This window comes from Culex pipiens, chromosome 1 (genome assembly GCF_016801865.2).
Source record: "Culex pipiens pallens isolate TS chromosome 1, TS_CPP_V2, whole genome shotgun sequence".
Lineage (NCBI taxonomy): Eukaryota > Metazoa > Arthropoda > Insecta > Diptera > Culicidae > Culex > Culex pipiens.
In genome coordinates, this window is record NC_068937.1 from 122,402,899 (window position 1) to 122,466,610 (window position 63,712).

Below are 63,712 nucleotides of genomic sequence, written 5' to 3' on the forward strand. Positions count from 1 at the left end.
GAGAAATTTTAAACTTGCCTCTGAGACCAGTTTATCAAAATGAGAATAAAAAACATGCAGAAATTATGTTTTCATGATAAAAACTGGTTTCAGCTCTTGAACAAACGGTAAAGCTTTTTAGTGTTGGTTTTACTCCAAACAACACAATGTTTTAAAATATTTGAAGCAAGCTTTGAATATATTTTGCATTTTTTGAGAACAAACAATAATTTTTCAATGATTTTTTTGTATTATAATGCAATATAATTTAAATTATACGATAAATTATCATCATTCCACAAAAAGTCATCTATTTTTTCACAATTAACTCTCTAACACCTGTAGTTGCACCAGTGCTCCATAATTCTTTTACTTTAAATTGTAATTTCTTTAGTACAGTCATCCCTCATATTCAGAACAGTTTACAGATCGGCCAATGTTCAAAAAATCATAGAAAATCGAAAGCTTTTCTTGGGATCTTTCGAATGCTGTATAAAACAACTGTAAATTTTAACATTTATATCAAGTTTTTGTAGAAAAACTTTGACTCTTGAAATCCACAGATTCGGAACACTGTTAAACAAAATTTGGTTCTTTCCATGAGTACATATTTTTTTTACAAAATAATGACTTCACGCACTGAAACCAATTAAACTCAAGCTTAGTTACGTTTTATGAATGGTCTGATAACTTTTTTTTGTAAAAAATATCAGTTAAATTCAGGTGTTCCACAATTGTGGGAGGCACAATAAAATCCCAAAATTATGGAACAGGCAATTTGGAGGCAGTGTTTTGCTGCACTGGATAAAATAGTAAAATAGTTTTTTTGTTCAAAAAGTACTATTTTTACTAGTGAAATAGCAAGAGAATGTCCAAATAAAGGTCCTAAAAATAACAGGGATAGCAGAAAAGTTGCATTTTGCATCCTATTGCCAAACTACCACAAAAAAAAACGAATTTGTGGGTGTTCCGAATATGCGGGATGACTGTACAAGGTATTCAACTAATTGAATTAATTCTTTTTGCACAAATTGTCTTGATGAAATAACATCAATCTGTTAAAAGCTTACCTAATTGTAATAATTTAATACTCATTAAGCAAAATCTATTCCCAGTTGCTTCAAAAATTAATATTATCAGAATAATTTCAGATAATCTGATTAATTATATATAAACCAAACAATACATTCAATTGAACAAAATCATGTTGAGTTTGTTCATTTATTATTTTATCAGAGCATTTTCAAAAAAAAGTTCCAAAAATTTAAGAAAATGTATACTTCCGCTTGAATTTCGGGAATTCCCGGGAAATTTACATATTTCGCGGGAAACGGGAAATATTTTTTTTTTCGGGAAATCCCGGGACGCTCTAATTACATGCAATTAAAAAAAAATGTCAGCTTTAGTCACGTTGTTTGCTGAATGGTAATATTTGATCAAAAATTTAAAGGAAGTTTTCCAATTGTTAAAAACAAAACAATTTTGGAACTTTTTTTTAAGGATTGGGCAGAGTGGTTTAACCCTTTAAGGCCTGATTTTTTTTTAGTTAATGATGGGAAAATGATCCTAAGGACCATACGAAAACTAAAGGCTACTTTGGAAAATTTTGATGGTTGATACATATATGACCCATCAAGCCTAAAAGGGTTAAAAAATTAAAAAAAAGGATAAAAAAATCCTCAAAAAAACAAGAAACTGCCATCTGGTTCTGAATTGTGGAGGCTAATATTCGAGCAGCTTTCAACATTCATTCATGAGTACCGAAAATACCACTACCACTCAGCAATTTGTTGTGCACAAAGACCACTGATGACTTTTCTCTCTGCTTCTCTCTCGATCTAATCAGGCGCATGCATTTTTTGGAAAATGTTTTATGAAAATTAATTAAACATAAAGTATTATATTGGAAATGAGACAAAACTCAATATATTTATATTAATAACCATGAAATCACACATAGCTGCATTAAAAAATGTACCCTTTTATAATTTTATTAGATACCTCTCCACCTCACTTTCTCTCGCATTCTCACCAAACAACCTGAGTATCAACACGTGTTTCGAGCATCAACAAACCGGCATAGAAAAAATGCTTCATAGGGAGTGTTCTTTCATTACGTAACGCAGTTTGGGGACAGGGGGGTCGAAGGCCGTGTTACGCTCCTTAAAAAAAACAAATTTTGTATGAAAATTTTGTTAACAGTGGGGGAGGGAGTACAAAAATCCAAATTTCATTTCCATTCATTTGTCAAACATTTTTGCTTGCCAAAAGTCAACGTCATTTTCTAAATTATTTAATGTGGGAAGTTTTTGATTGATTTTTGAGCACAAATTCAGAAGTGCACTTGTGACACGTCTGCTGTGAAAAGGTAAGACGTGTCACAAGATAGCACACCAGCGACGAAGAGGCAATGTGTCGAAGAGTCGTGTTGCCAAAAACGGGATGGCACTGTATCATACCGATCATACCACACGACCGATCAGCAATATGGTACGTTCGTTTGATGGCTAGTTCCACACTGAGTGCCGCACTCAGAGCTGTCAAAGTTTTTTTTTAAGAAACTCGCGCTACACCCTTACCAAAAATCATGACTTTTTGAGTTCCAAATCCCACTTTTCATACGCTTTTTTCAGTTCAACCCATATAACCATTTTTATGGTTGTAGTACCTGAACTCAAAAAATCGTATTAAAAGTGGAATTTGGAACTCAAAAAGTCATGATTTTTGGTAAGGGTGTACTTCCGCACGAGTTTCGCCGCCATCTTGGAACTGAAACTCTAGTGCCGCACTCGATATTTTTTCAGTTTCATGCGAGTTCCACGCGCACTGACAAATGACGTTCGATTGAACCAAAACTGGCACCGACGAGTGCGGCACTCAGTGCCACACCGGCTCTTCAAACGAACATACCAATAGTGAAACAAGTACAAACGTGTCAAACTAACCTTTCGGAAGTCGCTAGTTTTGGAATTCTTATATGTACGCGACTGCCGATGGGTTATGGATTTTCTCAATAATGACACAACGTATAAATTCAGAAGTCCACTTTCAACAAAACACAACAACAAAAAGTCGGGAGAGAAGTACCTCCAGCTTCTAAATTAGTATAGAGTCAAGGAATCAATTGACAAAGCTTCATGCATAAATTTTAAAAAAATATTGCAAATGCATTCCATTACATTGTAATTAGAGCGTCCAATTTCCCGTCCCGGGAAAAAAATTCCCGGGAATTCCCGGGATTTCCCGAAAAAAAAATATTTCCCGTTTCCCGGGAATTCCCGAAATTCAAGCGGAAGTATACATTTTCTCAACTTTCTGGTACATTTTTTAAACTTTCAAAAAAAAATCTAAATAAAAAAACTTATTTTAATAAATTCAATTTACTGTTCTTATTGAACTTATCAGTTCGTCTAAAAATTTTATGTCAAGATTTATTTCAGATGATAATAATTTCTGAAGCATTCACAACTTTTTTTTTTTTCTGTTTGAGTATTAAGACACGGAATCCTGATTACAAGGACTATTGTATCGTGTTACCCATTTTTACTGTTATTAAGCATTTCCAGATCTATAACACAGTTCCTATTGAGAGGAAAAGTGCTGTTCCGTCCAGATGCTGTAAACTCCAGTCCTTGTGCCTTGTGCGCTATGTATCGCTAGAACCGCGGTGACAATTTTTTCGTGTCATTTTTCAAGCTCTTCCCAGCAACTATTATTTGCCGCGCGGGGTCTTGTAAAGACAATTGTCTTTTTGCGGTGCTACTTTTGCGGTGTTCCCTTTGCTCTGATCTGGACAATGCGACTGGACTGCAGTGCAATACCGATCGGCTGGGCATTATTTACATGCGAAGGCACGAGGAATGTATTTTTGGGAAAGAGGCGCAAAGGAATATCCCAAGATCGATCACATGCTTGAAGAGCACGTGAAGCAACCGTTTTATACTCATGCGGTTGCTGCTACCTCTGAACTTAAACCTAAGGCTGCCACCCTGAGAAGAACCCACGACTTTCCGCTTATGAGGCGAAACCCGTAACCATTCGGCCACAGGAGGTTGGCATTCACAACTAGGTATAGATCTTGTACGATATTATGATAAACTTACGATATTAAAAATAAACTATTAAAATTTTGGTAAGCTTTTTAAGCAAAAATTTTGTTATATCTTTGAAAATAAGGTAACTCTTCCCGCCAAGATCAAAATTGATTTTTTTTGTTTTGTTTCCCATTACCAAATTATTAGGTTAATTTGTTCAAAAGTATTCGAGGAATTACAGTCAAAAGTTAAAAATTTATAGAGCACTTGAGCAACACTCAAAAAAATGAGTTCGCGTAAACGTGAACAGAGCTCATGCCAACGGGAACCAGGAAGAAAACTGTTCACTTTCATGGTGCAATGCACTATAAAAGTTGAATAGTTTTCTTCCTGGTTCCCGTTGGCATGAGCTCTGTTCACGTTTACGCGAACTCATTTTTTTAGCGTACCAAGGGCGTAAAGTTTAAATCTGAAACTACTAAACAACTTTTTTTTTCTATGAAAATTATTTTTACCGAAGTCTTTTATTAGGCCGAATCATTAAAAATATCATTAAAAAACTACTTAAAAAAATGTAAACATATTTCAAATACTCGCTCCAAACATTTGAAAACTGGAAGTTGTAATTACATAAAAATGGTATTTCGAGTGAATAGCAGATTTTTAAGGTAAATTCAATGCTTATATATTTATTCATGAGATTAATCCAGTAAGATTTGTTCTGAATAAAAAAATTTGTCATGAAAAACATATACCTGGCTATTTCTTATCAATACAAAATACTAATCATTATATTTTGAGCGAACGAATTTAGAAAATTTATATATTTTCCTGAAGTTGTATGTTTTTTTACAAGCAGCCAAGGCATTAAGTGAACCTTACACTTACTCTGACCATTAGAATTGCTATTTAATACTATTTTGTTGCAAAATATTGACCAAACCAGGATCAGAACAATTTTCGATTAATTTAGAATTTCCCGGGAATTCCCGGGATTTCCCGGGATTTCCCGGGAAATTTGTTGAAAATTTCCCGTTTCCCGGGAATTTTGTAACCCCGGGAAATTGGACGCTCTAATTGTAATTTTATAATGTTGGCCTCAATTTATATCCAAGTCACTGTTTGGATACATAATTATTTTTGGTTTTGTTTTGAGTTTAAGTAAAAAAAATCTATGTGAAGAGAATATTTTTAAATTCTGTACCATTTCAATAACATGGTATACTGTTATGATATGGTACTTTTTTTAAAATAAATTTAATGCTTTCTTAAATACATGTTTTATATCATTTGTGGATAGCTTTTTTTAAATCAAATCTATGCTAATTTTGTTTTTTTTTAAGAATTTTCCCCTGGGAGAAAAAAGCCAGGATTAGAATTTAACAGTTCTGATACAGGAAATTTTTTAACAATTAACAGGTATGAAGAATACAAAATCTGCCGTGCAACGGTTTGACGTTTCTTTTTTCAGTTTTTTTTTTTTTGCTGCAACTCGACGTTACAACGGTGGAGAATTTGGTTCCTTCATTATATTTTAGAAAAGGCTTTGATTCTGCTCTGATAATCAACATAAACTAGATTTTTTAATGTTATTTAACGTAAAATTGACTGCTTAACCAAATGCCATCATTGGTTATCGAAAAAAAAGTTAATCTATTTTTTTGCAGCCGCTGTACATTTCGTGACGTTACAACGAAGAATTTTACAAACGAACCAAATTTGATCCACCTAGTTGCATTCGATGGGAATTTTATACTATTTTTAGAATATGATCAGATTTGGAAAAATTGTCCCTGTCTACCGGAGATATTTTTGGTATCCACAGGTGATTTTGAGGTTTTTTTGCTGATTGAGGAAATCATGATATCGTCTGTTGTGTGCTATCTTGTGACATCGACCATTTTAGTCAAAATGAGTTAATGATGACGTTTTGCTGTACTTAATAAACACTACAAGATGCTTTAATCCGATTTCGGAAATTCGTTTCCGTTTCCCAGATATCGCAAAACACACTTGCGACATAGACCATTTTATCGTCAAAATGATCGTGCACACTTGTGACACGTCATACATGTTGTTGGAAAATGCGCAAAAAAAAATCAAATTTTTCACAAATTTGTGTTGATACTTATTTTTTTAAAGCAATTCCATCTTTTGTTTTTGAAAATATACTGATTAAGTTGATTAAACCATTGATTTGAGCTTATTTTAGTTTGTATGGGAATTCTGTGCACACTTGTGACACGTAGTACATATTTACTTTTAAAACACACTTGTGACACGTGCTTTTCAGATTTTTGTTAACATAATTTACTGTATCTTTTAACTAATTTAACCAAATTAGTTGAATTAGTTGCGTTTGTTTAGCGATAGCATACGAATCGATTGCTTTAAAAAGTTTGACTTCATCGTTCATAGATTTGAAATTATTTACCATCATACTTTAAAATTCGATTTTCTCGAAAAGTACTAAATGGTCGTTGTCACAAGATAGCACACAACAGACGATATGTCGGTTTATTGCAGTTTATACTATACTTGGGTCAAGGTTATTAATCTTTGAATGTTTGTAAAGGTTATAGGTTTTCAATTTTCACAGTGGTATACTAGCCCGGACAAAATGTCTTTTTTAAGACAGGTAATAAAACAATAATTTAAAATAAATAAAAATCTTCCTTTTTAGCTTTTACTCCAAAAATGTCCTAAACAACTAACGTTAACACTTACACTTGAATAAAAATGTATGTTTTGTCAATCAAAATGTCGATCAAACTGTAGTAAATGATTGAGATAACGAGTAATTTTCAAGAAACGTTTATGACACTGACGTGCACGCTCAGTTGACACTACCAACATTTTCTCAGCAGTCACTTTAGCTGATACAGCCATCACAATTTGTGTATAGACAATCATGTGAACACGTTGAGGGTGTGACGCCAGAATGTTGAGTTTTAAAATAAAGTTGTGTGCATTATTTTTCATCTGTCATATGGTAGCATCAGAAGACATACAGAGTGAGTATTTCAACATAAAATCCATTATTTTTTAAATCGATTCATTGAAGCGTTATCATTATCCAACAAAAATTGTAGCTGACCTAAAAATAAATAATCTGGGTACCTCTTCTGAGGAAAGAAAACACAGAACGGATGAGGAATTTTACAAACCTTCCCCGTTTTTTTAAAAGAAAAATGTGAATGAAACAGTGGCATTATACTTATCTTATTTTAAGTGTTTATTTTCTGTGAACTATCATTTTCAATTAATTTACCGTAAATTGAATAATCATCGAGATAAACAACAGAACTGCTCAAACGGAATGCTTAGTATAGACTGTTACTTAGCACCAAAGCAAAATGAAAAAAAGTTGTATTTTTAGCGTTAGCTGTGTTGGTGGAATACTAAAATCATTGTATTGCGTTCTTTCTTCTCTCTGCCATATTAGCAGCAATTATGAAAGTATCCTTAAACAACTTTAAAAATAATAATTCAACAATGCAAGCTTTTATATTTTCAGATACTCCAAATGTATGGTACATTGAGCCAACAATTAATCGAAACGCTTATGGCGCTACCGTTGCATATTCTTTGAACGGTACATCATGGTTATTGGACTTAACGGACGTTGCACTGAAAAAAGTGCCAATAGTGTACAATAAAAATGGCGTTATAACAGAAGACACAATCAAGGTTCAGAATTGTTCTGTACAGGTAAATCGTCTCAAATGTTGAAAAAAAAACATATTTAAAGCTTCATTTTTTTAGACAATGGGAAATCTGCCTATATTTCAACAATTAGAATATTTGAATAATGTAACCAGAAGCACTCAACTCGATGAATCAAACGATTCAATCAAACAGGTAATGCAATTCAAGATGGTTCAAATAAAAATGTTTGAATTTAAACTTTTCTTTTACTTGCAGTCAAACGTGTCATTATGTAACGATAAAACCAAATGGATGTTAACTGACGGCCAAGATTCTTACGTGTTCACAGTTTTTAATAAATCTAACCAAAGTGATCAGTCAGTTCCGAAAGAGTTAGTTTATGGCTTAAGTGCAGTCTCTTTTCTATTACTGTTGTTGTCGTCCTGTTTGATTTATTGCAAGTGTGCATCACCTTCGGCGTCCGGGATGGAAGACTATCATATTGTTGATATTTGCCTGACGGGCTGTTGTAAATTTTAGAAATCCCTCGTTTTTAATAAAATAATTCAACTTTTGTTGAAGCAATAAGACAGCATTTATTGACATGCTTCATATTTTTTTAAAGAACGAAAGCAACATCAACCTAGGCGTTTTGTATTTTTCCATACCCATTCATTTTTTTTCCATTAATGAAGTTAACCCTCTACCGGCCACATTTTTTCGAAAATTTTTATTTTTCCCCTGTTCAGGAGGTCATTTTGAGCATCTTTTGTTTAGTTTATGTTTGTTAGTATTTGGCCTATTCTACCACCTCCTATCATTACATTTGGCCTATGTAATTTTTTCATGTTTTTACAGGTACTTTTTAAAGTTTTTGCTTGTTTTTCACATTTTCTGTCATAAAATGGCACTGTTATCATTTAAGGGCTAATACGCAACTCCCAAGAAAGGGGGTCAAGAAATAGCTTTACGAACAGCAGAACAAAGGAGAGGAAATGATTTCTTGGGGCTATTCTTCATGCACCCTCTTTGTCTTTCTTTCGCTGCCGCTGCTGCACATTTGATTTTTTTTTCTTGACCGATTTCTTCTGAAGTGCGTATACCGCTTAAGTTATAGAAAAATGCGTAGAGGCATAGCCTGAGACACTAGAAAAATTAGTGCATACTTGTTTTTACTTAAAATAAAGGAAATGTCAGTAAAAAACACAGCCAAAGTTGATCCCTAAAAAAAATACATTTTTAAAAACATTGACCAAGTCACATAAAACAAGTAAAACTTCCATCCCATAAATTTTGTATAATTATAAAAGTTCTTCTTTCCAATGCAAAGATGAAAAATTGGTTGAAAAATTGGCGGGGTTGGGTTGTAGAGGGTTAACTTGCATTTAGCATAGTTTACACCTGGGTGCTGAATAGTGGTTCGCAAAACGGCCTCAATTGTGAACTGTCAAAGTGGAACCAATTTACTGTGCGCCAAAAATAGAGAGTATTGTTATCGATCATTAACAAATATTTTTTTTCAAGAATGAAAACATGTGGCTTTTGAGGACCTGGAGTTGTAGTCAAGAATCTTTAAATAGTTGAAGGCGAGATCGTCATTTTATTTATAATAATGAATTGAAGTTATTTATGGAGTCGATGTGGTTGTATCCATCCAGAAGCTGTCTTAACCTTAATTTGATTCCGTTTGAAAACCTACTGGTTTAGTGAAAATCTTTTTTGTTTTTTGGATCAGTTTTGCTAGAAATAGCGAGGTTTTTTCGCTGGACCAGGAAGAGCTGTAGGATTCCAAAATCAGCCATTGCATTTATCTGGGACATCGCAGAATGACACTCTCGCCGCAGTTCTTCGTCATCCGTAAATAAGAAAAACTTCTTCTAACCGATCCAAGCTTAAAAAAATACACAGTTTTCCAGCAAAAAATATCAAAATCTAACCAAATTGAAACACAAACAACTGATTATAAACGAAAAAAGTTATGCTTGTGCTTGAACAGCTTCCTACTGTGTAAATGTAAACAAAGTGGGATCATTCGAAAATCACGTTACGCATTCGCTCTATTCATCACCCAGGTTTACACTTCTACACTTGGTGACAAGAAAAATTGAAAATTTTGGAAAATCTGAAGAGATACCCCCTGGCTCGATTGTTTAGGCAACAATAAGTAACTGTGCCAAATTTGAGCCAATTTGGTTAAGGTTAAGGGGTCGCTTTTTGTCGTTGAAGTTTATATGGGGAAAATCGCATAAATGTATGCAGAAAAACATCGTTTTAGTATTTTTCTGCCAGGTGGCGCAAGTGTTGCCCAAAATTGTACAAGAGTGAGAATTGGGTCCTAAAATGAAGCTTAGATTGCTGATATTATTGTTTACAGCGATAAAGCTTATTTTTCTGAGTACAATGACCCTTTGTACGACCAAAAAGAGTTTAAAATGGATTTTTAAATCAATTTTGAAAAATTAACCTCGCGGTCCTTCTTGACAGAAAAGCTCCTACTTGACAGCTCGTTCCAAGGGGACCATAGTTGATCCATCGAAAAAATGTTGTCTTGTCAAACTTTTTTTTTTGCATTAAAATGAAAAAAAAAGTTATCAGAAATGGTTTTTAATCGTGTTTTTTACCGTTGTACATAAATATTGACATAGGGCTTTAGTACCCAATTTTGTAGAAAATTTAATTCCCTGCAATTTTGTCGAAGGGTGCAAGTAGATCCGAGGTATAAAAATAGAGATTTAAATCGCAAGTGTTTTGAATTACTGGGAAGGGAAGACACACGGCTGTGTTGTTGGAGCCGGAGTCGAAGTCGACAAATTATGAGAAGCTGTAGTCATAGTTACTAAATCAGGCAGAGACGGAGTTAAAGTCGGATAATTTGCAACAACTTTAGGTTATATTCTGGAAATCGGGCAACTCAACTCGACCTCGTTAGTTTAAGTGGTCGATTCGAGTCGCCTTCCATGTAGAATAAGGCCCTTTGTGCCGGAGTTTTGTTGAAGTTGGAGTCGCTAAAGTTAGAGGTAGAGTCGGAGTCGTAAAATAAGTCGCCCTTGGTGTAAAACCGTTATGAAAAAATAAAACAAAAGTTGCAAAAGCACCAAAACCGATCCAAAATGCTGACTCACCAAATGCAAATGAAATAATTGATGGAAAATTTGGGAAAATTACTGCAACCGGTACCCACATACCCCACAACGTCCTGTCCAAACTCCATCATCGGTCAGCAAATTCCTGGGGAAACCCCTCTTCGTGGGTGTGTGTGGACTCTACACTGGTACAGATGTAAACAGTCGATGACCCGCTTTCCATACCACCAAACACACACCTGCCGATGCCGGGCCCAAATACTGGCAACGTTCGTAGTAGAAAAAGCATGAATCACGCGGTTTCATTGATAATAAAGCGGGCTTTGGGGGTAAGTGTGAGATGAGCGTGGCCACAAATACCAATGAGAGCTTCTGGAATAAAATTTCAAGTTGGTGTATTGAAAAAAAAAACCTCCATATCCTGAATTTGACTTTCTCGTTTTTTTATTAATGCGTTCGATTTTAAATTTGAAATAAGCAATGAATTTCTAGACAGGTTAGAATGTTTGATCCTTACTGATGGAATAATGTGCAAACCATTCGGATGAATTCTTTCAAGTGAACTCTTTAAACAAGGATTGCGAATTATTCAATTGGGTTATTGTAAATAAGATTCTTATATATTTGGCTTAAATAAGATTGTAAAATTCATTTGTAGATGAGATTCACGTGTTGTGAGTGTACGTGGGGTTTAAATGTGCGAAAACTATGTTTTCTTAAAACATAGAATTTGAATTGAACTGAAAATAAAGGAAGTTTTCATCAAATAAACTAATATTCATATTTAAAAAAAAAACTCACATTTCTTTGAATATTATTTTATTTTATATAAATTAAAACATAACAGGCACAATGCTACGAATGAACCCCAACAAACCTCTAAACCCAAGAAAGAGAGAGAGACTAACTTCATCGAGCGAATGAACTGTTCACGAGGGGTTTGCCATGTGCCACCCCGTGGACTGTCGTGCCGATAGCGCGAAACCCAACGTCAGAACTAACCCGTCCACGGTCGCGGCTGGACGTTCCAAGATATTACCTCTCGAATACCCACGAACGAGCATAACAATTAGCTGGTTGTGTGTTTGGGGAAAAAAAGAACCAGTTTATTAGTCATGCAGTGAGGAACGCCGCGCAAATTTAAGCTAAGTGAAACCACTAATATATCAGTTTTTCAAGTGTTTGGCGAATGTGTTGTGTCTATATAGCTTAGGACGATAATTCCCGAAAAGTTTGGAGTAGATCGTCTTACGCGAAAGCGTGTGTTGAGCAGCTGTAGTTTAGTTGTGGCTTTGACGAAGTTCGGAACAAGTGCTATGCTTGCGGCGCCGGGTGCCTTTATCTCAACGACTGTGATAGTGGTCATAGTGGTGGTGGTTTGCGGCCAGGTCCAGACGGCTCGTCTGAGCGAACCTTCCGACGCTGGATCGCAGGATTCGTCCGGAAGCGGAAATGAAGGTTGGTATCGGTGGGGTAGACCGTGCTGAAGCTACCGGAACCGCTGGTTCCGGCATTGTGTTGTTCAATTTTGGTGACGATTCAAACATGGCGCGTGCACTTCCAAGAAATCATTTCTTTATGTCTGCTCGTGCAACGATTAACTATCTATACGATTGCTGATGAATCATTAGACTTTCCTGCTGGGTAGGAATACAAAGTGAACACGAGGAACGCATCAGATGTACAGAAACCTATAACACTGCCTTGCTGACAGAAGCTCAAAAGAGAAGCTATTGACGACTTCACCAACAACTCTTGAGCGCCGACGACGTCGGCAGCCAGTGTAAATATTGGAGAACGGCTGCGCAAATTTCCGCGGTACTTTTGGGGACGCTGGCTGGTGGGTGAAGAAGGCATAGGTGATTCCGCGAACAGAGCGCTCCCGGCGGTGTTCAGACTGATTGAGCGCGATTTTGTGATTCATAGCATTCGTAGTCGCACGTATTCAAACGGCGGCTGGGAGAAGAAATAGGAGTCAGGTTGTTTCTCCCTAAACAAAAACTTGGGAGGAAATGGCTACGTGGGGACACGTGCAGCATTATGCGGTTTGCAAAGAGCAGAACGAACAATGCAGCCGATTGAGGGAAATGTTTTGCCTCAAGGAATAACGCATCTGGCTACAAGAAATGACTGCGTGTGGTGATTTATAGAAATTCCACATGGGAAGACCATTGCTGGGAGAACGAAATGTATTTTTTCGCCACAATGTATTGAGATTGTTTAGATTTGAAATTAAACCTTTAATTTACAAATGAAGTCAAATTTGCAAAATATTCAGTAAACGATCGTCGCAGAACGCTAGTATTCTTCATGCTGAATGATTTTTCCTGTTTCTAACAAAAACTTGTTAGAAGATTTTAATCCGAATGTAGAAAAAATCTTAGATATGATTCTCTAAGATGATAAATAACGACATTTTAAATAGTTTTTTTTCTCGCCAGGACAACTTTAAATTTTCAGTGAATAAATATTTACAGTACTTACGGAAAATTAAATAAACACAAATTATTTTTCACAGAATGCATATATATTTTTAATCGTATTTAATTTAAGTGCCAATGAAAAGTATAATAGTAGTTTATGCAACAAGTTGCAAAAAGAGGATTTTTTCAGCACGAGTCGTACATTTATCCAACGAGGTTCACCGAGTTGGATAAATACGAAAAGTGCTGAAAAAATCAAGTTTTGCAACGAGTTCCATACAACATTTTTTGCAATTCCGAAAAACACCCATTGAAGTCAAATTTTCATGTATTTTGTCAATAAATCGTTTAAATCAAAAAAAAATGTTGAAAAGTGTTACTTTTCGAAACAAGTGCTGAAAAGTTCAACTTTTCAGCACCCATTTCAGTGCTGAAAAGTTCAACTTTTCAGCACCCATTTCAGTGCTGAAAAGTAGAACTTTTCAGCATTTATTTTAAAAAATGTTGCTATTCGATTCTGTTATTTTTGGTACAAAAAAGTAGGCTATTTCGTCGTTCAAGAATGACAGGAAAAGTAAGTAGTTTCACGATGGAATTGCAAAAAATGATTTATGGCCTTTCTTATATTATCTACTTCAGATTTTTCAAATCTGGAAGTGAAAATTATTTTTTTGCAATTCCGTCGTGAAACTAGGGGAAATATGCCCATTTTAATCACTCTAAGCCGTTCGACCAATTCTCATCACTTTTGCCGTTTTCCGCTATAAAATCAACATTTTCAGATGTATCAACAATGGAGAGTTGCTTGCTCACTTTTGTTTGAGCTATTTATTGCTTTGGAACCGTCAAAAACACTTTATGAAAGCTGTAATTCATGGTCAAAGTGCTGATAGGCCGATAATAGAAATAGGCTGAGAAAGGGTATAGTTCCCCTACTTACTTTTTCTGTCATTCTTGAACGACGAAATAGCCTACTTTTCTGTACCGAAAATAACAGAATCGAATAGCAACACTTTTCAAAATAAATGCTGAAAAGTTCTACTTTTCAGCACTCAAATGGGTGCTGAAAAGTTCAACTTAACAACATTTTTTTTGGTTTAAACGATTTATTGACAAAATACATGAAAATTTGACTTAAAATTTCACTCAGTGTGTGTTTTTTGGAATTGCAAAAAATGTTGTATGGAACTCGTTGCAAAACTTGATTTTTTCAGCACTCTTCGTATTTATCCAACTCGATGAACCTCGTTGGATAAATGTACGACTCGTGCTGAAAAAATCCTCTTTTTGCAACTTGTTGCATAAACTACTATTTTATGGAAAACTCTTGGTACCCCAACTTAGTAGTCATGTCATCATCAACAGTTATTGGCATTTTCATCAAGTTTGATTTTACTTTTTCAATCACCAAATTACTGAAGCATTTAAACAATCGAACATCAATATGGCTAAATATTTTACCTCTTCATAGAATAGGGCGGCGAATGTTCAAGAAGGATAAATCAGCCAGAAATAAATGAATTAACAACAACAGTAATCTATATGCACTCAACCTCCGGTGGTTGGTTACTTTTTCGTTTGACACTTTTTTGTACCCCGTTGGTTGGTCAAAGTCAAACTAAAAAGTGACGAACTGTCCCTTTTTACACGGCGCTCACGCACACTATCAAAACATACGTTTGGTAGTGTGTATGAACTCCGTGTAAAAAGGGTGTCAAACTAAAAAGTGACCCCGTTCGTTTGACAACAGTTGGTGCCAAACCATCGGGGTTTGAGTGTAGAATGGCTTTATATTATTTTGCTTCCATATTTATAAGTTTCAAAATTCCCGGGAGTCTCGACCAAATTTCCAGGGAATCGAAAGTTCCAAAAATATTCAATTTTCTGGAAAATAATTCCCGAGAATTCCCGCTCAAAACCCTCTATATTTGAGTTATTGATAAAGTTTGCTGCAAATTAGAGTGGTACGGGGCAAAAGTGCGCACGGGGCACCAGCTTTAAATACTTAAGAGCGAGTCCACGAACAGGGCATACCCCTTTGTATGGGACGTCGTTTGGACCTCACCAATCTGCCTGAAATTTTCAGGGGTTGTTTGTACATATAAAACTAGCATCTGATCAAAATATGAGCACTCTAGGTCAACGGGAAGTGGGCAAATCGGGACACAAAGTTTAAAGGTTCAAAAACGTCAAAAATCTTAAAAAGGCTATAACTTAGGCAAAATTCAATTAAATTTCAAAATTCAAAATGCATCTGAAAGGGCTCAAAAATGCAACAAAATGCAGGGTAGAGCATCCCGATTGGTTAAATCTAAAGGGAATTATTGGCATTTTAGTGAAAAAATAGCATATTTTTCAAACACAAATAAAAAAGTGTTTCATCCAGATATCAACTCGGTTCGACCTGCAGCTTGTAGGGGACATATGAGCAGTTCTCCACGGAATCGGTCTTTTTTCTTTGATTTTAATTTTTGTATTTTTTAATCCGACTGAAACTTTTTTGGTGCCTTTGGTATGCCCAAAGAAGCCATTTTGCATCATTAGTTTGTCCATATAATTTTCCATACAAATTTGGCAGCTGTCCATACAAAAATGATATGTGAAAATTCAAAAATCTGTATCTTTTGAAGGAATTTTTTGATCGATTTGGTGTCTTCGGCAAAGTTGTAGGTATGGATACGGACTACACTGGAAAAAAATAATACACGGTAAAAAAAAATTGGTGATTTTTTTATTTAACTTTTTATCACTAAAACTTGATTTACAAAAAAACACTATTTTTAATTTTTTTTATTTTTTGATATGTTTTAGAGGACATAAAATGCCATCTTTTCAGAAATTTCCAGGTTGTGCAAAAAATCTTTGACCGAGTTATGAATTTTTTAAACAATACTGATTTTTTCAAAAAATCGAAATTTTGGTCGCAAAAATTTTTCAACTTCATTTTTTGATGTAAAATTGAATTTGCAATCAAAAAGTACTTTAGTGAAATTTTGATAAAGTGCATCGTTTTCAAGTTATAGCCATTTTTATGTAACTTTTTTCAAAATAGTCGCAGTTTTTCATTTTTTTAAATTAGTGCACATGTTTGCCCACCTTTGAAAAAAATATTTTTGAAAAGCTGAGAAAATTCTCTATATTTTGCTTCTTCGGACTTTGTTGATACGACCTTTAGTTGCTGAGATATTGCAATGCAAAGGTTTAAAAACAGGAAAATTGATGTTTTCTAAGTCTCACCCAAACAGCCTACCATTTTTCAATGTCGATATCTCAGCAACTAATGGTCCGATTTTCAATGTTAAAATATGAAACATTTGTGAAATTTTCCGATCTTTTCGAAAACAATATTTTCAAAATTTTCAAATCAAGACTAACATTTCAAAAAGGCCAAACATTCAATATTACGCCCTTTTAAAATGTTAGTCTTGATTTGAAAATTTTGAAAATATTGTTTTCGAAAAGATCGGAAAATTTCACAAATGTTTCATTATTTAACATTGAAAATCGGACCATTAGTTGCTGAGATATCGACATTGAAAAATGGTGAGACTTGGAAAACATCAATTTTCCTGTTTTTATACCTTTGCATTGCAATATCTCAGCAACTAAAGGTCGTATCAACAAAGTCCGAAGAAGCAAAATATAGAGAATTTTCTCAGCTTTTCAAAAATATTTTTTTCAAAAGTGGGCAAACATGTGCACTAATTTAAAAAAATGAAAAACTGCGACTATTTTGAAAAAAGTTACATAAAAATGGCTATAACTTGAAAACGATGCACTTTATCAAAATTTCACTAAAGTACTTTTTGATTGCAAATTCAATTTTACATCAAAAAATGAAGTTGAAAAATTTTTGCGACCAAAATTTCGATTTTTTGAAAAAATCAGTATTGTTTAAAAAATTCATAACTCGGTCAAAGATTTTTTGCACAACCTGGAAATTTCTGAAAAGTTGGCATTTTATGTCCTCTAAAACATATCAAAAAATAAAAAAAATTAAAAATAGTGTTTTTTTGTAAATCAAGTTTTAGTGATAAAAAGTTAAATAAAAAAATCACCAATTTTTTTTTACCGTGTATTATTTTTTTCCAGTGTAGTCCGTATCCATACCTACAACTTTGCCGAAGACACCAAATCGATCAAAAAATTCCTTCAAAAGATACAGATTTTTGAATTTTCACATATCATTTTTGTATGGACAGCTGCCAAATTTGTATGGAAAATTATATGGACAAACTAATGATGCAAAATGGCTTCTTTGGGCATACCAAAGGCACCAAAAAAGTTTCAGTCGGATTAAAAAATACAAAAAAAATCGAATGACCGAAATCCTAGAGAACTGCTCATATGGGACTACCATCTGTGACTGAGAACGCTTTGGGTAAGGCAGTTTAACATATTAAATAGACACTTTTACTTTTAGTGATTTTTTTGGTTGTAAATGTTTGCTCGGGGGACCTCTTAGATCCCATTTTCTTGTGATAATTTTATCATATTCGTGTTCCTGAGACAATTTAACAATAGAAACATGTATAAAAATGTTTATTTTGATCCATTTTAACCCTTTAAAAAATAAAAGTTAAAAAAAATTATTAAGCTGCTTTTTTTTCTGGTGTCATCTAGTATCCTTGGAAACGAGCTTGATTTTCAATAAATGTGAATCGAAGATTCTTTAAATTTAACCAATCGGGAGCACCCTGCATTTTGTTGCATTTTTTGAGCCCTTTCAGATGCATTTTGAATTTTGAAATTTAATTGAATTTTGGATAACAAAACTTCAGTTTCACGAAATTTTTGAAACCATTTAACTAGTGTTTAGTCTAGCTAATTACCTTGCAAACCCTTAAAGATTTTTTGAAATTTCTCTTCTTCTTATTTTTACCATCATTTTTCCTTAAAAGATCACATTGGATAACTTTTAATTCTGATAAAATTGATTCAAAATCACTAAAAATAGTATTTCTGCCAAAATAGGACCAACAAATATAACTTATCCGATTATAACAATGTTTTTAACCCTAAAAATGAGACTTTAGTTATATAAGTACTTCTTAGTCTAAATTAGTTACTATACCATAAACTTATTTTCATTTGGGGTAAAAAACAACCCCAATTGAAAACTTGATAAAAATTTAATTTTTACACTAAAAAAATAGCTGAAAAATGTGTGGGACAGGTAAGACACTTATGCGAACGTGGGCAGTTTAGACCAACTTATTGCGATAAAATTAGCATAAATAACATTCAATTTTTCAAAATTCTGAAGTTCTGTACAGACGCTTGGAAAGAAAAATCAGTTTCAGCAATAAATAGAAGGGCCAGAATACGGAAAATTATTCGGAAAATACATTTGGCTTGGGCTGCTCGAAAAGTCACATTTCACCCACCCTAGTGTTTACGCAAATTGGGATATGTATTTTAAGAACATCTATCACTAATTTCTAATCACATATAAAATTGAACGTAGCGTAGGAATTTGAATTCATAGAAAGTTTTCTGTTGTTTTACAATGAAAAGGTAATTTTCCTTGTAAACTAATGTACACTGTTGTTTGGATTCTGACTTATTTATTTAAATTAAGAAGGGAGGGTTGGTTACTCTTTACATGACTTGAACTTGAACTTGAACTTGAAACACAAATCAATGATGCTCGGTGTATTTTAAACATTTATTTTTAACAAACATGATAGAGCCAATGGCGTTTTTTAACGTGAATATCAAATCACAATTTTATTGAACAAAACCGTCCAACAAAATGTTGACTTCCTATATCTTTTGTCAAACACTCACCAGTCAGCTGGTTTACGATACGGGTTTCCACTCGAACTGCACTCGAAGTGCAGTTCACCGTCTGAACGCTTCAATAAGTCCGGAAGTTCACACAGGCACGGCTGGCGACCCAAGTATAGTAAACATTGCGAAAAAAAACGGTATCATTCAGAAAGGCAGCAGATATGGAACGAAGAAGCACGTACTATACTACTACACTAGACTCGACTGAATGGTATCCGCAAATAAGTTGCAACTACTATCGGTTTGGGCAAAATGGCAATCTCTATATTAACTTTTTAAAGTGTAACAGGTTTGTTTCATTACTCATGATTATTGGTGATTTATTTCTTGACATCATATAACCGTCGAATCTTGAATCCGTTCGCAAATTGCCCCACCCAGCTTACTCACAATCCGCCCCGCGAAGCGTAAAATGAATGTCGAGGTTCACCGGTTGTTCTAACTTAGTCGTGACTTCGTGTAAGTCTTCCGTGCGCGCGGAAAAAACGAGGCCGGATTCACCTGTTGCACGTGGTCGGTTGGTTGGAAGTATGTCGTCACCGATGACGTCGCCGTCGTTGTCACTTTCTTTTCGCTTTCTTTCTGCGACGAGTTCGAGTTTTTCCAGCGCCAGCGGGTTTTCCCAGCCATCAGGACACAATCAAAGCTTACGCCTCGTCATGTTTGAATAATTAATTCTCCTTTTGCCTGTTGGGGATAGTACTCCGGGGTACTGTGGGGTTGGAAAATTTATGTGCTGATCTACTTTTTTTTTTTGGTTCTTTATTGCAGCCACATTCGAACGATATGCTCGGATTTTCCCGGAATTCCATGACAGCAGCGGTGGTGGTGATGGAAATGCCAGCAAACCACGTGGGCGAGAACAGCGGCTCACCATTAGCTACCGGCTTGACGGGGAAAATGTCACCCTAGATTTGTGGCGAAATGATGAAATAGTAGCTCCCGAAGGACATTTTATGCTGTTGCAAAGCGCGTCCGGGGAAACCCGCCGGAAACAGCTGGCCGAACATGAACTGGAGCGGTGTCAGTATCACGTAAGTGGAGGGGAAATTTCGAGTAAAAGCTATTTATGATTTTATTCATTTAAAATTTATCACGGTTCTTTTTATAAGCAATTGACGTCACAAAGAAGTAAATTTTCCTTGCACTGTTTGTGTATGCGTTTTTTTTTTTGGTTGATAAAACCGTGACAAACCATTTTTGCTTCGTTTTCGAAGCATGAACGTATTAAGAATAGATTACACTAAAAAAATAATCTGAATCTAAATCTGAGCGTTTATTTATACGATAGCCTGTTAGTTTACCCTTTTTATCAGGTCAAGGAAGTAACTGTCGAAAGAATATAATTGATATACATAATTATAAAAAATCCCTTCTAGTTTTGAAATACCTACTGAAAGATGTGAACAAAGTTACCTCTACCTAACCATGATTTTTTGTTCTGCAAAGGTTTTTCATGAATTTTCAATTGTTACAATTTTTGTCTCATAAAATTGTCCCAAGCTCTACGTAGGTGATCTGGGCCTAAGACATTTTTAGCATCCTATGTGGATTTCATGGAATGTAAAGAAATTTCTTCTGAATGGATTTATTTTGCCCTTTCGAATTAACTCTTTCTCGGTAACAGAATGGTTGAGCAGCTCGTTTGACAAATTCAACCCACGCAAAGAAAGTTGATTTTTTCCATGAACATGAAGGTTCATGGTTATTTTTATGAAATTCATATTTACGAAAAACATTAATGTGTGGTGCACCATTTTCGTCTAAAAAATACCAAAATTTTCAACACATTTCAATCAATTTGAAAAAAAAAGAAGACAAATACCGAATGATTCCCAAATTTTTGAATTTTTATTTTTGGGGAGTTTGCATTGTGTCTCAATGATCAGATAAACGATAAAATTTTATTTTTATTGTTTTAAAAATAACAAAATTGCGTAAAAAGCGATGTTTGTGTAAAATGATGGTTTTCTATTCATCAATGTAAATGTTTGTAAATTTGTTGAAAATGAATTGAGTATACAATTTTAACCAATGTTCTCCTTCATCCACCAGGGCACAGTTCGTGGTAGCATCTCATCTTCGGTAGCTCTGTCCACGTGCGACGGCATCAGTGGCATCGTCTACGACACGCACGATACTTACCTGATAGAATTCGACAGCTCAGAACAGAGCCACTACGTACAACGAAATCCCGATTTGTTGAAGAAGGATCGGGTAAGCTAGCTGATGAATCTGTCTTGAACCATATTTTAAATTTCGTACAATTTTAGACCAAACGTGCCCTTGAGACATTCCACGAGCCACATCCAGAGGCTTTCAGTACGGCATTCCGCTCAAATCGAGAGTCCAACTACGTTGAACTAGTCCTGGTGATCGATCGCGCCCTATACCTCGGAAATATGAACGTCCAAAAGGTCTACAACTACTGTCTAGACCTGGTCAACATAATGAACATAATATACCGTCCGCTGAATATTTATATAGTTCTCGTCGGAGTCGTCATCTGGACCGAGCAGGACGAAATCGAGATGAGCTCGGACTCCAAGAAAACGCTGGATAACTTTCTCCGATATCGGCGGGACACCTTGCTGCAGTCGATTCCCCACGACAACGCACACTTGCTAACGGGAGTACACTTTGGGGATAGTAGTGGTGATGGAGTTGTCGTTGGAAAGGCCGAACTTGGCTCAATGTGTACGTTTGCTGGATCCGGTGGAGTGGAAGTCGTCGATACAAAACACGTGGCGTTGCAAGCCAGTACCGTAGCACACGAAATGGGCCACAATTTCAACATGGACCACGATGGGCCGGAATGTCGGTGTCCTGGAGGAAACTGCGTCATGGCAGCGAAGACGGTTCGCAGCCAGAAGGCGCCTAGCCGGTGGAGTTCGTGCAGCGTGGAACATCTTGAAACGGGTCTACAACATGGGCTTGGGGCGTGTTTGAAGAACAAACCGGCCAAAATGTTGGTCAAGAGTACATGTGGCAACGGTTTGCTAGAGCCTGGAGAAGAATGTGACTGTGGTCTGTCCGAGATGTGTGATACAAAGTGTTGTGATGCCACGACCTGTCGGTTGACGGTGAACGCAACTTGTGCAGCGGGGGAATGCTGCGATCTCGATAGTTGTCAGCTCAAGTCAGCTGGATCAAGCTGTCGATCGGCAGTGGGAGAGTGCGACTTACCGGAACATTGCAGTGGACAGTCTCCGATTTGTCCAAAGGATGTATACCTCAGAGATACGGAACCCTGTGCTGGAGGACAAGCTTACTGCTTCAAAGGACGTTGTCGAACCCGTGATTCACAGTGCAAACTGCTGTGGGGATCCACAGGCAGATCGTTCAATGATCACTGCTATCAAACCAATCGCAACGGTACCATCTTTGGTAACTGTGGCAATAACCTGTTAACGGGAGAATACACCAAGTGCAACCAGGAGGACATCATGTGTGGATTGCTGCACTGTAGCCATAGAAATGAGAAGCTGGACTACGGAATGGGTGCGTACTCTAAGCTAACGACAACCAAGTTTACCCATTTTGGACCTAGAGGAACGGTGCGGGACACCGTTTGTAATGCCGCCATTGTAGATTTAGGACTAGATGTTACGAACCCCGGGCTGGTCCCGGATGGAGCCAAGTGTGGAACGGGGAAGATGTGCTGGAACCAGAAATGTGTATCGTTGGCTCATTTGAAGGAGAATGACGTTGGTGAAGAGTGCGAAGGAGGCTGTAGTGATCATGGAGTGTGCAACAGTGAAGGAAACTGCCACTGTGACGATGGTTTTGGTGGTAAATTCTGCGAAACTGCTGGTTTAGGAGGCTCGGTAGATAGCGGACCAACTGTTGATCCGGACAGCTCCAAGGGACCATTAGCTCTTTATATCTCGTTGACAATTCTTCTGTTTATGATCTTTACTGGAACGGTGTACTTCTACCGAGTATTTCTGTGGGATTACATAAAGAATGTTTTACAAGACTTCCGCATGCGGAAATACGGTCACGTTGTACCACCAGCATCGCCATCCATCATGGGAGTTGCAAAAACTGCTAGGCTGCAAGTGTCTCAACCTGTTATAAACAGCACAACACTCAAACTGGACACCGTTCCATCAAGAGCTGCTCCACCTCCACCAAAGCCACAAACCGAACCTGCTCAGCACTTTATTAAAGTTAACATCAACAAGGGTAAAATCACGATCGAAAACAAAGTGGTCAACTCACCGTTCCTTCTCGAATCCACGTTACTGGACGCTCATGAAGCTGTGCACGAGATGAAAGCACGAGGAACACCTGCTATTGTCGAGAAACGCTCAATCAGCGTCGATTCGGAAGGTCCACTGCTCGGACAAAGCGTAGACCGACCAGTACTCGACACTCCCCCACCGCTTGAAACTCGAGAACCTGATCTAGTAGCACAAATTAGTCAAGTTAAGCTCAAAAAGGTGCACGATTTCCATTCAAACCGTTCCAAGAGTGACGAGAAACCTCCACGAAGACTACCAGAGCTGCCAAGGCAGAAAACCATAGGAGAATTCCAAAGTGTCATCGCAGAAGTTCATCCCAAACGAAGTCCAGTGACAGAGGAACCTCCTACGAATCCGTTCGGACACGTTACCCTGAAGAAGACAAAAACCCGAACACCTCATCTGAGTCGAGAACACTTGGACGAAATTACCGCTGAACAATCAGCAACAAGCAAGCCAACACCCTTAACAAAACCCGCAATCAATAGATTAAAGCCAACTCTACCTCAAAAGCCATCGGCTCAACAAAATGTAGACAATCAACAGTCTAGCGAAGCAGCGAGCAAGCCTAAACTGTCTCGAAAGCTGCCACAGCTGCCGAGCGCTGGACCAAACCGCAGCCGTCCACCGTTGCAGCGGAAGCCTGCCGTTGTGGTAGACGAAGCGGCGGATCTTCCTGAAGGAGGAGGCGTAGCTGCGCTGAAGGCGAGACTTAACCTGGAACAAATTGGCGGTGGCATCAAACGGTAACGTGGATGCTTCCGAACCTGTTAAAAACTTTGTGTATTTGTTGGAAGTATTTTCTAGTGCAATTTGGGCATTCGTTAAACTTTGAATCGCACGTTCCGCTCCTTTTTGGAATGTATGCGTTTGATACTGTTTTATTGTGATTTGTAACGAACTTCGGAGAAGTATTTTTAAATAGATTGTAAGAAACTCTCATATCATAATACGAGTTCGACGAACTCGACTAGACTGCTTGCAATACACCTATAAGTACTTAGCGATGAACTCTCGAATACAAATAACTAGTCAATTAAACACTTATAACGTTGGTTTAATTTATTTATTGAGAAAGATCCAGCTGCAGTTTGGTCAAACAACCGCAAAATATAGCTGATTCAGAGAAAATTGACCGCAATGTGCTAAGAAATCAAGGGTTGGCTTGAGACATTTTTCTCTGTTATGGCAATAAATATTGCTTGTCCGCAATGTCCTACTCCTCCTCCACCTTCTTTCCCCCACCGCCCAGTCGGTTCTGAATCTCCTGCAGACTAAGACCTTTGGTTTCGATTACGCACAACAACGTAAACAGGAACGCTCCGGCACAGACCAGCCCAAAGATCCAGAAAGCCCACTCGAAACCATAGGATTCACTGATCAATAAGAAGAAGCGAAGTGCCAAAAAGTCTAGAACCCATGAACTGGACACGATGATCATGCTTCCTAGTGCTTTAACATCGTGTGCGAAGATTTCCGCCGCGATAGCCCACGGGACCGGTCCAAAGCCAACGTTGTAGATGGAGATGAAGCCAATCATTCCGGTCAGTGGAATCCAGCTAATACTCTGCGATGGAACATCCAGTGAATCCATCAGAAAGTATGCACCAAGTAGCGCCAAAACTACGGAAAGACCCAGTGTAGAAGCCATGAGAACTGGTCTTCGTCCGGAATGATCTACGAAGAATATGACACAACACACAAACACGACCTGAACCGCTCCCATTATAATTGTGCAAACTTCGCTAGGCAGTGCTATTTCAGCCTTTTCGAAGATTAACTCACTGTTTGATTGGATACAGTCGATTCCGGACCATTGCTGGAGAGAAATCAAGCAGAAGCTGATCATCAGCGCCCGCAGGTTTGCTCGATTGGTGAAAAGACTGCGGAAGGCGTTCGACTTTTGTACCGATTCTTCTTGCAGAACGTAATCTTTGGTAAGTTGCAGATCACCTTGAATTTCCTCTAAGGATGCGTCTCGTAGATACATAAGCGAGTTTGCAGCTTGCTGGTAGAGACCTTTCGAAATGAAAAAGTGTGGCGTTTCCGGCATGTAGAAGAACAGAATGGTAAACAAGAGTGGAACTGCGCAGCAGATCCACTGGAAGGAGATGTAGCTAACATATGGACCGATCAAGTAGACGTACAGCGTACCAACTGAAAAATAGAAAATGTTTGAGTTTTCCTCTGGATAAGCTATACAAGCATGCTTACTGGTTTGCCCAATCTGCAGAAAAGACCCGAGAATCCCGCGGTACTCATCGCTGGCAATCTCTCCAATGTACATGGTTAATCCGTTCAGAATGCAACCGCCGGCGAATCCCTGCACAAATCTAGCCGCGATCATCACCGGCACCGAGGTCGACTGGAGCAACATGATCCATCCGACAATGTGAATAACTCCCGACAACCAAAGGGCCAGCTTACGACCTTTCCAATCTGCCAAAAAGCCGGCCGCAAATGGCCCAAAAAATCCCCCGACCGCCAGCACCGAGTTGATCCAGGACTGTTCGCTTTCGACGATCAGGTAACCGATCGGATTATCCGACAAACCCTGATCCGTCAGCTTCTGAAACATAGGGGACGGCCAACCGACAGTGAGCCCGACGCAGATCGCCGAGATATTCGCTGGAATGTTGGTGCAGGTTTGTTAATCCCAGAAAAAAAAACTGAGCGGAATGATCTCACCGACTGCGGCCACCAAAAATTCACGAAACGTTGCTTTGGAGCGATGCATTCTACCTGCTACTGGTTCTACTATAAACTGATAGCAAATCAGAGCACTCTTATTGGCTTTTCTATCGAAAAGGGAGAAGTCGGTGGGCAAATAGACATTGTTGATAGTGCTACAAGGGATGTTTGTGACCATTTGCTATTGTTGAATGTTCGGTGAATAATCGTACACCACTCGAAATGGAGATCAATAGTGATTTTCTTTCATATCTAACTCACAACAGAGCCGCATTCGTCAATTGAGAACATTTATTTTACAACACATGGTTTAAGTAATACTTTCACTGGATGATTCTACTTATCTGTGCAATCATATATTCTTTTGAAGAAGCCGCTACCACTTCAAACACTTCAAAAGCCTTTGGCATCTTGAATTTCCCACCTTACTTCACTACAAATGAGGCAAAAGCCATCAATTAGCCACTTATTGCCAAGGTAGTCCTTCGAGGACCACAACAGAACCATAAAACTTAACCCGCTCAACATTTGTCACTAGCTGACGCCATCACTGGAGCACTCTCATTTAAACGGGCCTGAATTTCCGGCAAACTCAAGCCCTTGGTTTCCACCACGAAGACGTACGTGAACACAAACGCCATCGCGCAACACACCGCAAAGATCCAGAACAACCAATGGGATCCGAGGGCGTCGTCCAGTGATGTGAAATAAAACAGGATGAAGAAGGATGTCAGCCAGCAGATTGAAGACACGACTGAGGACGCTAGTGACTTAATGCTGGGTGCAAACATCTCTCCTAGAAGAACCCAAGCAATGGGCCCAAATCCGGTGCAGAACATGATGACGAAGAGTACGAGCGAAGCTACGGGTAGGAAGGTGAGCGTACTTGCCACTTCTGAGCTCTGGTTGTCTAGGTAGAAGTACGTCCCGAGGGCGGTCAACGAGCAGCACATTCCCAAGGCCGAGGTGAGGAGCGTAGGTCGTCGACCTACCCTGTCTACGATCACTGCCGTCACAATACTGGAAATTACCTGGAAGATACCCAACACAATAGCAGAGAGATCTGCCGGTATATCGGTACCCGTGCGGTCAAATATTGTCTGAGCAAAGAACTGCACCGGGTTGATGCCAGAGAACTGCTGGAACACAACCACACCGGTGCAGATGATCAATGCTCTGAAGTTGGCATGATCTATAAACAGATCTTTTATTGTTCCCCGGTTACGCAGCGATTCTTCGACCGAAAATTGAATTGAGTTAAACTCAGCTTGCAACTCGGAAATTGGTTCTCCTCGGATGTACGCCAACGATCGAGCCGCTGCCCCGTAATCTCCCTTGGACACGTAAAAATGAGGCGTCTCCGGCATTTGGACAAAGCCAGCTACAAACAACAAAGGCAGTGCCATTTGGATCCACTGGAAGGCACCGTAGCTGACGTAAGGCCCAATTGCGTAGTCCAGAAGCAGTCCCAGTGTGATAAAGGTCTGCACTAGAGAGCCAAGAGCTCCTCGTCGCTCTACGGTAGCGATCTCGCCCACGTACAGCGGAGTAATTGTGATCGCGAAACCGATTCCACATCCCTGCAGGAATCGACCAACCAAAATCTGCGCCACGGATTGAGTCGTAAGAAAAAGGACATACGCGGCCAGGAAAAATACGGCGCTGATCAGCAGGGCAAGTTTTCGCCCGAAGCGATGAGCTACAAAGCCGGCGAAAGCTGGACCTAGAATGGAGGCATAATCATTGATACGAAAAAAAAGTATTAGAAATTGACACCCGTACCAAGTAGTGATCCCAGTGTCAATATAGAGCCAATCCATGATAGTTCACTTGCCGTAGGAGCCTCTGGCAGGGGTGACTCATCCATATCCTTCAGCTTGGACTCCATCGGTGATGTCCACGCCATGCTGGCACCCATGCAAGCAATTGCGAGATTCGCTGCAAGAAATTTAATTAGTTTTCCGTTGTTTATCGCTGCAATCAATCCATATAGATAAATGCGGACACTTAATTTGAATAACTCATCACAGATCCTCCGAAAAGTCAACTTATCAGCTTTCACCGACATTGACCTTTCGGTGCCAAATTGTGACTGCTGTTATCAGCGCTGGATGAATTAGACAATAACGTCTACTCCAGTTGAGGTCAGCCCAAAAAGAATCCCAACCCACCTATCAGTGCAGCCACATACTGTCGCTTCTTCCTGATTGCACTAAGCAGCAGTTGAATCATTGCACGCCTTCGTCCAAACTGTCAACAAAACTATCTCCAGGTCACCCCGAGGCGGACCTCACAGCTTCCACACGCGACACTAATTATAATTACTAACAAGTCGTCACTTAGTAAACAACCTCAAAGAACAACATTAACTGAATGATTTCATGTATTCTTCGGTCCAACTCGTGAGACAGGTTCTACTAAACTGAAGACAGCGATGGCCAGCCCCAAGTTCTTTATACCAATTCGTTGCCTTATTAAAAGAGTCAACCTCTCTCCCGAGATGACCGAATGGTACTGGCTTCCGCCGAGTTTGATAATCCGGTGCAAACAGTCAGTGCAGAGCAATTGCAGCCCGGCTGGACAAGTGTTTTTGCGCCCATCTCTGAGTATGGGAAAGTTGAAGAGAGCACCGTACGCGCCAAGCAGCAGTTGCGATGATTTGGATTCTCGCGATGAAATGGCTTCGGTAAGAGGTTGCATAGGTGCAGGCGTTGATGGTAATAAGCTTTTGTAATTTGCAAATATTTTTCCAAGTTTATGATGCCCTCCCCTTCCAAGTAAGCCTGAATCTTAGGTAGGCAAAACATATAGATTTTCTAAATTTCAATTTTATAATGGAAATGTAAGTCAAATCAACTTAAAACAATTAGAATCGTGCGTTGATAATCATACTGAGCATGTATGAGCTCGCTTTAAAATATTTTGATTTTGATTTTTTGTTGGACCCAATCTCACCCCTTAGACCTAATGTCATCCCTAATGATGATACTAACATATGCTGAAAACAATGAAAACAACTGGACTAATGTAAACACTAGTTTACGCGAGCCGTACATTTTTCCAACGAAGTTCACCGAGTTGGATAAATACAACGAGTGCTGAAAAAGTCAAGTTTTGCAACAAGTTCCATACAACATTTTTTGCCATTGCAAAAAAACACTTGTATGGAAACATTTGTGTAATTTGACGACAGAGACGACAGTGCAATTTGGGGGTTATGCTCGGCTTTCGGTCTTATTTATTTAAAAGTAAACACCAGTTTGTTACTTTGTCCAACGTTTCAGTTCATGTACCTTTTTAAGTAATCTTCTTTGATTTGCGTGAAACATTGTCCTAAGGGGTAACTTCTGTCCCTGATCACGAATCCGTTTTTTTTATATCTCGTGACGGAGAGTGGTACGACTCCTCTCATTTTTGAACATGCGAAAAAAGACGTGTTTTTCAATAATTTGCAGCCTGAAACGGTGATGAGATAGAAATTTGGTGTCAAAGGAACTTTTATGTAAAATTGGACACCCAATTTGATGGCGTACTCAAAATTCCGAAAAACGAAGTTTCCATCGAAAAAACACAAACAAAGTTTTAAAAACTCTGTCATTTTCCGTTATTCAATTGTATTTTTTTTTCGAACGTGTCGTTTTAAGGGAAATTTAATTTACTTTTCGAATCTACATTAACCCAGAAGGGTAATTTTTTCATTTAGAACATTTTGTTTTTTCTTTTTCATTTTAAAAATTTTTGCGTTTTTTTTTCTAACTTTGCAGAGTATTTTTTTTCAGCCCCGGCAAAATCAAATTGCGTCTCGGGCGTCGCAAGGAGCGACGCATATCTTTTTTGCCGGGGACAATTTTTCGAAAAAATGCCAAACTTTGATGGTCTGTACCGAGCTCCAGGGTGCTCCAAACTTCAATGATATATATACCTACACGCCAGTGATGTTTTTGGTAAACGCATTGGTGGCCAAAGTGCCTCAAAAATAGACAATTTTGTGGAAAAAAGTATTTTTACGGGTTAAATCCCATTTAAAATTGAAGGGCGGAGCGCCAGCTCTTGTTACGTCCAATCAAGCTCATATTTGAGATTTGGGCACCGGAACAAACCCCTGAATACCCGCCAAAAAGTCAATTTTGTTACACTCTAGTGTACACTCAAACCCCGATGGCTTGACACCAACTGTTGTCAAACGAACGGGGTCACTTTTTAGTTTGACACCCCTTTTACACGGATTTCATACACACTACCAAACGATTGTTTTGATAGTGTGCGTGAGCGCCGTGTAAAAAGTGACAGTTCGTCACTTTTTAGTTTTACTTTGACCAACCAACGGGGTACAAACTAAAAAAGTGTCAAACGAAAAAGTGACCAACGACCGGGGGTTGAGTGTACCAAAGTTCTACAAAGTTGTAGAGCAGAAAAAAATTTGATATATAAACATTAGGGGTTTGCTTATGAACTTCACGAGTTTTGAAAAAAAAAAAAAAAATTTGCGTTTCTTTTCGTTTTGTCGTCCATATCGGTCGACGATGAACGGCTATGATCAACGCGACTGACTAGTTTAGTTATTTATAAATGATTCTAGAAAGAAAATTGCTGATAAAATTTTGAATCGGATGGAGCAAAACTCGTGTCATTCGTGTCAAATTTATTCAGAACATGTTTGATAAAGGTCAATGCGCCAATTGAATCAGTTGCATCAGAGAGAAAGAGAGACAGAAATAGAACAAACCCGTTTTTTTAATCTTTTTTATTGACCACAGTAACACAACAACTTTGGTTCCCTATCTAGCGATTAACGGCGTGATAAAATCTTAATTATCAAAAACATATATCGATTTTTACAATTTGAGGAACTAATTTACTGTAACTAATAAAAACACCCTTCTTTGTTTAACAGTAAAGCACAAACATTTACACGCTCAACATGGCCCACAAAACGATTCCATTTTATCTATTGAGCGCTTCCTGGATCTCGTTCAAGCTCATTCCTTTGGTCTCCATAACCTGAGTCAGGGTGAAGGCAAACGCTATAGCACACATGATGCCAAAAATCCAGAACGACCAGTGCGATCCAACAGCCTCGTCCAGCGTCGAGAAGAACTGCAGCACCAAAAAGCCCAAAACCCAACAGGTTGACGCCACGATAGACGAAGCAACGGACTTGACATTGGCCGGAAACATTTCACCCAGGACAGCCCACGGAAGTGGTCCAAACCCAATGCAGTACACCGTCACAAAGAAGATCAGCGAGAAAATTGGCAACCAGCTGATACTGTCAACCGAGTCCGACTTTATGTAGTCCATGTAAAAATACAATCCCATGGTCGCATGAGCCAAGCACATTCCGCCTGCGGATACCAACAAGATCGGCTTGCGACCCAGCCGGTCAACGATGAGTGGGGTAGCGCCACTTGCCAAAACCTGAACGATGCCGACCAGGATTGTCGAAATGGCCGGAGACATGGTGCTTCCGGTTTTGGCAAAGATAGTCTGACTGTAGAACAGGATCACGTTGATTCCGGACAGCTGCTGGAAGCTGATCAAGCCCGCGCAAATGATCAACGCCTTTGTAGTTCCTTTGGTCTTGAAAAGATCCATGACACCTGCTTTATTCTTCATGGCTTCATCAACCGACGCCGATGTTTCTTCCAGTTCTTTTTGTACACCTTCGGCCGTTTTGCCACGTAACCACTGAAGTGAAGCAATGGCATCATCGCGGCGACTCTTGGTTAGGTAATACGTGGGGGTTTCCGGCATGAAGAAGAACGTCCCCGCAAAAATGACCGGCAGAGCCAAGCAAGCCCACTGCAACCCTGCCCAACTCACGTACGGACCTATGGCGTACACGTACAGGATTCCACTGACAATGCACAGCTGCATCAGCGATCCGAGCGCGCCCCGGTACTCATTGCTGGCGATCTCCCCAATGTACATCGTCTGCACGGTCATGACAAAGCCAACTCCGAAACCCTGGATTAACCGGGCGGCGAGTAGCTGACCAACGGTCGATGTGGTCAACAGCAGCACCCAACTCACGACAAAAAATACCGAACTGCCCAGGAGGGTTAGCTTGCGGCCAAACTTTTCAGCGCAGGGACCAGCGATGAAGGGAGCTGGAATGAAATAAAAGATTATTAATTGCAAAAATCATTCCAAACAAGCTTCAATGGTGAATCGTACCGATGAGCGCTCCCATAGCCACGAGGGATCCGATCCAGGACTTTTCGCCGGTGTCGGGAATAACGTCCAAAGGATTGACACTGGTGTCGTTGGACGAGTAAACTGGGCCCATGGGGGATGTCCATCCCAAGCATGTTCCGAGGGCCACCGAGGCGAGGTTGACTGGAAAATGTATGGAATTAGTTATGATGACAACAATAGCTGATTATTCTAAAGGATTTCCAATATTTTCAGACATCACTGAATTTTCTATTCATGGTATTTACAAAAATCATAAACATAATATTCTTAAATTTAACTTTTTTATTGTACAATAATTCAAATGCATCTTTATTTTACAACAAACTACAGATGTGTTTTACCTTTTTTTCATTTCTAGCAGATTGCACAATTATTGCATGGTTTGTATCAGTTTACGATAGGACTAATCCTAATCCACAATTTCTAGCCACTATCTTTTACTAGTTTGTTGTGTTTATTTTTGCTGTTGTACTTGAGATTAAAACTAGTACTAGACATCACAGTAGAAATAACGTTGCGTGGATTCAAAAATTGTTTGGGATTTATAAGTGAAATTTTCAAACTCAAATTTGAATGGAACTAGTTTATGAATTTTGATTTTGTTTCATTATGCCTTGAAAACATGAAAAATGGTAATGCACAAATTACCAATCACAAAAGTTAAACAATAAACAAACCAGTGTTGAGCAAAGTAATCTAGGAGTTTGTAATTCAGGATGGTGACCAATAAGGCGATGATAAAATATTGCAATAATGTACTTGGTAATGAAACAGTCAACGCCCTGACTAATAGAGGTTCGTTGAACTTAAATTTAATGTTGAAAACAAGAAATAAAAAAGAACTTCAGATAATTGAAACATCGAGTAAATGAGGCTTTGGAAAATCGAATATCGACTGTACAATCAATCGTATAGATTCTTGTTTTGAAACCAAAGCACCACAGTTATCTTGTTTAGTTTTTATTATTTTCTTATAGTTTCAATCCCAATCTACACCTCGCAATCACTTCCCTTTGCAATTTTTTTTGTTCTTGCTTTTGCACTTGAAAATAATACTACTTTTTCTAATGATAAGAATCGAATCATTTACACAGTAAAAAATCATTGCCATAATAGTTATAAGACCATCTTAAACTTGAATTAAACGAATTAAACACTCCTTCACTTGAACGGAATAGAACCAAGAAATCGACCAGTTTATATTGTAGACTTTTGCCACAAAGACAATAAAAATGTCCATAATTGTAACCATGCCATAAAACGTTCCAGTTCTATTTTAAAACCCAAAAGTCTTAAAATTTGCTTCAATTCTTCTTTTCGTTTGCGAACTTCTTTCGCCACACAATAACTCACCAACAACACCCGCTATAAACTGCCGCGTGGGGGCACCTTTCTCCATCTTGTAGTTTGCGCGACTGCTCTCGTAATTCTCGAACGTTGCCACAGGTTGGTAGTTGAGCTCAGCTGGATTCATCGATTCTCACCAATGGCCTGTCGAGATTGCACAGTTCACCCACAGATAAAATTAAGTTTATTTTTCACATTTAATATCGCAATTTAACTTTTTTTTTTTAAATAAAAAAATGTTAACTCACTTATAAACTATTTTCAATAGAAAAAAGTAATCATGAGATTTCTTCAAACCATTCACTACGCTCAACACTAAGATTCAAACTGAACCGATTCTAAAAGGGCACTAACGCATTTTTTAAAGCCAAGATCGCCTTAAATAACCCTCAGCAGATTCTCAAGTGGCCAGTTGTTGCCACATTTTGTAAAGAAGAGACCGCCCTTATCTTGAACGGCAATCGCCGCAACTAAATATTTCACGATTTTCTAAATAAGTAACAGGCAAAATACAGCGAGTAAATCTAAATCAAACCGGTAGCGGTGGCATCAGGTGAAGTGTGCCGTCGAGATTCCGGGGACACTCGAGTGTGGGACAAACCGAGTGAAGTGCAGTTTGAGCCAAGGGATAGCTAAAATTTGACGCCATTTTACTGTGTCTGCGCAGAACCGATTATTCCGTGACTAGGCGCCGTTCATGATCGACCAATGGAAAGTGACTCGTTGGAAAATTTGAATTGAATCACAGTTGTTGACAACTGTGAGGACAAAGTGTGAAGAAATCTCGAAGTGCCATGCGATTCCACCAGCTTAACTTAATGGAGACGCTTGGTTTTTTAAAACAATTCCATTACAAAGAATATCTCAATTTACACGCTAAAAGCTAGCAAACCTCGATGGAAATCCTTCTTCGCCAACCTGACTGGACACCGGTCAACCTCAAACTGATCAGTCATCGTCGTCGGCCTGCTTATCCAAAATGTTCGATCGGCAATCCTCTGAACAAGCTTGCAATACATCAACTCAATCCCGGTGTCATCATCCAGCAAACCGTTTTGCTTCCTTAATGTGAGAATACCTACTTCCTTGTGGTTTGTGTATCTTCCTTGCCTCTCCCGCCACTAACCCTTAGCTATGCTGGTCCTTAATTTCAGAGCAAACATAGCGTTTAAGCAAAATTTCTCCTTTTTGGTTTTATTTTAGATAATTTGTTTTTGACTTGGAAATATCGTCTGCATAATGTCCTGTAAAGACGAACCTTTTTAAAAATGAAGCAAAAGATTAGACGCAATCGAACAAAGTGGAAATCTTGATCGAGGGGCGTGACAAAGGCCTTAATGTATTAATTATCGGTATTTAATACATTAAGGAATTAAATTCCTCATGTCGTTTGACATTTGACAGCGCCACACCTGCTTTGAAAACTTTGGTTTGCTTCGTGTCTCTTTCGCGCACTCCGCTGTCAAGCTTGTTTTGGTTTCGTGTAAAAAAGAATGACGCCGTGAAGCTGAAGAGATTTTGGACCAAGCCGATCTAAACGTGCCATTGACGGGGAAGTTGCAGCCGGTGGAGTTGGATTACATTTTCCAGTAGCTGGTTAAGTGCGATGCGGATCCTGGGACGCGCCTTAACGGAGTAATAGAGTTTAAGCTTAACAATCAGACGTCGGACGAGAGCAAGATTTCGTTGCAGCTGGAGGTGCCTTGCTACAGCGATGCCTCTAACAATTCGACATCGGTGGAAAAGAAATTGCACCTCCTGTGCAACCGCAAAAGTGATCTGCACTACGAGCCAAGCTACGAGCTCTCTGACGAAAACGGCGCTCTGCGGTGCACTAGCGTTCGGATGCTGGAATGGTTCATCCGGCAAATGATGCGGGAAGATGGCCACATTAACGCTGGGAGGTTCAAGAACGGGTGACACGAAAGCATTCAGGAGTAGACAATTGTAATCATCCGAGTTAATTAGGTACTTGGAGTGACTTTTAATTACGTTAGATGATGACTTTTTGGTACAATGCTTTGAAAAAATAAAATATCTCAACTTTGTTGTTTCATTTATTTCAATAATAGTCCCACCATGTTAGGTTGGCCGGTTCTTGAGTGTCTGGAATAACGACGTTGGCGGCTTCTCATTTCGTTCAACCGGCGATTGCTTTTCCACCGGGCTTATGGTAGTACCGATGATCTGGCTTCTGGAGGTCATCACGGGACTAACGAACATCCAGGACTCGGCGGTGATGAGGTTGCAACGGTAGGGACACATCAGGGGAAACCACTTCTGGTAGGCCGCATTGAACATGCCCAGCTGTTTGGCGGGAGTGTTACGGAGAAATCTGTGGGAAATGACGTGGGAAGAATTCGATTCGAGGATCCGTTTCAACAAACGCAGCATCCAGGTGGGCCGCTCGATGGCCTTCTACAACAAATCTTCCGGCTGGGCCAGCTTCGATATCGTCCAGTACGTCCTGGTTACCGCCCTGGATGACGCTGCGCAATTTTTCCGGTTTGCCTGTACCGCGCTGGTACTTTCCTGCTCGACCGCTCTTCGATGACACAAATTTTGCGCCAAACATAACAACAAACACACGGGGTGTCAAAATGTCAAATCAATGTAGTGTAAGAAGAGGTGGCGTTGTTTTGAACGTAAACAATCGTTAATATATTTAATTCCTACCGTTAATTAATTAAATAATTTAATTTCTTACTATTGTCCCGCCCCTCGATCTTGATACTATCAACCAGTTACACAACTCGTCATTTTTTAAGTTGATGTCAGTAATCGCTTCAGTTCTGTCAAGGTATAATAGATTTGATCTTCCTGAACACGCTCCAATCGACAGAATTGAATTTTATAAAGTTTCCTGTCAATCGAGAAATTAAAAGTGCAACATGGAGTTAAACTTTCTGTCAAGCTGCTGTGAAGTTTATCATGACAGCTACAAAAGTTGCACTCCATTTTACCGGCTCACATCTCTCTTTTTAATTTCTCGATAAAATAGTATCGGAATATTAAAAGTGCAACACGGAGTTAAACTTTCTGTTAAGTTTCTGTGAAGTTTTCCACGACAGCTTGAATGTTTCACTCCATGTTACCGGCTCACATCTCTCTTTTTGATTTCTCAATATGTCGGGTACATCGAGAAATTAAAAAGAGAGATGTGAGCTGGTAACATGGAGTTAAACTTTTGCAACTGTCATGAAAAAATTCACAGAAGCTTGACAGAAAGTTTAACTCCATGTTGCACTTTTAATTTCTCGATATATTCTGTGGAAATATTTTAAACAACCATGCGTACCCATGTTTATCTGTGGGGTTTACAGGTTTAATCTGTCCCATTTTGAGGTAACGTCAAGGAATTTTAAGTTTTTGATTCTTAAATGATAGATTATGATTTTAGAAACAATGTTTTCTTAAACAAGAAAAATTTAAAATACTTTCTCGCACCCTCACTTGCATTATCCAAAAAAAAAATCACTTTTTTAGAAAAAATGGAATCAATACAAAAACTGTCAGGTGTGTATTTTCTGTAAACGATAGGTTTTTGTCCATGTATTAATTTGTTAGTGCGCCTTACTGGACCAAAATAGAAGTTTTTGGCCTCTCCCAGACGGATTTATGTCGAAAAAATCGCATTTTTTTCGAAATTTTGGCTCGAGCCTCGAATCGATTCAGGCTCGATCTCGAGCCAGATCGACTCGAGACTCAATCCAAAATTGTCGGTGGGTTTTGACGATTTTATTTAAATATTTTTTTTTGTAACTCATAACTTTCCAACCAAAGAACTTTCTCCTAATTTCACTTTATAGAAAATTGTCCAAGAAATTCATTAAAAATAAAATATCAACCCTCAAGTGCCTTCCAATATTTTTTCATTGCAGTTTATGGCCTAAAACGTGATTTTCACCCATTCCATATATATATAAGGCAAATTTATGGGAAATTGGACGAGCTTTTCAGTAAAAATATTTACGAGACTGAAAAACCAAGTCAGTCATATAGAAATTACCAAAAACCACAAAAAATCCCGTTTTTTTCAACATTTTTATTTTAAAAACCACTGTATCTTCCCAAGGGTTGGACATAGGACAATGGTCAATATGGAGACTTTTATGTAAAATTGTCTGTAGAATCGATCCCCACTACTGGTTTTTAAAAATTTTGACGTTTAGACCACTTTTCAAAAAAAACAGTTTTAGTAAATGATTTTTGTATTTTTTTAGGATAGACATACCGTCCTGCATTTTTAGTCAGTCTTTTAGTAACATTTTAGGCTATTTCCTCAAAAATTTTGAACGAAAAAAAATTGTGACATCACCTTTAAATTTCAGTTTTAGACTTAACAATCAAAAAATATCATAGATGTGGCGTGTATTTTTGTTTCAGTGTATTTTTTTCAGAAAGCCCGTCCAATTTCCTACAAGTTTGTCTTTGACCACTTTTTGATACGACGCAACGGCTCCGAGATACAGTGATTTTTAAATTACAAAATATAAAAACATTTAAATACCTTACGCCCTCCTCAAATGTTATTTTCGAGTACTATTGGCTCCATGTACATAAAAATGACTCATATAGGACTAGGATAACATTGAAAGTTTCATTGAAATCGGAGAGGGTCGGGTACAAAAGTACCAGAAAAATTCCTGATTTGAGCTGGAATTGCTCATATTTGTTATTTTTTAATCACCATCGTGTTCCTCGGACAATTTTACATAAGCATCAATGCATATCCAAACTAAACCAAACCATTGCCGAAATACATCCCTTCAAAAATAAAAAAAAATGAATTTAGGTGAAGATCGAGTCCAAAGGTGTACCCAGTTGACCTGGAAAGACCCATAATCGTATAAGTGCGCATGGTTATTTTTTAAAGCTGATTCCATACCAAGTATACCCAAATTTACAATTTAATTTATTGGCAAGAAAGTCAATTTTAAGTCTATCATACCTTGATAAAAGTATACTCAATTTTTACAATTTTATTTAATGGCAAGACCGAGGGAAAGACACATACTTTTTTTTAAATAAACTAAATGAAAATGGTAAACTTATTCAACAAATAATCACAAATTCAGTGACGAAGCCTCAACGACAAAAAGGCCATTCTAATGTAAACCTAAACGGTAATCAAATGTTTGACGATAGATAAAACCATTGCAAACAGCGGAAAACCTCCTTCATTACAAAATTTAATAATACTGTGTTACCTAGAACAATTGAAATTGTCTCGTGATGAATGACAGTAAGTTTTGATCATGGATTTTTATATACATTGGAAACATATTTCTTGTTAAAAAAATGACAAATAGTTTTAAGTCTTTTATTCCAGATTTAAGCCAAGGGTTCCCTTCGAATAAACCAATGTCAAACACGCACCGTCCAAAACCCACAACGGCAGTGCAAAACGTGAGCTGAACGCCAATAACGAATAAACAGTTTGAATTAATTACACAAAACGAAACGTTGACGCTTGGAACGGAACGGTCGGGTTCGTCAAACAGGAAAAGTGCCCTTGGGGGATGCAAAATTTTCCACTTCCCGAAATGATGTACGGCAAAATTAAACAGTTTCCAGATGCGGGGACTCCATGAAGTGCCTGCCGGTTGTTGGGGAGGAGAAGCTTCATTTGCTTACACACAAATTCCTGAACACCGGCGACGGTGGCAATTGCTTCAGCTACCGCGACAAGTGCTATAAAAGTCATCAAGAAGCTGCATAATGTGTTTACATCGAATCGGCTGTGACTAGCAAACTACTTGACAAAGGAAATTTACGCGATACGCGCTATCAAGCCTCTGTGACAGAATATCAAAACTGTCCACGTGAGTCCACGAGCAGTGATGAGCAATGCGGGACTAGTTTGTTCGATAGTTTTGTGTGAGACAACGCCCTAGAACAGCGCGCAGCAGAATGTCCCGTACCTGCAAGAATGCGACAAACACTGATTGCATCTATCGCCTATGAAGGTGCGCAGCAAACAAACCAACATGGTGCAAACTGTCGCAAACTGTCAGTCTTTTGGTGAAATTCCACCCTGACGAATCATTATTCAGCGAAAATCGGAGAGCACGTGGAAGGTGCTAAACGGATCGAAATGGTGCCAAAAAAGTGCTAACAAACGCGCTTATTCAAACTGGCGGCAGGAGCAGGGTGGTTCGTTATGGCAAGCGCCATTATGGCAAACTGTCAAAAAAAAGTAAAAAATCGAAATTCTCTTTACACAATACGTCTCTCAATGTGTCTGCATTGCATTCTAGAGTGCAAGCATTATGGCAGCCGCCATTATGGCAAAACTGTCAAAATCCACCCCACGTGCACGCGCACTGGCAACAAAATGCTACACAATCGCGCGCGCGTTAAGTGCAAGCGAAAGGTCAACCTTAATCGGCCGGCGTGTTGCAGTTCTGAAATAGCTCAAATTTCTATGGGAGGAAATGGCTTGCGATAAACTGGCAGCTGCCCTGCTGAGAGCGGAACAATATGGCTCGCGAGGGAAGAGCAATCTTGTTCTATAAGTGTAATGATGCGGGCAATTTTAAAGATGAACACCTGGGATTGAACTGTAATAGGCTTTCCTCGCGTGAAATGGAAGTTTGTTGTCCGTGCATGAGTGGCAATAAAAAAACATGATTATTTAAATTAAAGTAACTGACCTGTGCGAATCCATGATTGACACTTTTCTGTAATCCAAGATCTTTGTTCAACTGTCAAAAGTTTGGATTTTGATAATATTTTTCACAATTGCTTTTTCTCTATTGTTTTTGTTTTCGAGTTGAGAAATTTAAAACACTACAATGACTTCTTGCACAGAGAGTCTGTTATCAGAACAACAGTCAGCAGAACATCTTAGTGCAGTTATCAGAACGCCCAACAAAGAAACACAAACGCACGCAAACACTTTGTATGGTTTCACATAATTTACACAAATTCAAACAAAGAACGTCCTTCGCCGCCAGTGGTCACTCCCAAACTGACCAGGGGAGCTCCACTACGAGGCACCTGGACAAATGGGGGGACCCGAGATGATCTAGAACACGCGGCGGATCGTGTCCAGCTGTAGTAGTCAACAGTAGGCGATGAAAATGGGGAATAAAAAATGTGCAAATTCTCTCACAACATGAGCAAACACAGACACGCTGGAGGCGATTAGTATTGGAGTGAGGGTGGTTCTATACAGAATTCTAAGTATTTAAAAATAACATTACTTTAAATCGTTGCACCCCTCGAAAGCCAATGCTTGTCAAAATTGTATCGCGTCAAATTACCAAGAAAATGTTAAATATTTCTCATGATTTATATCTGTACAACATACTTTTCTCTCTTGTTTGAATAAAAATTTTCAGAAAACATTTAAATTTTATTTGTAAATATAGTGCAATTCTATAATTTGAAAAGGTTTGTAGTGAATGGTCCGGAAAATCCCAAGTCATTTGTAAAATCAATCACACTTGCCACTTCACTGTGATTCGTACACATGCAGTCTAGGAAAAAAATATGAAAAACTAGCAGCAATGCAATTTCCACGCGTTTTCCCCGTTTGTTCTGCAGATTGTGTCGCCAGAAATGGCACATTAAGGCTACCAACGATTATGGCGTTGTTTGCGGGATTGTTTTGCTTAAACTGATGGTGCGATAAGCGTTCAGGATTACAATTTAAGCAATTGATGGTAATAGGATTGGTGTTAAACATATGTTTATCTATTTAATGAGTGTTTTTTTATTGAGCCAATTTGCACCCAACCAAACCAACTAACAAACTGTTGTTGGACTCCAAACGTGATTTCTGTTTTTGTTTTTAATAATTGCAACCACAGTGCTTTCTTTATCGCCAAATCTAAATAATGTGTACTGTAGGGTTAAATTATTGTTTTATTCTGTGACGTTCACAATGTATATATCTCACACATTTTTATTTATTTTTTTGCTTCAGTCACAACAAGTTTATACAAAAAAAATCTTCAAACGCTTTTTTTTGGTATAAAATACAAACCTTTACTTTTTCCAGAAAAAAAATTACACAATTCCAAAGTATCCTTTACAATACTTCTACAATTTCCTTAAAAATAAACTATTGTTTAACTTTCACTTCACGATCCTGGACCACGCCTTCCCGGCTTGGGTTGTCAACCGAAACTGATGCTGTGGTGCCGAGGTGCCATAATGGCCGATCGCGGACCCAGATTCAACCGCGGCATCATCCTCAAGGCTTATCTGCGCTGATAATAGAGGATGCTCTATCTCCGTCACACTTGTTCGTTATTAATGGCTAACGGCTAATTAAGTGAGATTTAGAAAAGACGATTTGTTTGAATTTAAAGGGGAAAATGGGGCAATGTGGGAAAAAACAAGAAATAATTACACAGTCTTACAGAAGTTCATTTCATGGCTTGACAAAACAACCTCGTAGGAAAATTTTTCCGTTGCTGAAAGGCAAACATTTGAAATTAAATATTCCTTAAAGATCATGTATGCCTAAAGCTTTTATCAGTTTATAAGAGATATTTAGTCTGTTGGAATCCTGTTCGGATTTCATAAATTGTTTTCAAACGCGTTTTTTTATAAAGATGACAAAAGTGTTATTCTAGTCAAGCTGAAAGATCTAATTGTAGGCAGTTTTTAAGTTTATGATTATAATAATTTGAAAGTTTAAAAAAATGGAATTTGTTTCACCCAAATTCCCTTTCAAGGCGCCGGAACAGATTATAAATAAAGAAAATATCATCTCTTATCACCCAGATCGATCCCAACTAATCCCGGAATAGAGTGACACATGAGAATGACCCAAAAGGTTAGTAGAAAAAAATAAGACAGCCGTCACGAGTGATAAGGGCTCAAATGACTAATTTTCCATACAAAAAAAAATACATTTAAGATTAAAACGAGCTTCTAATGCCACTAATTACAAAATCGATGCCGGCAATTTGTTTAACGCTGGTGTGTACATTGCAACTGCTCTCGACTCAGTCAACGTCATCGTTTTCACGGAGAAACGCATCCCCGCTTCACTGTTTATGTTTACAAAACGGAGCGCTGTTTATTTAATTGTGTTGCATTCAACGATGTTTTCCGATTGCGCCATTTCTCTTGGGCGCGTCACTTTGATGGATGCCATGCATTTTTCACCTTGGGTGCTGCAGTGAAGGACGAAGCAAAATTATGGCAAGAGGAACCCGATGGAGACGCGCGATGGTTGACAACAAACAATAAGGTTAAGCCCATGACATATTATGGCAACCGCCATTATGGCATCTCTTAGCAGTTATTCCACGTCGAATGTAAAATAATAAAAATGGAATTTTGACAGTCTGGAGCGCATGAATTACCCCATTATCGGTTTCCCACACGGGTGAAATGGAAATTGTTGCACATGTCTGAAGTTGGAAATTTGGCAACTTATCTTAATTTATGCTAAATTTCAAAAATTTAAACAACAATCCTAAGCAAACCGGTTTAGAAACTAAAGATAAACTAAAGGTACGACGATTTTTGCGTAATCTTGCCTTGAATCGCGATGAAAGCGTTTTGAATAAAAAAATTATGTATTTTTTCTGTTCTAGAATTTAACGAAATTTTGTTTATTATGTATGATTATAAAATAAGTACACAACGGTTATAGAAGATTTACAAAAAAAAAAGATTTTTTTTAGTTCGTCCACAAACAATCTCATGTTGGTAAACAAACGACGCCATATTGACAATGTTGTTCGGTAGCACATATCAGGCCATCGCCGGGGCCCTGGTTATTCCACGTCAAATATAATAATATAAATTTAATAATAAAAGTTATAATTTTGCTGAACTAATTTGAAATACAATTCATCGATGAATAATACAGGATACTCACTTGGTGGTCACGCGTAGATCGGTGAAACGTGATTCGGAAGTTGAGGTGCAAACAAATCGAAAAATATTTGCTCAATAAATAGCGGTCGCGATTCGATAAGACAGGTTGAAGTGATTTCTTAGCAAATGGCAAACAAAGATTTTTCATAGTTTCATTCAGTTTCGTTTATTTCCAACATTTCATGGCGCCGCGGGCTTGAGTTTGGACTAACCTTTTTGTTTTTTTTTTTTTTCTCTGGTAGTATATAGTGTATAGCTGTACGTTTAGTTACGACTAATATAACAATCCTTGCGGTTACATCTTGCTTTTCATTCTGATCAATTTTTGCTAAATATTTTAGTTTCCAACATTATGGTTTATTTGTATCTGTCATGAAACACTATAGTCCTGCGCGAACAGTTGTATTTGGACGAACAAACAACAATTTAGAACCACTAATATCTTCACCCAGCCATGCACACACGCACACACGTAAGTATTGCTGTGTAAATATATGCTTATGTTTTGTAAATATGGCTTCCACACATTTTGTCCTTTCCGCAAGATGGCGTCACACGTATGCGCAAAGCGTTTGGCCAAGATGGCGCCCAAAACCGTAACCGACTGCCGACTCCTCGAAATGATATGGCACTTAACAAAATCTCTAGATAATTCCTAATGCGAGCGAAATGAGCGGGAACCTCGCGAGGTTCCCGAAACGAATCTCGGAATATGCTGTCTGAGAGAGGTATTTTTATCGTTTTTGTTTCAGTGCTTGATTGTTTAGTGGTTTGTATTGTTATTTTTTGTTTGAGTTTCATTATAAAAATAAAGGGGTGATATGGTCTAATCGCTGTTTGGACACCTCTAGGTTCGGTTATTTGAGTAATTTGGTTGACTAAGAACACACCCATGTTATGTTTTTTTTGTTCTGTATTTTTTTCTTATTTTATTGTACTGCATGCATTAAACTAGCTAGACTTTTTATTAGTTACAATTTGGACAAAAAAAAAATAGTAAAACATTTACACTGTAGTACTTATAATTTAACGCATTTGCTTTGCACATGCATCGAACAAACTAAAATCTAACACCTGAAACATTGGAAGGGATGTTGCTACTTGATGTAACTATGGCAGAAAATTATAACAACATAATTTTGCGCCCGGGCTTCCAGAAGGTGGGTGATTGCTTCCAATTGACTCTCTGTTCTTACCGACGTAAAACAAATATGTACAAACACGAACTTACAGTCGAAAATCTCCTAATAAAACATAGAAATCTTCACAAATAAAGCGTTTCCCGTGTATGCGTGCGTTAGTCATTGAGACTGCATCGAAATTACTTTGCTCCAAGCAGAGCCTGAATTTCTGCGTTGGTCTTGCCCTTAGTTTCCGGAACCTTGAAAAACACGTACAACGTGCCGACCGCCATCCAAAAGCCGAAGAACCAGAATGTCCAATCGGCTCCCAGCGTTTCCTGCATCGTTCCAAAGGTCTTGGTGACCAAAAATACCAGCGACCAGTTGAACATGACCGTCAGGGCCGAAGCTAGCCCTTTCACGTCTGGAGCGCACAGTTCACCCATCATCATCCACGGAATCGGTCCAAATCCGAGCGAGAAGCTGATAATGAACAGGACCACCGAAGCCAACGGGAGCCAACCGATTCCGGACACGTCAGCCTTGTCGGCTTGCAGCTTGAAGTACACTCCGAGGACAACCAAACATGATCCCATAATGAAACTGCTCTGCAGCAGCAGAATCCGGCGACCGGCCTTATCGATCAGCACTGAAGACACAAAGGTCATCAACACCTGAACGACACCGACCACAATACCACAGATGGCAGGGTCCATCGTACTGCCGGCAGACTGGAAGATTGGCACAGTGTAGAAAATTACCGCGTTGATACCCGAAAACTGCTGGAAGAACATCAACAGCAACGCGATGAACAGAGCATTACGGTTGACGGCCTTGGTAAAGAGATCCGACACCTTGGCTTCGCCCTTGACCGCATCCAGATCACTCTGAATGGCCTCAACGGCATTCTGCGTATTGCAATTTGGCCCCCAGAACCACTTCAAAGCCACAGCCGCCTCACTGCGTCGACCCTGAAAAAAAGCAACTCGTTATCTACCAAAAAACTTGACCAACTAACCGCGCTCAAACTCACCGTTTTCACCAAGTAGGTGGGACTTTCCGGCACGATGAACATCGCCACAATCAGAAGCGCCGGAAAGACGGCACACATCACGCTCAGCAACACCCAGGAAACGTACGGACCGATAGCGTACACGAACAGAATTCCGACCGTCAGGAACAGCTGGAAGAACGCGCCCAACGCTCCGCGAATCGAAATTTCCGCAAACTCAGAGATGTACATGGGTGCCACGACGCACGATGCTCCCGTTGAGATACCTGCGAAGAAACGCGCAAATTATAGCAACGCCGACGCCATTATGGCAAGCAAAACAGTCTCAACATACCGATCAGAAACCGGCCAGCGTACAGCATTCCGGCACCATTGGCGAAGATGATTAAAGCCCAACTCAGCAGGTACGGCAAGGCCAGCGACATGGTTGTGTACTTTCGACCGATCTTTTCGGCGAGGACACCCGCCGGGAGCGCTCCGAGGAAGGCGCCAATGGCCAGGAACGAGCCGACCCATGATCCTGAAAATGGAGACACGTGAGTAAAATTGATTTCTTATTGATAAGATTGCTGAAGATATTAGACAAACACACTCGAAACTAGTTTTTATTGCTCGTTTCGCCACTTGAAGGCACGTTTGCACGGCCCAGGCTTAAGGGCATTCCAAGGGGCGATTAAATTGTAGAACTCAAGTTGATTGGTTTATTGTTCTGGGATCTGTTTACTTTCGGGCCGCACAAACAGCTTACCCTGAAGTATTTCGAGAACAAATTGTCTCAGCGATTAGCAGTGATTGAGTGCTTTCAAGAGTCGCCATAATGGCGGTCGTAAATCATTCGACAACATCTCCAGAAAGTTGGTGCCGCTGCAAATAAAGCGATTGGCGAGCGTCAACAAAAAAGCACGCAATAGAATCAATAGGTTAGAATAAATAATCTAATATTGTCATTACAGAGAAACACAGGGTTGTCTTGTGTCATTTTTCTCTGTAATGGCAATATTTAGTATGCACTCCAGATTAGGCCCCTTGCCTTATTATCAAGGAAGTAAGCAAATCAAGTGCGTTTAAATTTACACAGAAAATTAAAACCCAGAAATTTATCAGCAGTGATTTTTTTTGCAGTTATAGCAAAAATCCAAATATATAATTGCATAATTAGAGTTTAACACACTATTTGTTTGTAGATTGAAGGTTGAATTTAAAAGTTATAATTCAAAATTAGGTCAACTTTTTCCTTAAACCATAAACAGTGTCACTCACAAACCAAGCCTCCTTCAGGCCTTTGCGTCCATTTTAATCAAGTAAAGTACGGTATAATCTACCAATTGGACAAGCTGCAAGCTTCCTTTTCAGAGGCTTGTCTACCGCGTTGCCGCCGGAGAAGCGAAATGCAAATATTGACGCCGTGTAAATGAATACTTTACGCCGCTCTTTCGTATCCCGTTTCCCTTCAATGGAGACCATTTTAATTTATGATCTCCATTAAAAGTCAAGCGAGTGCCACTGCGACAAACATCTATTTAAAGTAGCAGAGGATATCCATTTCATTTAAGTGAGATTGCTGTCAAGATTAACCCTTTTCTGCTTATAGAAAACCTAATGATTTCCTATCATTAAAATGTAATTTTGTTAAAGTACAATCGAGTAACGGCGCTCCCAACGTTTTAAAAATTCATACTAAAAATAAGTTCTCATTTTGATGCTGAAAATCTTAACTCACATCAAAAGCGGTATGGCAGAGGGTTACCCCACCGGAAGTGTCTAAATTTAGTGCACGTTGGCACACTTAATCGAGATGATGATCCGACGCATGGAGCCAAAGCGTGATCCAAAGCGAAATATCGAAATTGACAGTCTCCTGCGGCTGCCCACCAGCGGTGCATCGATAGATGTTAATTGGCGGTAATTACTGGTACAAATTAGTAGCTTGGCAGAAATAAACTCGTTGACTAGCGCACACGAGAAATGACGGGGAGGATCCTGAAGTAAGTGAAAGATTAGCGCTTCAACTCGTTAACGATTTAATTAGTCTTGTAAAGAGTGAAAAGAGCTGCGCTTTTTGGCAATCTAACCGAAATTGGGTCCTCAAATGAAGCTTAAATTTGTGATATTATTGTTCACAACGATAAAGCTTATTTTTCTGAGAACAATGACGCGTTGTACGACTGCAATGGATTTGAAATGGATTTTTAAATTAATTTTGAAAAATTAACTTCGCGGCTCTTTTTGACAGAAAAGGTCCTACTTGACAGTTCGTTCCAAGGGGATCCATCCATGATCCATCGAAAAAATGTTGTCTTGTGAATTTATTGTTTTGCATTGAAATTTAAAAAAAGTGATCAGAAATGGTTTTTAATCGTGTTTTTTACCGTTATAAATAAAAATTGGCGTTCCGCTGTGAATAAAAACTACCAACGCGATTTGCCATTATGGCAACCGCTGCCAAATCGCACAATCAACGTCAACGCCAAGTTGTCACGCCACAAAGTGACTAAAACCAATCTCACGACGGCTCATCAAAGACCAAATTTTTCCTGACCCGTACAAATTGACCTTTCCGCCCTCCTCTCCCAGCAGACCCAATAATGTTGAGTATCGCGCGATGAATCGGCGTGATCGAATAATTAGAACGCGCGAGTGCCGCCGACGAGAGTTTTGAACTCTCTTGGCTGCTGTTGACTGCGGTTCAAACCGGAATCTGTCTGGCCGGACGGAGGCTGACTAATGGTGGACGCATTTGTCTTTGTTGAACCTCCCGCACATGGCGCGACTTGATAAATGCAAGATTAATTGACGCTCATTAAATCTCGTCACCGCGGTCACAGGCCAATTAGACGTCTGGGCAGGTTCGGTGGATGGAGTGAAGGCTCTTTATTGGAATACCTTTGCGGGATTCCTGTGCGGTTGCTCGCGTGGTGTCGGGTTGTCATGAGGGGTAATTGATATGATGTTTTTGGGATTGGGTTAGAAGTAAAAAAATGACAATTATTGCCCTTACAGAGTTAATGTCTCAAGCCAACCCTTGATTTCTTAACAGATTTCGGACATTTTTCTCTGCTTTAACCAAAACCTTTCTTTACAGCACCGAATAGAACCAGCTTGAAGCGCTTGAAGTTTACTCAAAATCAGAAGAACGTCAAAACATTTACAGCGGTACTTTTTACAACAATTTCGTTAATCGCATGCTTCCATCAAATTATCAGTAAATTGAAGCCTCCTAAGAAGCCTGGACCTGGCAGCTTATCTTTCACGTTGGTAATTTCAATGCCAAACTGGTGATTGCCAACCCATAAATGCACAAATCACGAATTGTCCGAGTGATTCAAAGGACTATAGCCAGATAGGCACCCCACGCCGTCATTGCGTCACTAATCTGTCTCATAGAGTCGGAAATACGGTCGGTAATAAAATTACAAACGGTTCGATAAGCCGTATCGCCCGTATCGTATGCTTTTTGAAACAATTCCACCGCTAAGTCCAACGATCGATCTGAGGCATTACGGTGGCAACTGATTGATAAACGCATACCTTCTTCTGCCGTAATTGTAAATCCATCTGTGCTATTACTGGAGGTCGTTCCATTTTCAACTACCGGCGTCAGCTGGGACAGAACCGGGGATGTCCAACCGAGGGCAGTTCCTGCACTGATGGCGGCAAAAGACACTGGAAAGAAAGACGATGTTTAATTTATAAAGTTCAAACAACGAAGGTTCAACTCACCTCCAACACCGGCTACAAACTGCATCAGCTTTGTGTTGGACGCTTGACCCTCCGGTGGGTCGTACAGCATGGGGTTCGTGACCCCTGGACCATTGTTGCTCATGGTGGTTCAAAGAACTGTCTGAAAAAAAGAACCAGAATAACTGCGTTTAGTTACAGCGGCACCAAGTGAAAACGTGACTGCAGCGTCCCAGTGACAAAAAGATCAAACATGTGCACGCGATTTATTTGCTTTTCTTGGGTTTCCATTAGCGTGCACTTGAAACACGACAGCCAAGGGGACAACATGGTGTACTACGCGCGCCAAAACGTAAACACTTTTTGAACCGGTGCCAAACTGTGCGGGAACACACCCACCAAACGAGGGACGACGACGTGTCATTCATGAGCTGGCAAAAAATCGGAGAAAGAAGAATGTTTGCACCTTTTTTTCCTCTTCAGGTTTAAATTCCTAGTGCGTTTTCTGTGTACACATCGTACTGACATAGACAACTAGATTTGGCTTTTTACTACTTTTAGCTCAGATGAGCTACGCTAGGTTCAGTGCAGCTTTTCAGGTCAGTTTTCAAATTAAAAAAAAAAATCAAAAAAAAAACGCACATGCATGTGACATGATTACGCTTCATTTCTTTAGCATACCGGTAGTCAAAAAGATAGCAACTAAGTGTAGCGTACTTTACCGGCAACTATAAATATGTAAACAGACTGTTTATGCCACAGTTGGGTTATTTTGAACGGAATTTTAAAAGAAAACCTCTCCGCTCTCTACCTTCCCCGCGATATCGTAACACGATGTCGAGTTACGGTTGTTCGGCACTGCTGTCTCGGTCACCGTACCGTGACCGGTTTTATAATCGCGTACCTGTTTGCAGTGAGAGGGGTACTATACCGATTGTTGAACGACATTTTCGGCAATTGTTCAAAATCGTGAATCGGTAGACCATCACAGCAAGAACTACCCTAAATTCTAAAGCGGTGTCGTCGCGTATTTGGCACCGGCCCAAGCATTGTTTGCAGCTACAATGCAAATTATGTAAATTGATTTGGCACTCAGCCTAGCTTGCCGACTTTCCGGTCGGTCAGTCGTTAACCTGATTTGGAAGAAATTTGGCATGCACAATTTTGGAAACTAAACGGTCATTGTTTTGTAAATTGAGATTCATGGTTACAGTTCAATTGAACTTTGATAACATTTTTATAACAAATTCTGAAGCTTTATTTTAGGGAAACTGTCAACCTAGTTTGTTTACAGCGGTTTCCTTCTGAGCTCATCAAGCCAACACAAACAGATCGAAGCGACGATCGAAGGCGACATCTCGTGTTGATGCTATTAAATATTTTTCTGATTGCGTTTGTAAATTTCCCGAGAAATAATAATTTCAAACTTTATAAACATGGCTGCCGTTTCGATGTTGGTGGCAGCCGAAGGCGCACCATTGGGTGCCCTTACGAGGTTATCGGGATCACAGCTATGGCCGATTACAGATTACAAATTTATTGATACCGGTCAGCTCATAGCGATAATCAGCACATCGCTGAAAGTCGAACGATTCTAGTGTTGAAACTAAGTATGTGCAAGCAACCATTAAGAAGTCGTCTTATCAACCATGCGATGATCTGTCAAAATATCATTGAAAACTATCAATAAACTAACAATGATCACGGCTCCAGCTTATCAGCTCACCCCACCAGAAGCCGTCAGGCGCCTAAACAAGCGCCATATAATTCATATCTTGACAGAGCCCATGCTTTTATGGTTCGCACCCCCCAGAACGTCAATAAATCGTAAACCGAAGCACGTACGTAATCCATCGACCTGTTGCGGCCTCACGTGCTTCGGCCAAGCCAGCCAAAAACCAACCCTGACGTCACCACCCGAAAAGAGAGAGAAAAGTTTCGGTCGGAAAAGTTGTAAACAAACCGAGCAAACGAAGGAAAAACTGTTTCGTGTTTTCCGCCTGCCTACGTCAGCCGGTGGCGTAGAGGTCACTCGGAGGACGCTTGTCGCTGGTGCTGGTGGGAAGAATCGTCATGGTCAGGGCAATTTTGAAGGAAAACACCCATAAATTTCGACGATCAACAATTCCGGGAAAGCGTTTGTTGGTAGCGGTACGCCCAGCGTTTTGACCGTTTGCTCGACATTGTTCGATGTGGGATCCCAGTCAACTCAATCGGAATTCTGAAACGGAATTCAATTCGAAACGTTTACGTATTCCGTTTCAAACGCAACAACCGGTACGTACACGGAATCGGTTGTTGCGTTTAAAACGGAATACGTAAACAATTCGAATTGAATTCCGTTTTAGATTTCCAATTGAGTTGACTGGAATGGTGTTAAATTTTTCTTGTTTAAAGTGCGTTGAACGACACGCTTAAACTACTTTTACGTAATTCATCTGACGATAACAAAAGCGTCCGAAAATGGTACGACACGACGCTGCGTGCTCTGCAAAAACGACAGCTTAATGAAAATGAATCAAATTAAAGGTTCAAACCAGTTTACCAGCTTGCAAACAGGTAAAGATGGCATTTTGGTAAATCCGAGGATCTGCGGTTTTACATCGCTAAACCGAATGCATTGCAACTATTGGTTTAAATAAGTGTGGTTTAAATTGGTTATCAAATTCCAATGTGCTAAAATTAAATCAGTTGACATCAACACCGTAAAACATCCACGCCGGCCGGTTGCCAAACCGGTCCCATTCATTGAAATGCTTCTCCCATGTTCCATATTAGCGCTCCCCCTGTGGACCAAAACCAGACATGGCGCGTCGTTACCACAAAACGGGACACGGAATGTGAATTTTTATTCTAATTTTCACTGCCTTCTTGGGTTTATCTGTTTTGAACCGGTTCGAGCTAGAGAGCCTGGAGCTTATAAGAGAACGGACATCTCAAACCAAAAGTACCAATCGAAGCACGAGAACTGTCAAACGGAAGTACCAATCGAGCATAAGACAAAGGATTTTGCTCGATTGGTACCTCCGTTTGACAGTTCTCGTGCTTCGATTGGTACTTTTGGTTTGAGATGTCCGTTCTCTAATAAGCTCCAGGCTCTCTAGTTCGAGCGCGTAGGCAGCCATCCCAGGCCTACTACTCGAAGCGTACCATTTCTGGTCGGGGAATTGCTTGCTAGATCTGCGAAGGTCAACGTGAAAAAAAACATCGGGCTTATCGCAGTCAACTTCGAGATTGAACAGCTGAAATTCAATATTTTCGTCTCGTTATCGACGTTCTGCCTCCAGCAGATGTAACATTATCTCCCCGAGTGTTCTATTGTTGGACGGCCCTCGCGTTGTCTGTCACTGTCGATGGTCTCAAAGAGCATTGAACAAGAAAACAAAAGTCCACCAAAGAGAACCTGCCGAAACAATGATATGATAAGACGCAATCAATCTCAAAGTGTTTGCGTGACCTTTCGACAACCTTTGCTGTCCTGGAACATGGTGCCGCTGTAAGCGAAGTGGCCCAATTACTGGCAAGTACATTCCCTTTGGAGACCATCGTGTGATTGGATGCAAACCGTTGAACCTTGCAGGCGTCCAATATCACTTAGGCCCGTCCCTAGTGCCCAGTCAATCAATCTATTTGCAGTAGCAATTCAATTGAACGGTCGTAAATTTTCCATGAAATTGCGAACTGTTGCGCTACTGCAGCATGCAATTGCCCAGGATCGAACCGGTTCTGACACTTGACAGTTACTTTGCCATAATGGAGGCTGCCGTCAATTGTGAAGATGCGTTTTCGCACTAATTAGGCGCGCGAAAAGAAAAAAAACATCGATTTCTTAACAGTGGCACTAGAAAACAGCCTTAGATCCAATATTTGCCAAACAACTCGGATTGCAATGCGATTGGAACGTATTTTGCCTTGATTTCCCTCGAGTTTGCATTTCCCCTCAGAAGCAAACAATGTCATTCGAAGAAATTGCCGGAGGGATATAAATATTTACGACGGCGCTTTTCACAGCTTGGTGCCAATTTATGAACACGTTTTTTCTTCGGGCACACTTCCTTAATTTTGTGATTTGCTCTTTTACTTATTATGCAGGGCGTTTTTTTCCTTATCACAGATCTCGTTCAGTTGTATTGTTGTGCCTTCCCCATCTTGAAGCACGCATGTGGAATACTGAAAGTTGATAGTTCACTTTTAATTCATTTCTTAAATTTTGGTGAAAATGAAAGTGGTTTTGTAGCTTAACTGGCTGAGTTTGTGCGAAATGAGTTTTGTTCCCGCTAAATTACAACGCTGAAGAAAGTTTGCAAAGTTAGTCTAAACTTCTAAAATCGACTTAACTATTTCCAAGTCACTTTATATTTGTCTTCCAATTGCTCCACCCATCTCCACTCACCTAGAACTTTCCGCGAAACCGACTTAGTCGATACAATTTCACTTTTCAACCTGCCAAAAGTCCGTATTTAACACCCGGAGATAGCTGTCGATATACAATTTTAAACCCAACGTTTCAAGGTTCAATCGGTCGTATTTTTCCTCGCTTCCCGGCTCAAATTTTCCACACGGTTTGTCCTCTCTCCTCGCTCCTTAAGGTGAAATTGCTGCTGATGGTGTCGGCACCTTAAACTTGCCTGTTCGAAGCTCAACCGTCGACTGACAGTCGGGTTCGATTCGGTTCGTCGGCGGCTGGGACCAAATTCAGTCGAGTACAGAAAACGCGCGCGCAAGACGGTCGGGCCTCCATCGCACTGCTCGTGGAAATCGGGTGTTGTACACGGCGAGAGGAAAATATATAAATATATTACGAGGACTCGGGGACGCCGGGATGCCGGAAGATTGGCGGTGGAGGACGAAATCGAGGGATGATAAACATCTCTGTACAGCTTAGGAACAAATATTCATGGCTGAGAAGCGGAATCCAAGAACATCTATTGAGTAAGATGTATAGATATCTTCATAACTATCGAAAAATATCAAATGTATTTTTAAAAATCTAGTTATCAGATTGGTCTTAAATTCTTAAATTAAATTATGAACAGCTTACTAAAAAAATCTTACGACATTTGTAAAACTTGTTTCAGATCCAAACATCTAAAAGAGCTCCCTCAAACCGGCATAGTGTTAGTATTCGTGTTCGCAAATGATTGTAAGTAAATTTACAACCAGCACGATTGGAGCCGAAGAGCGAGAGCAAGGTCCAAATGAGAGCCACAATTTTGGGAGAGAATGTCGTTTTTTTTTTGGAACCGAGATAATGCCAAAAGTCGTAAAATTAATTTTCGTTCTCAGTGTGTCACTCTGTTTGAGTTTCGATAGTTTTCGAATGTGTGCGCAAGATAAGCCACGTGGGAGTCGAACAGTTTCTAGATTCTCACTAATGGAACTGTCAGGAAAATCAATCATGTTTGTGCTTTTTGGAGCGACCTAGTTTGACCTAAATTTGGTCACGGCATTTGTTTGTCTTCCGATAGAGCATTTTGTTTACATTTTGGTTTCCCGATCATTTCAAGACAGAGTGTTTTATGTTTGTTTACAGCGGCACAAAAAAAAAGTTGAAGCGATCATTATTCTGTGCAATCAACAATAATGTCAAAATTACAATTAAACCCATTTTATAGCATCCTCCATTATGGTAATCTGTCAAAACCTTCTACAATCAAACAACAACAACAAAACATCCTCCCACGCGGAGAGGTCATTTGCACTTCGTTTTCAGGGGAATCGGAAGATTGCACCGGAGGTGGACATGCGCCATACAGGGCATGTTACCACACACCAATACAGCGAAACTCTTCCTTCCGTCTCGACGGGAGCGGCGTCCTGTTCCGTTGGCATGGGTACCGACGTCCACCCGACGGTCCTTTCACTTTTGGGCCCTACCGCCGCCGGTACGAATGACCTTGCGGCAGCAGGTCCGGTCCGTCAACTGCATTTTGATGATGTTGGAGAATGTTTTTTTTTTGTGAATGAGAACGGTAATTTGGGAATTGGTGATTGAATAAATTACTCTTCAGAATAAAGGTTTCTCTGGAGTCTCTCACTTTATATTTGATTAATTAATTAATTGATTAATTAATTTGTTAATATTTGATAATTTAATAAGTTAAGTTTGAAATTACGATAAAAATAATGAAGTTTAAAACATTGTTTTGGTTAATTCAACTAACTTTCCTAACTGTCCCTATCAATTCTGGCATATGCATTTATGTTAATCTGCCATTTTTTGAAAGTCATTATCTTTACCCAAATTTTATCAAACTTCGCTATCACTAGTCCTCAGAATGTCACGTTCACGATGACATGTACATCTGTAAAAGCACATGGTAGGGCGGAGCGGAAGCACAAATTTAGACATCAACACACTCTTCGAATACAATGCCCTATCATTGTGACGGGTCCGCAGACACACCAACCCTTAACACATGTTATTATCTCATCGAACGCCAAACTAACAACAACGTCCGAAAACTTCCCAACACGGTGCCAAATTTGCTCTCCCGCAAACCAATGTGATTGACGAGTGAGAGTTTTTGCTGTGCAAATTTTGACAATTATGTAATTCTATAGCGTTTCGCCCTCAAAGTATGCAACCTCGCACGCCAATCACCTTCTAAGCCGCCTACTGCGTTGTCACAATGCACTACACCAAAATCACGCGGAACACTCTTGATTTCACGCTTTTTTTTTGCTAATTTTCACGTTTTTTCTCGCGTCACGACGTGTCACGTCTGTCCGCCCGAAGGACCAGCCAAGAAGTGATCGATTTTCCTTTCTCGGTACGGTACAATCGGAGCGATTATGTGTCTGCGGGGGACCGAACACAGACATATGCACACGTGCAAGAAACAGGACTACAAATTTTCCCCTCTGCTATCACAAAGTTACACAAATACCTATGTAAATGAACCACACCATGAGTGACGTCATACGACCCTTAACGGTTAAAGCAGCGCGAGGGATGCTGGAAGGACCAACACAAGGACATTCTCTCTCTCCCCCTATCTCATTCAGGAAAAAACCACGTGGTGGTGTTCTCATACCTCTCCACATGGTTGTAAAAACAAGCGACGAGACGGAATGGTGCCAATGTTTGGAATTTCCTGTTTATGTCGCTCATTTTCATCATTAGGGTGTCCCTTTTGACTTTTTCTGAAGCTGACGCAAGAAGTGGTAACCAAAGTGCGTCATTCGTGAAATTTTCCCCTGCGTAGGTGTTCTGAAAGGAGCATTACTAATAATAAAGATAGTGAGATGTCCTTTCAGAAACATTCAACCAGTTTTTATGGCAGCCGCCATTATGGCGTGGTGTGACGTTTACATCAAACCTAAATGTTTTACTTAAGCGGACGCATCCCAATGACGCAAGGCAAATATTTTCTCGCACAATCACCATAATTATTGCTTGTTAGAAGCCAATTAGTTTGTTTGCCAACAAACGGGGTAAGACGGGAGCGCCAAAACACCATTCAACACAACGAATTGTTTTTTCTGACGTACAGCAAATCATTATTTTGGCATTGACAGTGGAGGGTTTTTGGCTGTAATTTGCCAAAAACAAATTGACACGACAACAGGCCTGACAATGAACTCCATTATAACTGAATTAGACAGTTTGAGGACAAATTTATTACTGGTGGTGACTCATGTTGGAATCAAAATCCACCGTACTGAGGTCAAGACGTCGGTACATAACCCCAAAATTACCTGCACGCAACGGGTCCAAAAGTCATCGGACTGCTGTCGGCGTGATGATTCATCGCAAGATTATGGAAAGCCGGTCAAGGTTTCGGATGGGGCCGCAGGTTAACCTCCAAGTGTCCTTCTTTCTACAGCCAACGAGTAGGTTGTGCGTGGGCGTGTTGAATACGTGCACTCGACGACACAGGAGGAGGGGGTGGTGAAAATTGGACAATGTTAAATTTGTTTACAGCGGTACCATGGCTGGGTATTTTCAACATTTATTTTATTTATTAAATCCGACAAACGAATTACAAGCGTTAAACAATTTCAAATTTAAATAAAAAGTTTAGCAGTTCTCATATTACTCTAAGTGAATGTACTAATTTAGCTTGGTACACGTGACTTTTACCATGTTTCGGTTTGTTCCATTTCTTTTGACGTCATATATATAACTGTTGTGGCGAGCCTCCAGTTTGTTCGTGTTGGCTTAGTTATTTTTAGTACATTTACTTTATCCTTTTTTCCTACCATTCACTTCGAGATTCACTTCTATTTGATAAATGTTTTTGGTGCAGAATCATATATATTCGATCAAAAATCATTTCAGGGAAAATATGATGTATTTTAATGTTAAGGTTAATTATGTTTCAATTAAACCCTCTCGTTGAACTTAGGTGATACAGAATAGTGTTCTGTTACTAATAAGTTGATTTGTTCTTTTATATATCATAACATATTCAGTTCATATCCCAAATGATGTATATCTTACAAGCTAACCCCGACAAACTTCGTTTTGCCTTTTGTCGTTTTTTGACGTTTTTAGCGTGTTTGCTTATACAGCCTCCTGTGATCAAAATTTGATTTTACGCAACTTTCCTATACAATCTGCAGATTTTCCGGAATCGGTTCCAGAGTGGCCAAAGTGTCAATTGGGTACTAAAGCCCTATGTCAATTTTTATGTACAACGGTAAAAAACACGACTAAAAACCATTTCAGATCACTTTTTTTCATTTTTAATGCAAAAAAAAAATTTACAAGACAACATTTTTTCGATGGATCAACTATGGTCACCTTGGAACGAGCTATCAAGTAGGAGCATTTCTGTCAAGAAGGACCGCGAGGATAATTTTTCAAAATTGATTTAAAAATCCATTTTAAACACTTTGTGGTCGTACAAAGGGTCATTGTACTCAGAAAAATAAGCTTTATCGCTGTAAACAATAATATCAGAAATCTAAGCTTCATTTTAGGACCCAATTAGTTAGCGTAAGAACCTTCCTGAGGCTTTTACGAACCCAACGCAGTAAAAAGCGCACCGATCCGTTGTTCCGTATTGAACTGATTCGCGTTCGAACAAAACCATCGAAATTTTTTAAATATATAATTATAAAATAATAATGTTATGTATAATATATACATTATACATGATTGGGATATAAAATTAACATAATATGGTATATAAAAGAACAAATCAACTCATTAGAAATTAAATGAATAAAACAACGGCGCGCTGATAGGGTCCTCGTTCTGTAAGGCCATCCATGCATCAAGAAATATAAATTTGAAATTTCAAAATTTCCTATAAAAAATTTCGTCAGAAAATAAAAAAAAAATCCGCATTTCAGAACGTTTCCTCTATCAATCATCTGATATAGCAGCATGTTTGGTTTTATTTCCTTTCGCTCTTTTTCGTTCTTTCTATCAGTTTCCATGATTTACCGCGTCTCGACGGGTAAATATTTAAATACCCATAGAACTGAACGAACTATTTGCGTTCTTCTTGGCGGTTCTTTGCCCTTCAAGTTGTATTTTTGGCCACGAGCATGCGTACTTCAGAGCCAAGGGACGAGCCCCCAGAAACGCGGCTTTCTTGTGTTGGTGAATTGTGGACAGTGAGATTTGCTTTTGTTATATCTGTATATAAGTAATATTAGTTATATGGAAAAAAAATAATGTAAGATGTTTCAGAAAAAGAATGTTTAAAAAATTGTAAGTTACCAATAGGTGTTAGTATATCTGAAACTCAATTTTCTAGAGCAAATTCGGAATTTGGTCCTAAAATGAAGCTTAGATTGCTGATATTATTATTTCCAGCGATAAAGCTTATTTTTCTGAGTACAATGACCCTTTGTACGACCACAAAGAGATTAAAATGGATTTTTAAATCAATTTTGAAAAATTAACCTCACGGTCCTTCTTGACAGAAAAGGTCCTACTGGACAGCTCGTTCCAAGGGGCCCATAGTTGATCCATCGAAAAAATGTTGTCTTGTCAAATTTTTTTATTGCGTTAAAATGAAAAAAAGTGATCAGAAATGGTTTTTAATCGTGTTTTTACCGTTGTACATAAAAATTGACATAGGGCTTTAGTACCCAATTGAATCTTAAATTTAAGCTAAAATGGTTGATAACTAGAGTTTTTTTAATAGGTCCTATAAACATATGAAAGACAATAGTTTATAGCTAGCATTAGTTTTCAAAAAGCCGTAAGAGCCATTGGTAAACAAAGTCCTTTTTGCATCGATACTCCATCTACTTACGAAAAACCAAAATCAAAAATGCTCGAGATTGTTCATCTACACGTCCTTCAAGTGCCCCAAACTTAATATAAATGAAATTTAGTTTCATTTTCGAGAAAAACGAAAATTTGTGTCAGAGGTCGCGGTGGCTCTTACGGCTTTTTGAAAACTCACCCGAGATAGGACCTTTAAAAAAAACTCTGGGTATTTATTATTGTTGATAACGATAAAGCTTATTATTCTGAGTACAATGACCCTACGTACAGCCACAAAGAGTTTAAAATTGATTTTTAGAACAATTTTGAAAAAAAAAATATGTCACGGCCTTTCTTGACAGAAAGTATTTTATTTGACAGCTCATTCCAAGAGAACTAGTTGATCCATTGTAGGTGTCTAGTCAATTGAATTTGGTTGCATTGAAATAAAAAAATGTGATCAGAAACGGGGTTTAAGCGTGATTTACCCGTTGTACATAGAAATGGGAAAAAATACTTACTTACTTTGGCTCATACCGTTGTTTTGCTTTTTTTGATAAAAAAAAAAGAAACAACGGTTGGAAACACATAATTTTTTTTTTTAATATTTTATGAACATTAGAAAATTATAAACATTGCAACAAAGAAAAACTGTAATAATGTTTGAAGCATTCCATTTATTGTACGTGACATTTTCATGTTTAAAAAACAATTTTTCAGCCAAATGAATTTTCACGATCACACTCTATTTATTATTCAAGAAAGGTTGCATAGTATTTTTTATTACTAATGAAAGGCGTCATCCATAAAGTATGTCACGCTCTAGGGGGGGAGGGGGGGTCTGAGCAAGTGTGACATTGCATGATATAAGTATAGGAAAAGCGTAACAAAGGAGGGGAGGGGGGGGGATTTAGGCTGATTTGAGCGTGACGAACTTTATGGATGAAGCCAAATATTTTTTCTGCATTATATATGGCAAATTCATTTTTGTTTTAATTCAAATGTATGTTTAGATTGGCGAAAATTGCTTGAACATTTTCAAATAAAAACTCACTCTTTGGTTTTTTTTTATAGATGCGGTACCTAAGAGGTTTTCCAAAGTCCGGCAACGGGTTTACAAATTATTCATTGAAATTCAAACAAAAAAAAAACATTCTTGAAAATTTGATCTGATATCACATTTCTAAATAATTGTTTAAACTTGGATTCAACACAATATCAAAAACTGATTTAGAAAAAAACAATTGTTTTAATATTAAAAAGTTTTACTTTTTACCCCTTGTTTAGTTCAATTCCAGTTTTTGCTTATAGCGGCCGGTATAAGGCTGATACGCAGATGGGAAGGAACGCAAAACTCCATACAAAAAAACGCCCAAGAAACGGTCAAGGAAAGGGTCACGAAAAGATTTTTCTTAAGCGGTACGCAGCTGAAAAGTAACAGAAACGGAAAGATTGCGTTTGACGTTTCTTCGCGCGGTGCTTGTTTGTAATATGTTTTGATGAAAAAATCAAAGAATTGTAATTTTTCTTTTTGAATGCGACTGATAATTACAAACGTTTTAATAATTTTGTATTGGAGATAATAATATTTAAAATTCCCGCCGAATCTCAAAAAGCAGAATATTAAAACTAAAAGGACAGATTTAGTTTTTCGGTCGAAATGGAGTAAAAAAAAGAAGTTGTCTTTATAGATGTCGACCATCGTGTCACCAACAATTTATTGCTAGTACCAACCAGCTACCTCTGGATTATGAGTCCCCTGCACTGTCCGATTTATCCACACTCGCGGGACCAAAATGAAGTAAATCAGAGTGAAATTAAACTTGACAATAATCATACAAATATCTATGTTCTTACTGAAAATACAATAATAATCTGAAATTTTGAAATCCAACCAAACAACAAATTCAAAAATGAGAAAAAAACAAACATTTCAGAAATTTCAAATAACATTTTTTTTGAATAATAAAGAAAATTTCAACAAAAATCTGAAATTTTGAAAATCAAAATTAAAAATATGCAGAATTGAATAATAATTTTAATTTTTAACGTTTTTATAAATTCCATAGATCAAAAATGTTAAAATTCGAAACGAATGTACAAGTCGAAATTCCAAAAGTTTTAAAAATCGGAAATATAGAAATTCGTAAATACAAATTTACGAAAACCTCGAAATTATAACAATCAAAAACTATTTTTCTTCTAAAATTAAAAAATCTTAAATTAAAATTTAAGAATTTAAGAATTGAAAAATTTAAGAATTTAAGAATTTAAGAATTTAAGAATTTAAGAATTTAAGAATTTAAGAATTTAAGAATTTAAGAATTTAAGAATTTAAGAATTTAAGAATTTAAGAATTTAAGAATTTAAGAATTTAAGAATTTAAGAATTTAAGAATTTAAGAATTTAAGAATTTAAGAATTTAAGAATTTAAGAATTTAAGAATTTAAGAATTTAAGAATTTAAGAATTTAAGAATTTAAGAATTTAAGAATTTAGGAATTTAAGAATTTAAAGATTTAAAAATTTAAGAATTTAGGAATTCCAGAAAAAAAATTAAACATTTGTACCAGCCTTATTTTATAATTTCAAAATTTCCTAACTTCCTAATTTCCTAGTTTCCGAATATCCTAATTTCCTTATTTCCTAATTTCCTTATTTCCTAATTTCCTTATTTCCTAATTTCCTTATTTCCTAATTTCCTTATTTCCTAATTTCCATACTTCCAAATTTCCTGATTTCTTAACTTCCTAACTTCCTAAACTCCTAATTTCCTAGTTTCCTAATTTCCTAACTTCCTAATTTCCTGATTTCCTAATTTCCTAACTTCTTAATTTCCTATCTTCTTAATTTCCTAACTTCCTAACTTCTTAATTTCCTAATTTCCTAGTTTCCTGATATCCTAATTTCCCAATTTCCTAACTTCCACACTTCCTAAAATTCTAATTTCCTAACTTCCTAATTTCCTAATTTCCAAATTTCCTAACTTCCTAACTTCCTAATTTCCTAATTTCCTAACTTCCTAATTTTTTAACATATTATTTTCCTAATTTCACGATTTTCTAATTTCTGAATTTCCTATTTTCCTTATTTCATAATTTCCTAATTTCCTAGCTTCCTAATTTCCTAACATATTAATTTCATAATTTCTTAACTTCCTAACTTCCTAAACTCCTAATTTCCTAGTTCCCTAATTTCCTAATTTCCTAACTTCCTAATTTCCTAACTTCCTATCTTCCTAATTTCTTAACTTCCTAATTTCCTAGTTTCCTGATATCCTAATTTCCCAATTTCCTAACTTCCTATTTTCCTAACTTCCTTATTTCCTAGTTTCCTAATATCCTCATTTAATTTCCTAACTTCCTAACTTCCTAATTTCCTAGTCTCCTAATTTTAAAATTTTTCTTTATTTCCTAATTTCCAAATTTCCTAATTTCGTGATTTCCTAACTTCCTAATTTCCTGATTTCCTCATTTCCTAATTTCCTAACTTCCTTACATCCTAATTTCCTTACATATTAATTTTCTAATTTCTTAATTTCTTTGTTTCATAATTTCCTAATTTTCTTATTTTCTGTATTTTACTTATTTGCTAATATCATAATTTCCAAATTTCCTAATTCCCTTGTTTCCTAATTTCCTAATTTTTTAATTCCCTTATTTCATAATTACATAGTTTTTTAATTTCCTTATTTCATAATTACATATTTTTTTAATTTCAGTTTTTCTTGTTTTAGAATTTAAGAATTTCTAAATTTGCTTTTATTTATTGATTTCTTAATTTTGTTTAAAAGTTTTTGAATAAACATTTTTAATCTATTTAATTTTAACTTTTGAATACATATTTTTAATCTTTTTATTTTTTCCTCGAAAGAACCTCAAGCGCGCACACCGTCAATCGCGCTCATACCGAACTGTCAACTTTTCTTGGGGGGGTCACGAAAAGAACACGCAACATTTCTTGACCGCGTTCCTTCCGATCAGCATACCGTACTATACGCACTTCGGAAGGAACCGGTCAAGAAAAAAATCAAATGGGCAGCAGCGGCAGCGCAAGCAAGTCAGAGAGGGTGAAGAAAAGCCCCAAGAAATCGCTCCCTCTCCTTTGTTCTGCTGTTCGTAAAGCTGTTTCTTGACCCCTTTCCTTCCGATCAGCATACTAGCCTTATTTCTACAATGTATTTCTTATGGAGCGAACTGTCAAAAACTGCTCGACGGCGGGTACTCCATTCTGAAAACGAATTCTGAATTTGTGTAGGATTCGAATCGAAATCCGTTTCAGAATTATCAAGTGTGTAAAAGTGAACTGAAAAATGTTTAATGCTGATTCTCAGTATAAGATTGGGGTTTACCTCTGGTGGCCAGCACCGTAAACTGATTGACCATAATAATTTTTAGTACAATTTAGTATGCCATAAAGCTTGCGTTGATAGCAAGGTTGAT

General features: G+C 38.5%; 5 protein-coding genes and 1 long non-coding RNA gene across 8 annotated transcripts; 2 read left to right on the top strand and 4 right to left on the bottom strand.

Annotated features, from left to right (window-relative positions):
- Nucleotides 1-6,696: 6,696 nt before the first annotated feature.
- On the top strand, nt 6,697-8,258 carry LOC120424603 (uncharacterized). The gene is made up of 4 exons (XR_005606404.2): nt 6,697-7,027; nt 7,531-7,724; nt 7,779-7,874; nt 7,938-8,258. It is a non-coding gene; the product is annotated as an uncharacterized LOC120424603 (long non-coding RNA).
- Nucleotides 8,259-11,706: 3,448 nt separating this feature from the next.
- On the top strand, nt 11,707-24,257 carry LOC120424613 (disintegrin and metalloproteinase domain-containing protein 33-like). Its single transcript, XM_039588774.2, has 4 exons — nt 11,707-12,202; nt 19,732-19,994; nt 21,016-21,177; nt 21,234-24,257. The coding sequence occupies exons 1-4, from the start codon at nt 12,061-12,063 to the stop codon at nt 23,955-23,957; spliced, it is 3,291 nt and encodes a 1,096-aa protein (XP_039444708.1). The 5' UTR covers nt 11,707-12,060; the 3' UTR covers nt 23,958-24,257.
- A 25-nt stretch (nt 24,258-24,282) lies between these two features.
- Nucleotides 24,283-25,988, bottom strand: LOC120424614 (facilitated trehalose transporter Tret1-2 homolog). The gene is made up of 3 exons (XM_039588775.2): nt 25,896-25,988; nt 25,422-25,835; nt 24,283-25,364 (listed from the first exon to the last, which is right to left on the bottom strand). Exons 1-3 carry the CDS (start codon nt 25,942-25,944, stop codon nt 24,424-24,426), a joined length of 1,404 nt encoding a protein of 467 aa, XP_039444709.1. The 5' UTR covers nt 25,945-25,988; the 3' UTR covers nt 24,283-24,423.
- A 172-nt stretch (nt 25,989-26,160) lies between these two features.
- On the bottom strand, nt 26,161-28,412 carry LOC120424612 (facilitated trehalose transporter Tret1-like). The gene is made up of 3 exons (XM_039588771.2): nt 28,070-28,412; nt 27,681-27,836; nt 26,161-27,621 (listed from the first exon to the last, which is right to left on the bottom strand). The coding sequence occupies exons 1-3, from the start codon at nt 28,128-28,130 to the stop codon at nt 26,420-26,422; spliced, it is 1,419 nt and encodes a 472-aa protein (XP_039444705.1). The 5' UTR covers nt 28,131-28,412; the 3' UTR covers nt 26,161-26,419.
- A 2,212-nt stretch (nt 28,413-30,624) lies between these two features.
- LOC120424616 (facilitated trehalose transporter Tret1-like) lies at nt 30,625-40,393 on the bottom strand. 2 transcript variants are annotated; one of them, XM_039588780.2, is made up of 4 exons: nt 40,100-40,393; nt 33,450-33,587; nt 32,076-32,237; nt 30,625-32,008 (listed from the first exon to the last, which is right to left on the bottom strand). In XM_039588780.2, the coding sequence occupies exons 2-4, from the start codon at nt 33,568-33,570 to the stop codon at nt 30,843-30,845; spliced, it is 1,449 nt and encodes a 482-aa protein (XP_039444714.1). In that variant the 5' UTR covers nt 33,571-33,587; nt 40,100-40,393; the 3' UTR covers nt 30,625-30,842. The 2 variants fall into 2 exon arrangements, with proteins under 2 accessions (XP_039444714.1, XP_039444712.1); XM_039588778.2 differs by lacking the exon at nt 40,100-40,393 and adding an exon at nt 33,692-33,847.
- Nucleotides 40,394-43,502: 3,109 nt separating this feature from the next.
- Nucleotides 43,503-55,847, bottom strand: LOC120424615 (facilitated trehalose transporter Tret1-like). Of its 2 annotated transcripts, none has more exons than XM_039588777.2 (6): nt 55,705-55,847; nt 49,143-49,263; nt 48,951-49,085; nt 45,757-45,942; nt 45,444-45,688; nt 43,503-45,381 (listed from the first exon to the last, which is right to left on the bottom strand). In XM_039588777.2, the coding sequence occupies exons 2-6, from the start codon at nt 49,243-49,245 to the stop codon at nt 44,611-44,613; spliced, it is 1,440 nt and encodes a 479-aa protein (XP_039444711.1). In that variant the 5' UTR covers nt 49,246-49,263; nt 55,705-55,847; the 3' UTR covers nt 43,503-44,610. The 2 variants fall into 2 exon arrangements, with proteins under 2 accessions (XP_039444711.1, XP_039444710.1); XM_039588776.2 differs by lacking the exon at nt 55,705-55,847 and adding an exon at nt 53,494-53,799.
- Nucleotides 55,848-63,712: the final 7,865 nt, after the last annotated feature.

Bases quoted from the DNA above. Each gene is read 5' to 3' on its own strand.
- LOC120424613 (XM_039588774.2), top strand. From the start codon at position 12,061: ATGCTTGCGGCGCCGGGTGCCTTTATCTCAACGACTGTGATAGTGGTC. The intron at 12,203-19,731 runs GTTGGTATCGGT...TCTTTATTGCAG, and splicing joins GTCCGGAAGCGGAAATGAAG to CCACATTCGAACGATATGCT. The intron at 19,995-21,015 runs GTAAGTGGAGGG...TTCATCCACCAG, and splicing joins TGGAGCGGTGTCAGTATCAC to GGCACAGTTCGTGGTAGCAT.
- LOC120424614 (XM_039588775.2), bottom strand. From the start codon at position 25,944: ATGCATCGCTCCAAAGCAACGTTTCGTGAATTTTTGGTGGCCGCAGTC. The intron at 25,836-25,895 runs GTGAGATCATTC...CCAACATTCCAG, and splicing joins ATTTTTGGTGGCCGCAGTCG to CGAATATCTCGGCGATCTGC. The intron at 25,365-25,421 runs GTAAGCATGCTT...TCTATTTTTCAG, and splicing joins TCTGCAGATTGGGCAAACCA to TTGGTACGCTGTACGTCTAC.
- LOC120424612 (XM_039588771.2), bottom strand. From the start codon at position 28,130: ATGATTCAACTGCTGCTTAGTGCAATCAGGAAGAAGCGACAGTATGTG. The intron at 27,837-28,069 runs GTGGGTTGGGAT...AATTTCTTGCAG, and splicing joins GTATGTGGCTGCACTGATAG to CGAATCTCGCAATTGCTTGC. The intron at 27,622-27,680 runs GTACGGGTGTCA...CCTCCATTCTAG, and splicing joins GACACTGGGATCACTACTTG to GTCCAGCTTTCGCCGGCTTT.
- LOC120424616 (XM_039588780.2), bottom strand. From the start codon at position 33,570: ATGAATCCAGCTGAGCTCAACTACCAACCTGTGGCAACGTTCGAGAAT. The intron at 32,238-33,449 runs GTGAGTTATTGT...TACATTTTCCAG, and splicing joins GTTTATAGCGGGTGTTGTTG to TCAACCTCGCCTCGGTGGCC. The intron at 32,009-32,075 runs GTACGATTCACC...ATTTCATTCCAG, and splicing joins GGCTATGGGAGCGCTCATCG to CTCCCTTCATCGCTGGTCCC.
- LOC120424615 (XM_039588777.2), bottom strand. From the start codon at position 49,245: ATGAGCAACAATGGTCCAGGGGTCACGAACCCCATGCTGTACGACCCA. The intron at 49,086-49,142 runs GTGAGTTGAACC...CTTTCTTTCCAG, and splicing joins GTTTGTAGCCGGTGTTGGAG to TGTCTTTTGCCGCCATCAGT. The intron at 45,943-48,950 runs GTATGCGTTTAT...CTCCATTTTCAG, and splicing joins TACAATTACGGCAGAAGAAG to GATCATGGGTCGGCTCGTTC.